The sequence below is a fragment of the Aythya fuligula genome, chromosome 1, assembly GCF_009819795.1.
Source record: "Aythya fuligula isolate bAytFul2 chromosome 1, bAytFul2.pri, whole genome shotgun sequence".
Taxonomy (NCBI): domain Eukaryota; kingdom Metazoa; phylum Chordata; class Aves; order Anseriformes; family Anatidae; genus Aythya; species Aythya fuligula.
The window spans coordinates 61,735,083-61,807,171 of record NC_045559.1 but is presented as its reverse complement, the minus strand read 5'-3'; positions in this window follow the sequence as shown (position 1 = coordinate 61,807,171).

The following is a 72,089-nucleotide window of genomic DNA, read 5'->3' as shown; positions in this document are numbered from 1 at the left end:
CTATGTGCTGCTACATTTGCTCTTCTGTATCTTAAATGAGCCTCTAGCTGTGCAGTACATGTCAGCTGTGCAGTATATGTCAGCAACAAAGCTCATACTATATAATATAGCAGCAAAGGCTTTCTTTTTCTTCACTGGAATAATGAATCTTTGCTTTATATATATATATATATATATAAATTAATATATAACATTAAATATTATATTTATAATATATATTAAATGTTAATATATAGAATTTATATATATATAAAACTCTCTCTATATATATATGTGTATATGTATGGGTATATATATGTGTATATATAGTTTTCTCTAACATATTTATTTTTTTCTAAATGATGGGGATCAATAGAAATGAAAACCCATTCCAGTCACTTATACATTACCCCTCAACAGTCTGAGTTCTGAATATGTAGTGTATATGGAAGATTTTTGATAACCACTTGTCATTACAGCTATCTATAGTTACACAGTGTCCTTGCTGTACCCTACAGAAATATGCTATTGGTCAGTATTGGTCTTAATTTCTGTATCATTCATAGGCTCTCTATCTGCTAGTATTTGCTTCCTTTCTAAATGGCATTGTTTGCCCATTGTATGACTGTTTCACCTGTGTGCTTCAATATTTGATCTCTCTTGAAAATATTAGTTCCTGTACATATGTGTCTACAAGACTTCCTTAGTGAGTGGGATATTTTTCTTCCAAAAGTCTCTCCATATTAGTTTTCTTAGTATGAACTGGCCCCTCCTCTGCAAGAATCATGTGCTATGTTCCTGAAGAGTCTTTCTGATTCTGGAGAGCTGACTTGTTAAATGTGAGTAGGTCACACTCTTCCTTTATGAAGTTCCACCCACTAAGTGAAAACCAGAGACAATCAGAATGAGATGTGCCATCCTTGAAATCAAAGTAATGAACTAATTAACAAGGATTCATAAATTATCTAAGATCATATTAATTTTAGCAGAAAAGTATAAATCCTGTAGGATTTATATAAATAAGGAAGATATCATTTCAGTTTTCAGTTTGAGTCAGAATTTTCTGAGCACTGAGAAGGACTTCTACATTAAGACATAAATACTTGCACTCATAGAAAACAAGATTCACTTTAACCAGTGTTCTCAGAATAAATAGAACAACCTGCATTGTGTATATAAAAATTGTTTCTACACTGTTACCAATGAAGAAAGCGGGAAAGAACTTTGATAAAAAAAATTCAAAATGATTGAAAACTTGTTCTCCACTGGACAAGAAGCACCTAGTCCACTTTTAAAAGAGATATTTCTCAAACTTAAAACACAGGCAGATGTGGCATTAACTTCTATGCAGCTTGCTAGAACATTGTAGGACTTCAAGTCAATTTTGCCAGCAATATACAATCACATAAAAGACAAAGAGGCCAACAAAAACTGGCAGTGTCATAGATAAGAATTCTGCCTGACACACCTGGCAAGTGTTTACAGCAAATAGCAGTGATAAAAGTAATTCAGGATGGAAAAATCTGGGCAGCACATTGACTTGGAAATTTGACCCAAGAATAAGGCAGTATAATCAGAGAACCAATTACACTTGAAAGCACCATTAAAATCTGTCAGCCCTCCTGAATTTAAAAATGGAGAGATTAATAAATCACATAGTCTAGAAAATGACACAATAAAGGGAGTACTGAAACACTACATTAACTGTGGTAAGAGAAAAAAAAAAAAATCTCTCTTTTCTGGTTCATCCATCGTTCCAAGATATTTAACCTAACCTTTCCATGTGGACATCACTCAAACTAATTGATTATTTCTTATAAAGGGTGTTTCTGTTTTTGCATGTGTACTGCTCTGTATGGTCTCCATTCCCCAGAAAACAACTGTAAATGTAGGACATGATGGAAATCATGCTAAACTGTGAAAACTGTTTGTCTCTATGAGTAATGAACTGCGTTGATCACCCTTAAAACAGCTACAAAGAATGTTGAAAACTGCATGACCTTGTTAAATTATTACTATGAAGCAGAAAAAAAAAAAAAAAAAAAAAAAAAAAAAAAAACCATGATGCAAACAAGTGATTTAGAAAAAGAAAGGGGATGAAATCTTCATGTTCCAGTGCTTAATTATCCTCCTGGTATTTCTTTTTCTTTTTCTTTTTCTTTTTCTTTTTCTTTTTTCTTTTTTCTTTTTTTTTTTTTCATTCTATCTAAGTATAATTAACAATCTGTTAATTTATAACCATTATCTCTTAGTCTTCTCTTGTGTACCTCAGTGAAGAGCCTGACTTCCATTTTAGATGATGTCCTACTTGTATGTACTGCTACTAGGCTGCTACTAGGTCTCTCCAAAGCCTTCTCTTCTCATATCTAATAAGCTCTGTTCCCTCAGTCTTCCTGATAGGGCTTGTGCCTCAATGGAACTAGATATTCTTCAAGAACAATATGATAGTAAGTATACATGAGCTGCAGTAGCATCTTCAAAACAGAGACAATGCTGTACTCTGTGGAATGAACATTGTATTTGATGCTACCTCAGCCAAACCAGCAAACATTCCATTTCCACTACTTAAAACCATAATTGTAAGAAAAAAAAATCTCAGAACAATTTATCCTTAAGACTGGAATCACATCTGATACTACTACCAGTAATAAGTAATTCTAAGCAATGTAGAGAGGTGTCCTATGTGTCCTACACCTAAGCAATGTAGGAAGATTGGCAACAAGAACACAAATTACCTTTCTTAAGTCGGTTATTCCATCAATCTAGTGTCTGTTGCAGCTGCTGGTTTCTCAACATGAGGAGCCAGTTCTGTTGCATCCAGAATTGGGCACTGCAGTTCAATGATTGATTTTTCTTTGTTTTGTAGAAGTTTTACAGGTCATAAAATAAATTGGCATCAACATTCTCTGTTGCAGACAAGAGGTGAATGGACTGTTTCCATCTGTTGAAAGCCATTCTCTTTCTTTCAGTCTATGAACGTTGTAGAGTTTTCTTAATGTTAAATGCCTAAACTGTGTCTGGGGACTTTGATTTCAGGCTGGCTGATTCCCCAGGGCAGATACATGAATCCTCTTTTGCTAGCTGCACTGTTCATGCAGTTAGCTTTGGACTCTAGGTTTTCTTTATTTTCTTTTCTCATTTTCTCTCCCTCCCCCCCCCCCTCTATTTTTTATTTTTATTTTTTATTTTTAATGGCAGACTAGGGAGGATAAAGATGCTTTAACAATGATTTACAGCTGTCTTTTGAATCCTTAACAACCAAAGACAGATACCGCTGTTTGTCAATATCCTCAAATGTATTGTTAAAACACTTGTCACTCTTTTTTCTTAAGAGGAATGAATGGGTAAGAAGTTATCTTTTTCTCACAACAGTTGTGCTACCCCATTTGTCATTTTGGTTAAATACAAGGTGTTTATCTCAAATATGTTTACCTTTACTGGTCTGTTCATCTCTGTATGTACTACTAGTCTAGACCAACTCATTCAGATCTGATGATTGTGTCAAATACACTCCCATTTCTTCATCCAGGCCAGTGGTGTTCATGTGAAGTGTTGGGATCTGGGAAATAGGGCCACTCATATCTCCTTGTCCTTATTGTGGAAATGCACTCTAACATTTTATTATTTTATTTTATTACTTTATTTTATTTTATTTTATTTTATTTTATTTTATTTTATTTTATTTTATTTTGGTAGTGGTGTGCTGTGATATAATCTGTTTGTTAGTTTGAATAATGTGAGTAATAACTTGTCAAAATATACCTGTTCTGTCCTGGCATACTGGGGTTACATTTAATCTCAGTATTTTTCATGCTTTTATATGTTCTCTGTCATATCAGAGATGCATCAGAACAGACAATTACTTTTGCTTATATGTCAGTGTGTAGGGAAAATGATCTCCTGAACACACTTCCTCAATGGTGCCAGAGAGACATTACAGACATGACAATACTATAAAATACTATAAAATGCATGATAAACTTACCCTGGGATCCAGTATCTGAGAGATGATGCTTTGAGCAAAAACAGAGTCCAAGTACATGCAAGAAAACACAGCCCAAATATACCACAGAATCACACAGAATCACAGAATTTCTAGGTTGGAAGAGACCTCAAAATCATCGAGATATATATAGATGATCCTGGAGAAGTGGCTGTATTTGAATGGTTTGATGCCACCATCTTCATTCAGAAATAAGCCTGTTACCAGCATTCTCCATCATTAGCCTCTACTTCTCGCAGACCACCTGGCTCAAATAAGATGGAAATTAAAAAGCCTTCATAGCTCTTAAGTGAGCTTTTATTGTATGAATTAGGGATAGAATTTGAATAGCAATGGCAGGGATTGTATGTTTCAGAAGTCTGGTTTGCAATTGCTTTTCCACAGAGAATACATTGAAGAGAAAAACAACCAGTGGATAAGACTGTTTTTTTCTTCATTGTAACAATGTAAGGCACAAATGTATTATTATTATTATTATTATTATTATTATTATTATTATTATTATTATTATTATTATTATTATTATTATTATTATTATTGTTTGTTGTTGTTGTTGTTGTTGTTGTATAGTCTTTATGAAATTCTTCAAATTTTCTCAGATTTTGAATGATGCTTTTATACTACATTCCCATTCTGTCACCTTACTGTTTACATATGAGCAGGGAAATGTAATGGATTAATTTGTACTAGCAACGCCAAGAGACCTGGAAGCATTCCTTCGTCAGAGGGGTGGAAATGAAATTCTGCTTGTATTGATTTTGATCTTATTTTTATCCAGTTCCTAATCCATGACAGACACTTACTTGTTATTTTCTGATGACTCAGTACTGTGAGGAAGAATTCACAAAGCCTTTAGGGTTACGGTAAGGGTAAAGGTAAACAGAGCTGGACTCTACAGTAAATCAGTTGAGTCTAATGAAGCTCAGCCATCATCCTCCTGATATGTGGGATGGGGTTTGCTGGTCTGTGCTGCCCTCTTATCACTTAGAGACAGACTGTCTGATTGGAAGCCATGAGCCCAGTCATGTAACTTCAGTAAATCAAAGCTTCTTCTAACAAATTAAAGCATCACCCTGTTTATTCCCAGGAAATGGTGAGTGATGTTATTTTAAACAGAATAAGCTGGGACTGATGGTCTTAAATGGCTGTGCAACAGAATGAAGTAAGTGTCTTAAGATGTTGCTGTAGCTGTATCACACTACGTTCACAGATTTGAGTAATCACAGGACATCTCGCAAGATGTGAAAACATCTAATATAGCAACAAAAGTTAGGCTGAAAAATGTACTTTTCCTTTCTTATTCTCTCTTTTTTATTATTATCATTTTTAAATACATTTATTTTACCTTCCTTGCTCTCCTGCAACACTTCTGTGTTTTGCATGACCCAGGCTGATCATGGCACATGTCAAAGAACACAAAATGCCATTTGAAAGATTACTTTCTCCTTCTTTGACAGGTTTGCTGAAAATTTATCAGTATATTTATTTGAAGATTTTCTTCTGTCTTTACACACTCACTATAAGCATTTATTTAATGAGCTACCCTTTTTCATTGGACTATAGGATTGTTGAGAGTAATTTATGACAGAAATCAATGTATTAAAACAATCCTTTGATGTTGCTCTCTGCTAATGTAATATGGATGTATTCAAAATGTGTTAAGCATAGTCTGCTGAAGTTAACACTATGATGTCTATTTCTTATTAACCATAAAAACGATTATGCTCTCCATTTTTTCATTCAGGACAGTAGGTCTAGTTCCAATGGTGGGAGGGACAAAAAAACATACCATTTTTATTTTATTTTTATTGTTTTTATTGCAGCAAGTGCAGAACAGTATGGATGTTTTTGTTGTTGTTGTTGTTTGTTTGTTTGTTTTTTGAAATATGTTCTCTGTTTAGCTTCAGCCAAAGAGGACATTATCTTCTGAATTGAGTGCTCATCAGACTGTCCAATTTTGTGCTTGCTACCTCATCATTGATACACTAAAATTAGATGTGAGAAGTGAATGGATATTGTCAAATTAATTTTTGGTTCAGAAAGAAAATAAAAAGGAAAAAAAAAAATAAAGGAAAGGAGAACATTATATCTTTCTACTTAGAGAAAGCAGATTTTCTTAAAGTTTGATCTAAGGTAAATGTGATTTTCTAAACCAGAACCGTTTGCTGGAATGAGGCTTTTGTTTGGTTTGATTGTAAAGCCAGTCACTTGGATTTACTGACAGACTGTTTGACTGTCATAGCTTCAGCCTGAGCTTAGATGGTCTTTCAGAAAATATGCTTCAAATAAACACATTTTGTTGTGTTCAGTCCATCCACAAGCAGCTCTTTGTTAATGATGTGGGACTTGAATCACAGCTGAGCTTGAATTGTGGGGTTTACAAAGCAATGCTAAATCTGACACCAAAACTGAGCTTTTATTTTATTTTTATATATTTTTTTTTTTCAAATGATCTATCTCCCAGAATAGAATTATTTGCACTCACTGAAATTTATAGAAGTATGCTCTTGCAGATGGAGGCATTTTGTTTGTGTTGTATGTTTTAACAATTATGCAATGTATATAAGAAGAAAAGATTAATCACTACATAAAAAGATCCCCAAGCCATATATGTGCTATGAATGTTGAAAATATTAATCCTTATCTGACAGTTTAGAGACCAAGTGTTATGAGATTAAAATAGGAAAAATCTAGTAGGCTTCTGCCATTAGTCCAGAGTAAGAGGGACAATAAAATCAGGATATCTTTTTTTTTTGTAGAAGTGTACACGAAATTTTCAATGTCAGGAATATTTCTCTTAGCAAAGTTTGTGATCTCAGTTTCTACCCTCCTCCAGCTGGTTATAAATGCCTTTTGTTCTTTGTGTTAAGACTGTCACAAATTCCTCTTCAGTATTTTGTTCCTTTAAAATCACATTCCATATCTCTATTGCAGTATCTTATCCAGTTACCTCAAAAATAGATCCATATTTCCTTAACACTGTGTGGTGGTTTTTCTTAGCTGTGGAGCTGAGCTCCACCACAACCACTCTCTCACTCCCACCCCTCAAAGAAAAAGGGGGCAAAAATATGATGTAAAGGGTGCAAGGGTTGAAATGAGGACAGGGATATCACTCAACAGTTATCACAGGCAAAACAGACAGCATAGGGAGATTAATAAAATTTATCACCTATTACTAACAAGGTAAAGCAGTGAGAAACCAAAAAACTCAAAACACAATCATAGAATCATAGAATCATAGAATATCCTGAGTTGGAAGGGACCCTTAAGGATCATCAAGTCCAACTCTCGACACCGCACAGGTCTACCCAAAAGTTCAGACCATGTGCCTAAGTTCACAGTCCAATCTCTTCTTAAATTCAGACAGGCTCGGTGCAGTGACCACTTCCCTGGGGAGCCTGTTCCAGTGTGCAACCACCCTCTCTGTGAAGAACCCCCTCCTGACGTCCAGCCTAAATTTCCCCTGCCTCAGCTTAACCCCGTTCCCGCGGGTCCTGTCACTAGTGTTAATGGAGAAAAGGTCTCCTGCCTCTCAACACCCCCTTACGAGGAAGTTGTAGACTGTGATGAGGTCCCCCCTCAGCCTCCTCTTCTCCAGGCTGAACAGGCCCAGTGACCTCAGCCGTTCCTCGTACGTCTTCCCCTCCAGGCCTTTCACCATCTTCGTAGCCCTCCTCTGGACACTTTCCAACAGTTTCATGTCACAAAACACCCTAAAACACCTTTTCCCCATTCACCCTCTTCTGTGTCCCTGCCCTCCTCCCCTCCCCCCCTTCCTGAGTGGTGTGGGGGAAAAGGGAATGGAGGTTGTGGTCAGTCCCTAATTCTTCATCTCTGCCACTACTTCAAGGTCACTCTGCTCCTTCTCCATGTAGGGTCCCTCCCACGAGAATTCCATCCTTCCTGAACTGAGCCTGTGGGGGCTGCCCACAGGCAGCAGCTCTTCAAGAACTGCTCCCACATGGCTCCGTACCATGGGGTCCATCCGTCAGGAGCAAACTGCTCCAGCATGGGTCCCAGAACAGCAGCAACTTCCCTCCAGAGCCCCTGCTCCAGTGTGGACTCCTCTCCACGGGCTGCAGCTCTGGCCCAGGGCCTGCTCCTGCAGGGGCTCTCCATGGGCCGCAGCCTCCTCCAGGCCACATCCACCTGCTCCACTGGGGGCTCCTCCACGGGCTTCAGCGTGCAGATCTGCTCCATGTGGGATCCATGAGCTGTTCCACAGGCTGCAGGAAACTTCTGTTGTGTGCCTGGAGCACCTCATCAGCCTCCTTCTGCACTGACCTTGGGGTCTGCAAGGCTGTTTCTCACTCTTTACTTTCTCAGCTGCTGTTGCACAGCAGGTTTTTTCGCTTTCTTAAATCTGCTCTCCCAGGGCTGCAAATAGTATTGCTTACTGGCTTGGCTCTGCCCAGCAGCAGGTCCCTTTGGAGCCAGCTGAAACTGGCCCTTATCTAACACAGGGCAGCTTCTTGACTCTTCTCATAGAGTCCCCTGAAAACCCTGCTACGCAAGTCTTGTCACGTAAACCCAATACACACTGCAACATGGAGGGTCAAGAAGACAGGTTGTTGCAGCTCAGCTTATCCAGTAAACTGGTCCTTGGAGTTCACTCCTGACACAAAAGTGGTTTGTTTGTTTCATAACAGAATTATAATGGATGAACCAGGACACCTTTGAGCTTCTTCCCTTCTAGCAGACAAGTAAAAGGGAGAGAAAAAGTAGTGTCTGTGGAATATTGGTGTACCTAATACTGATTTTCAAATCATCTGAAGGTATTGTATCACAGCTTGGAAGGTTACCCACATCAAGGGGAAAAATCTTGAACAGAATCCAACTGAAGTCAATACTTATTTGTTGGAGTATTTATTATTTTTTTAAATATTATTATTTTTTCCAGCAGCTGATGCAGAGCATCAACTTGCTTTAGTATAATTAACATCCTTAAAAAGAACACTTACTACATAAAGATCTAACAAGGGTATCAGAGTATACAAAACAGCAGATGGATTCTAAGACTTGTGAGTCCCTTTGGAAAAACAAGAAAACAAGATAATAAAAATTTTCTAGCCAGATCCACAGCATGATTATATCTTCTGAAGTCACTCTAGGCCAAATTCACAATGTAATTAATTTTAGTGGAGCAACAGTCAGATTGGATTTAGCTTAGTAAAGTATTAATGTCTTCAACAACAAACCAAACCAAACCAAACTGCATTAACGAATAGATGATGAAAAAAAAAACGATGATCAGCTTCCCTGATTGAAAATGTCCATTGGGGTAAAACAAAGTGTAACAGTCTACTGCTCTGTAGACCAGTTTTCTTTCTCCATGTTTTGCGTTCAGAAATTTAAGAAATAAAGACAAAGCTATCATCCTTTTGATTCTGGAAAACTGGACAGAAATCCTTTTGGACTTGACAGATACCATCTGTCAACCACACATACAAGTGGTTGACTGTTACTTAGTGAGTAATACAAGAGTGTTCAAGAATCAGAGCCACAACCAGCCCCAGCTTCTAGCAGGTAACAGACAGTTGCAAAGGGAAATTTTGAAACCAAGAACAACAACTATTGCAAGGACTGGTCTGGTTGTAGGCTGCTGTGGCCCTTGAAGAAACAGCAGATTTTTCGAGGTGCTACAGTACAGTCTAAACCTCTTCCCTAGTCATAAGGTGTGTGGCAGTCCTCATATCACTGCTGATTTGGAGATCTCGTACACTCTCCTATATTCATATCTGTGTCCTGAAACCATTAATTCTATTGAGTTAGCCCAAATATGTTTGTATTTTAAGTCCTGAGATGTTCCAAGGATTGGTACTTTTACTTTGCATGCAGTTACTTCTTTTTCATAAGAATCTTGCGTCAGAGCAGCTGTACCTGGTGAACATGAAAACACCAACTAATGCATTTTCAGCCCATTACTTATCAAAGGGAAGTTCAAACCTTACATCTAATTGTATATGTTCATCTGTGATTCATAGAACATTCCTGGCAGTATTTGACAGAGCATTTCAATGAGGTTTCTGAAAAGCATTTTAGAAAAATTAAAAATATCTGACCCACAAACCTGGCGATTGGGGTGTCTTTACAAAAGGCATGGCATAACAAATGAAAACCAGGAGCTGTGAGTGAATAATGTAGCTAATGTGATCTCCAGTCTGCTAATTAAAACTCCATGGGAGCAAATGTTTCCTACTGTATGCTAGTAGCAGCAGCAAAGTACTAAAATTAAACTATGGTGGGCCTAGCATATCACTCCTGAGAACTAATTGTCTCTATTCAACACTGCATTATATAAATAAATACCTTTCTCCACCCTCTTCACTGATAGTGCCTGATACATAACAAGGCATCTTTTTCTAACACAGAATCCTGACTTATCGTGATAAGTCAGAGAGAGGCAAATTCTCTTTTGAAGGGACATGGTGGGCTGAGCAGCCCAACATTAATTAGCTTAAGCTGTGAGCTGGTATTATAAGTTTAGTTTGTAGGGTAGTGTATATTTTTTTGGCATGTCCTGTGTTTTTTTTTAGGGGGGTGGGGTAGTGGATAAGGTGACACACATCCTCCAAATACAGTTTCCTTCCTTCTGTCCTCCCTTCCCTCCTCTCTGATGGACTATTCTTCAGGCTTTTTTTTTTTTTTTTTTTTTTTAAATCTACCATGAACCACAGAAACATTTCAAAGGGTTTGATTATGCTTTAGTTTTGGAAAACAAATATATATATATATAAGAACTGGAGATTTTTTTCATGTGCTATCACAGTTTTAATTTTACATAAAACTTGACTTTGTCAAGCAAAAAAAAAAAAAACAAAAAAAATTAAATTTTTTGTAAAAAGGAAACTTTGAATGTTCCTTACTAAAACCTCTGAGATGGTCTTCTTGCACCATTAACAGCAATGTACAAGGTACCTCTGCATCTTTCAGGACGCTGTTATTGGGAAGCGAGCAGTGGAATCTTGGGTTTTTGGAGTTTCAGGCAAGCAGTAGTCAGGAGGAGGAGATATTTCAAAAGAAATGTTGCATCCCTTCTGCTCATGTTTTCTCTTCAGCCATATGGTTATTAATTAATGATTTAGGGGGAAACCACAGGGAAGCCAGGAAAAGGGTAACTACATTGTAACAGGGCTACAATGGGTGTCATAAGAGACACCAAGCATTTTGAGATTCCCCAGTTTTGCTGCCTGGTTGTATTTGTGTTGACTTGTGCTTGTCTTTCAAATAAATTTACTTTGCCACATCTTTGAAGTTATTCTTCAGGAAAATGATCCATACTGGGGTTATCAGCATCAACAAGCAATATTAAAGTACATTAAAAAATATAGTACTCCTCAGTTGTTAACATTCATTTGATAAACTTATTGATATACTGTAGGACTAATTCCAAGAGCTTAACAGGACCCCCAGAATATCCAGAATTACCATAATAAATCTCTAAAAGGTCAGTGTTTTTATAACACTGAAAAACATCAAGCTTCTGGGTATAAATCATCTGCTTGGGATTAGAAGTTGAGAAAATACCAAGGGTATATGTTTTATTGTCCCTTTTCCTGTGGCAATTGAAGCTTGGAGGCACTGAAACATGGAGACTCCATGGATTTGTGGAGGCAGCATGGCAGTTTAAACTGATGACTGGCCAGTTTGTAAGTGATATCTGTAAAATGAACTATATTCTGGCCTCTGGGATTTCATCGTTTCCATAATGGCTGCCCAACCTGAAGGAAATCAGAGAAAAACAAATAATAAATGACTTTTAAAAACATTTATTCAATAAGACATTTGATATTACAACACTGTTGTTTTCTTTCTTTCTTTCTTTCTTTCTTTCTTTCTTTCTTTCTTTCTTTCTTTCTTTCTTTCTTTCTTTCTTTCTTTCTTTCTTTCTTTCTTTCTTTCTATTTAGCCATTTTTAAACTGGAATTAGTTCCTTTTCATAGGATTCTAATTTAAATAAAGGATCTGAGACCAAGTAACTGACAAAAATGGCATAGCTGTCATTCATAGCACTATGCCATCACTGTGCTGTTAACTATACAATGGGTTGATGCAGCAACAGATAATTGCAGAAGTGTTTCCTCCCTACATTTTTAACTATAAGAAATTGATAATAGAGCACAAGATAAACTCATATAAAAGTTCAGTATGGTATTGGGATATAAATATCTCCAAATACATATTTAATCAATTCATTAACTAAATGCCCAATATATGTTGTGTCTTTAAATTAATTATTTCTCTTTCCATGCATTTTTTACCTGGTTGTAAATTCAGTGAGTATAAGTTGATAAAGCATGTGTGATAATATCATTGTGCTTTCTGCACTTTTGTTTGTTCTGTGTCTTTTTTTTTTAAAAGAAATATCAAAGAGCATTTAAAGAAAAGGAGCAGTTACAAATGAACAGTTGAATGCTACCTCAAGGATCAAGATTCTGAGAAAAAGCAAATATTAGGGACTTGACATGCATAAAGTCATAGTAGGATTTGTTTCTTGCCCTTCCCTTCCAAGATTACCAGTTTAAAGGCAAGACAGAGCCACCATTTTTAGATGAAGAACAGCAACACAGATTGTAATCCATCTATTTCTTTGCATAATTTATTATATATTCTTCTGGGAAAAAGTAAACAAAGTAAACTCACTTCTGTGGGCATCAAGTATTTTGAAATATAGAGTAACATTTTCTAAATTCCTGTGATTTACATTTTGACCAATATACTGACTCTGAGAAATTACACCATCATCATGCAAATAAACTTGTGCAAGGAATTCATAAACAAGGACAAATAAATAGTAGTTCTACAGCATCTTTGCATTAGAAGTCACAGAGATATTTTTATTGCAGCAGAACTAGCAACAACATAAGTGATAAAAATGTCCACAAGGAGTGACAACTTTTGGAATTGCATAGGAGCCAAAAAGAAAGCAAAAACATCATTCTTATCTAAAAAAAGACCTAGCAGGACTTTTGGTTTGGAGAAGAGGGAGGCAAAAGGGTGTAATAATTAAATATATTTGTCCACGTTTTAAAAGTTTTCATACAAGATTTTGTTTTCAGAGCAAATTCTCATACTAAAGTCCTGCTGACAATTTTTCTCATAATTAGAAATCGTTCTGTCCTCTAGAGATGCAATATGTGTGATGTGTCCCCATAGGGAATACAGAAAAGCTATAGAAGCTCTGTCATCAGAAGGGGCTCCTCAAGCAAAGATTTACCAACTCTGTCTTGAGCCACATAATACAGTGATAAGCCAGTTGTTTGTAAATACTTTTTGTTTATTTGTTTATTTTTTCCTCCTTGTTACCTATTTCTTCACAGAAAACAGTGGCTTGCAATTCTAAGGCCCCTTTTGTGGGAACCAGGTTTGTCATGTCTTTTGGGAACACAGCTCTTCAACCAGGAAAATAAATAAATAAATACATAAATAATTATATATTTATATTGTGATCAAGGACCTTTAATTTCTATTTAGCAAAACACTCTCTCCAGTAATGGAAATGCACACAGTGCAGATCCTACTGCATTTAATACTCTAGTTCAACAAACATTCCCCAGCATACTCTCTAAGAGAGAAAAATAAAGCAAAATCATACCCCTAACTAGATCCCTAATGAGGGATTGGTTCTCTATGAAGACATAATTTTAAAGTGAGTTCCTTTTAGAATTCCTGCTGCTTTTTACTTGCTTCCACTCACTGTCTTAATTTAGCAGTTGAATAGTGGGAATTTCTGTGAAAATAGGGAGCAAATGTTTTGTATTTCTTTGGGGAAATAATGAAATATGACACAAACATTTATTTGTGCCGCACTCCTCAGATTTGTCTCTCTAATAAGGTAGTTCGGAGTGATTTCAGCCACTGATTATTTGTTCAACCAACTGTATCAAAACAAAATCCTGTTCCACAAATACGTAACCTGAATAGAAAGTACTAAATTTATGTACTTTCAAGCCATTTTGCTTTCACTTTAGTCCCAAGATCTTGAGTGTTGTGGGGTGGGCAAGAAAGTGTTTCCAAACATTGGTTTCATAAATACCATAAACATCATTATTATTCCCCTAAAAATACTGCTAAGAGGTGTTTATTTGTTATTTTCTATTTATTATTAATGTTCTGCTTTAAAAAGTATCAGTCATGTCAGGATCACAAATGTCCTGAGGAAAATGAGGAAACACAACTGACAGAATTTTTAACATAGATGCAGAAAAAAATAAAAATAAACTGAACATCTCACAGACCAGTGACTCTGAATGTCTGTTTTTCTGTGCTAAAATAATATGTTAAAAATAAACTGAAAAGGGAAATCAAGATGAAAACGTTGCAAACTAATATTGCGCTAACTCCAGAAAGAATATTATTCATAAAAATTTCTGAATAGGTTTTCTTGATGATCCAGTGTACCCATTAACATGGATAGGGCACTTTTAATTGATTCATGATAATTAATTTTTTCTTAAAGCATGAATAGCACTCTGGGTGCTTAACAAACAATCCAGGTAGCTATAAAGCCAAAGTACCTGCTGTGAGGAGGCTTATGGTCTAATTATTTAACAGTAATCTGTTTTAGGACCATGATGCCAAAAAAATGCAATCTTTATCATGCTTGATTTTCATCTTTCTGTTTAGTGGCTCAGAAACAGTAAAGTATTACTGGCTTTTTGCCAGATAAGTATTGAAGAGATTAGCAAATTCTTTCAGTTTTCTTCATGTCACCAATTTAGGAGTGACTGGGACCCTCACTAGTCATTGTCTATAGTATATTAGAATGGAGAAGGTACAGCAAATTTCACTGCTGTTAGTGCTGTTAGTGGAACATGGCTATCTTGATGTTGTATGCATGAGATATGAGAAACAGATGCATAAATCCAGGCTCTTAGCTGAATATGCTGATGTAAGCGTGCTGAAAATGGTCTCCTGTCATCTTTTCATATGAGGCTGAGGAACTGGAGAATTTTCTGTGAACTAAGCATCTATGAAACCTGGATTTGAAAGGAAATAAATAAATAAATAAATAAGAGGAAAAACAAACCACGTGGTGGTGTGGACCACTGGAGCACTTCTATTTTAAATGTTATCTGAATGTTTTTGCACTGCCACTGATTTCATAGCATATGTCTATCAGTGGCTTAAATGCAAATGCTGTCTTGGTTTTCTAATTTAAACAAAAGTAGCATGTAGGATCATTTAATTTGTCCACTAAGGCCCACGTGTCTAGAGTGTAACTTGGTCTGATCAGCTACCCATACACTTCTGCATCTCCCTCCATGGCATGATGTGCCACTCTAGTCTTTCTCAGGTCATATAGCTGCAGGCCATTACCATGAGCAGAGGCCAGGTTTGGAGCTGTTTAGAGCCTTTTGCTTCTGATCTGTTGAGATAGCAGGTCTTCAACCCATGAATGGCCCCACTGTGGTATCCTGGCTGCCGTGTTCCCCAAGCTAATGGTGACTCAATTTGTACTGTGACTCTTTTCCTTCCATTCTCTACTGAGCTACAGTGGAGAAAAGACAACGCTACTGTGATTGCACTGCCCTCAGAATTTTTAGTGACTGAGAGTAGCTGCAGAGTTTGAAGATGAGACAGGCCACCCTTTACAAGTAAGCTTGTGTTTGCCATGCAACAAGAACACATCTTCTTCAGGATCCCTATCCTTCTATCTGTCACCTTCCAGTAAACACAGATTTACCAACCATGTAACCCATATATGGCCATATGTTAAATATGCTAAGGGACAAATGTGCCCTTTGGGTAAGTTAAGCAAGAACGATACTGCTTATTCATTTGGAAAAAAAAAATAGTGAAGAACAGGGAAAGTTTTATCTCTACCATTCTGAGTTACAACAGGTACATATGTGACATGTATATTTAGACATTCATCACTACGTTTCAGGTGAAGTCAAAAGAACAACCCTTTAGTAACAATATTTATGCCTTGCAGTCCTAGAGGGACATGAACATTTTTTTCCCCAGGTTCTGAACTATAACCTGGTAGAAAAAGCACGTGTGCTTGGCTACCACATTCAAGATGTGAGGGCCACCACCTTCAGAGTGAGACACAACCTTAATGCCTGTATTATAGAACCCTGCTTTGCCACTTTGAGTATCTGTGGAGCAAGACAGGGGCCTAGAGATTATCTTCATGGATCTCAGTGGAACAGTCTAGCTCTCCTAAAGGGAAAATGAGTCTGTGAGACAGCATATTTATGCATCTCCCAGAAGTAAGGTGCTTTTCAACACCTAGATTTATATATATGTATGTTTGTTTTATATAGCCTCCTTTGAATCTGTCACATTCTTCTCTTTATAAATAAAAATTCTCCTCCCTGTCTCCTAGTCTCCTTGGCAAATTTAATCTCTAAACAGATGAAATTCCCCAAATGTCTTACTTTGTATTAAAATCCTAAACTTGAGCATGAAAAATCCAGTTAGTATGAAACCTGAATTCTGTTTCTTGAGTCAACACGGAAAAATTGTTCCATGCTGGCTTTATATGCAGTGTAAATGTACTTCAGTTGGCTGGCCTAAAGATGGCTTGTTTTCAGGTATTCTCATTTTTGGGTCATTAACTCAGCTTCCACTTCAGAAGCTGTCAAACTGCTGAAGCAGAAAAAGATCTACAGTATGTCGCCGGAGTTGGACATTATTTATTGTTAGTGGGAAGCTGCAAATCAATTCACTTCATTCTCAGGGGAAAAAAAAAAAAAAAAAAAAAAAAAAAGGCAGTGTGTATGCTCTCATTTCAAAGTGTTCACAGTTTTGCACAGGGATCTTACTCCTCTTATTGTCCAGACTGCTTATATACTGGTGCATATATAAGAACTTTCTGCTGTTTTTCTGTTGTGCCACTTTGCTGAAGAAGCTCAGCTACATGAGAAAGGCTGGAAAATTCTTGACTCCTGTTTTTACAGACAGCGGGTGCAATCACTGGTTTTGTCACAGCCCTCTGAAGTACCATACTTGGCCTTGCATGGTCATCAATATTTTCCAAAATGACACAGTTCAGAGATATGAAAAACCCAGATACTGGACATCACATTAAAAATTATCCTTTCGTGCTTGTGACCATTCAGACACAAGAAACATTCATCCACTATTCTGACCACTTCTTGATAAGTAGTCACAGCACAGTCTATTTACAAGGCTGACTAAAGAACAGAATTTAGCAGGGTCAGGAAATAGCCATCTGCCTATCAAGAGAGGAGAGTGACTTCACTGTCTTCCAGGAGAGAGCACAAGTTGCAAGACATTTGTTTTCTCCTGTAGGATACACTGGCAAGGCAGAAATTGAACAGTTTCTTATGATTAGGTAGGGATTCCTCTTGCAACAATCTCTCTTATGGTTTGCCAGTGATTTGGTGTCACTCGTCTCTTTACCTTTTTCCGGCTGAGAGGATCTCAGAAGATATTCTGTGATTTTGGATGGAGTGCATGAAATCCATGGTACTTATATCAGAGGACATTGTCCCTCTCCCAACCCTAACAGGGGAGAAGCAGGGTTTAAAGTAGACGTATATCACTTGAGAAATGCAACTGCCAGACTTTTCCACCACCCAGGGATCCATCTGAAGCAGATGGAGATTCTTTATCAGCTTGCTCCTCAGCTTACGCTACTAGCAGGAAATGGTATTAATGGGTTTCCTTTCAGAAACCCAGACTTCTTTCTCTTCCCTTCCCAGTTTTTTATAGTTCTGCACTCCATTTTCATTAACAACAACCTGCAGGTCCCCAAATTTCAGACATCCTCAGACGAGATAGTTTGCAAAGAAGTGAGCCTCATACCCAAATAAAAGCTGCAATATCTGACTGTGAAGTGTAGTAGCCCCAATAAGGCAAGCTATAACCAACAATACATGTATTACCTGTCCCATAATTTAACAAGGGTTGATTTGATACAGTGATATTCCTGGCCTCTTAAGACACTTCTTACTCAGGCTTCAATACTGATGCAATATTTATCTTTAGTAAAAAGGAGATCATGATAGCCCAGGCTTAACTTCAACAAGAAGCTGAAGATTTTGGTCCTGGTCACAATTTATGTCCACATCCAGATAGATTTGAATGACCAGGTGGACATGACGCAATACTCAATCAATTTAGATAACTTGGAAGTTTCTAGAGCATGAGAATCAAGAGAAAACATGTGCAGCTCCCTGGAAATGGGTTTTAACCTTTGTTCAAGTACTTCTGTTTCTCATGGAACTGGTAGCCATGTGACTTCAGACCTTCTTTCCCACCTCTGCCATCAAGATACCTCTCCAATAAGATTTTTATTTATTTATTTTTATTTGCAATCAGGTCACAAGTCTAATGTGCATAACAGATCTACAGAAAGCATGCAGATCAACAGAAAGACACGGAGAAATGGGGAAACAGAAGATGGATCTTCACTTTTGTTGCTTTAAACTAAGAACACATAAAATTACTGCCTCAAGTGCTTAGAGCTGTGGGGGTGAAGATACAAACAGAGTTTACCACTTACCTGTAAATCATGTTTGTAAATACCTGTGATGGGTTTGCTGTGTGCTTCCTCTCTTTTGGCTGAAGATCTCTTAATGATATACTGAACAGAAGAGGCTTGTTGCTACCTAATAGCTGGCCTATACTTCGGGTTTCATAAGTAACTTAAGCTTGTTGTAATTGTAGACAGAGCATGTCACAGAGCTTCAAGGTTTGTAAACGAAATTATTCCATGGTAATTCACAGTAACAATCATTCTGTATAATACCCTCAAAGGAAATTATGAGCACCTCAAAATACACCCTGTTTCCTTAATTATTTGTACTACAGTCGATGAAGCAGAGTGAGAGAGAGAACATGCAAGACTTTTTCTGGATCTTAAGAGAGTCCCGACAGCAAATGGCTTAATAAAATAGCTCTTTTATAAGATTAAACAAAAACAGGAATACAGATAGCGAGTAAATTTAAAGTTCTTAAGAGTTTGGGAACCTCTCATTCATGCAGCATTGGACAAACCTCATAAGGACTTTCGCGTTGCACTTGTCTGTGGAGAGATTCTTCCTCCCTCCCATGCAGTAATGCCTTTTATTTTATGAAACAAACAGAATAATATATTTTCTCCTGCCAAGTTATCTGTCATAACATCCACCAGTGTACAGCACAGGCCAGCATGGAGCACACCAGCAGATTTCCTTACAGCAAACACTCCTGCTAACATTCCTGCTCAGGCCCATTGTACAAGACCCAGTACATAGCTTGCTTGAGATCACTAACCCCTCAAACACAATATCTTCTGCAAGTTCCCAACAGGCTATTGTAATGACATGGAAGTTGTTACACCCGATCAAAGTAGCACTATTTGTTCTGTTCTTTTCTTCAAGAAAGACTAATAGTGTATTATCAGAGAGTGATAGTGATGCAAAAAATATATATATATAAAATAAAATAAATAAAATAAAAAAGTAAAATAAAATAAAATAATAATAAATAATAATAATAAAAAGATACCAAAAAACATTCCCTGTTGTGTTCTGGGAAATTGAAGTACATTGTCCTGAGGCTGTGACCCAGGAGCCTAGAGCACACAGGGAAAAGGAACTGGTTTATTCTTTTTTTTTGCATCGTGGATCCTGTGTTGGTCTGTAGTTGTTTTTCTGTCTGTAATGTCTTGCCTAATTGCTCTTCTTGAGGAAGAATGTGGTAAAACACTCAAGTAATGAAGTGTGTATGACTTTGATTAGATTCATAAGGGATCCACTTGTATTTTCTTTTTATTTTAACTGCAAATGTGGCGGAGAAGATATTTGCATGTTTTCTATTCTCTTCCTTTTTGAAAAAAAAAAAACTTCAAAACCTTTTGACTGCAAAAACTTTTGTCTGTAACATTGCATCTGCTAAATTACCTATACGCACACTTCATAACAAGGTTTGCAAAGTCAACATAGGTCAGATAATTTATGCTGTTACTGCTATTTTTATATAGCATTCAGTCTTAATATCTGCCAGGAAAATGAAGCAGTCTAGCCTTCAATGAGAATAGTGTGCAGTCTCAGAAAGGCTGCAACCATTCACACACAGTTCTTGGACAGAAGATTGCTAGACTTAAGTCAGCCCTCATCAAGCAAGATGTACTATGTTTAAATGTACTTTTTAATTCACATTGTTTTTTTCTCAATATCAGGAAACTTCAACCACCAGAAAAAAAAAAAATAAAATAAAATAAAATAAAATAAAATAAAATAAAATAAAATAAAATAAAATAAAATAAAATAAAATAAAATAAAATAAAATAAGACTTCGATAATTTTCAAATGGGAGAGTATCAGACAATTATTAGATGTTGCCCAGATATAGAAGAAGATAGCCTGTGCGTTGAGTACATTGTAAATTTACAAATGCACTGTTGATTACAATTTTAATAATTCATTACAGTACTTTCCATTCCTTTGGGATGCAGAAATTTTAAAAGACAAAAAAAAAAAAAAAAAAGACAAAAACAAAAAAACAAACACTAAAGCTCCTAGGCACTTCATTTTTACATTCCTACAAAGAGAGCATGGACATGAAATTATTCTTTGTTTGTTTATATATTTGCATAAGTACATCTAAAGAACTTCTACCATCACCTGAACTTTAATGAAATCCCATTTTGATTATGAACATTGCTGGAATTATAGTCAGGTATGACAGACACATTGTTTCTTTAGTTCTCAAACACTTTTACCTTGATAACGATTTTCCAATCAATACCTTCCATTATCTGCCAGCAATGTTAATTGAAGATGTATTCGCATTAAACGCTTCTATCTTATCTTAAGAAGGTGTGTGGAGCAGAGCTCTAGTACAATAGAAATAGCAATATTCTAATATTGTAATTGTATTCATACTTCATGCACAGCTAAAATTACTTGCAAGTTAAAACTATCAAATGCTGCAGTTGTTGTGTCTCTGGATTAATGATGAAGAAGCATTTAATATCAGCTAGTAGATGAGAATTTCCCAAACTCTCTGATATGGTTTTTATATTGCTTAGCTTTCTTTAAGAAATAGCAGTCTGAAGTCTGAAACTTTGTTAGAAAATGAATATTCATCTGATATGGGGAAAAAAAAAAAAAAAAGTTCTTATTAGAGTAAGATTGATTTTCTTAAAGATCAAAACAAAACCACTTTTCAGTCCCTGCGTCTTCTTCAGAAGGAAAAGAAAGGCCATGATGAATTTTTCCTCAAATGTAAACTATTTATTAAAGTAGTTTAGAGAATCTTCTTGTTGATGCTTTAGGGTTCTTGCTTTGATGGCCATGTTTCTCGAGCCTCTGAAGTCTCCTCACAGCCTTGCTCACTATTCCAACCTTCTAGCAGGGCCAAAGGGATATAACACTACCCAGCCATCAGTGGCCCACTGCTGAGAAATCTTCTGAATTCATCAGGGCTGTAAAGCACTTAAGCAACAGCTTGAGTGATACCATCTTCTACAACAGTAAGTGGTGGCATGAGTTTATTTCTTTTTTGTTGGGATCAGACATTTCCTCTACAGTGATTCTTGCTTGCTGTCTTTCTAGGACAATCACAATGACCTGAGTTTTCCTGGTCAGAAAGAGAGGCAGAAGATATATAAAGGAAGCTAACCTCCAATCTGTTGCATTCTTTCTTTTTCAGATATAATCTAGGTCTGGCCATGTCTGGAAGCCAACACTGCAAAATTATTTGGAAACAAGGACTGAAAATGTTGCTGCTACTGCAGCTATGATGAACTTAGAAACTCTCATTCCAGTTTCTCCTCTCCACAACAGTCTGAGATGCTTCCAGGGTTAACTTTAGGGCAGTGGGACAATGGGGGAGGGAATGCAGGAGACTCCATCTGAGATAGAGCATCTACTTTCAAGACAAGAAATGGAGCAAACCTGAAATCTGAAAGATAAACTGTCAGTGGACCTTTTTAAGAGTGTCTGTAAAAAACAACAAACAAACAAACAAACAAACAAACAAAAGTGTGAACAGTACACAGCTGGGAGATGACCAGAACACATGGTGAAACACAACATCATTTCCACATTTCCTTCCCTCAGCAGCCTATGTACTAATGGCTTTATGCCTTTGCAGTCTGTTTGTTACAGATTGGAGTCCTGTACTTCATGCATTTTCCATGAAACCTGAGTTGTAATCCTGCCTGGGAGTGTAGGAATTCCTCTGCAATTTTAACTTTGTGAGTGCGACTGTGAGTTTTTTAATTTTTTTTTTTTAATTTTTTTTAAACCAAATGACTAAATGAGTAGGAGTGGAAAGAAAGTCAGATCTTTCATTGTCAGAGCTCACTTATGGTAATATATTGTTTTGGGTGCCAGGCAGGAAAAGTTAGGTTGACAGAACCTGCTGAAATTAGGCAAATGAGAGAGTTGTAGTTATTAGCACTAATGCTGAGTAGTATTATACTCACAGGCAGTACTGAACTCACTGAGGTCAAAAATAGACCTCAAATTAACCTAAATGGAACAGAATCAAACACATTAAAGATTCCTGCAGTTCTATGCGATATTTCAAGTGGTAGAATCATCTCTTGATTACTAATTACAAATTGTGGTCATACAAAATTGTAATTTAAATTGAAGTTGCTGATAGTGAAGTAGGTCTGGACTGATTAGTTGAGAACAAATGTCCTCTTCCTGCTGGGCAGGTACAATGCAACTAGGAGCAATGAAGACTCCAAAGAAATAAGGCGTAAATTAAGACTTTAAATCTTTACTTGCATTACTGTAAAAAGTCACTTCTGCAACTGAAAGACATTTTTTTTGTAATTTATTTATTTTTTTTAGGGTAATAATCTTGTGGAGAAGGATGTCCTTCTACTGAAGTAGTCAATACTTACCAAAACAACTATGATTTTTCACAGGCTGTACATTTTGTCTAAACAAACAGTACCATAGTAAGGTGAAGGTAACTGCCTCCAGACTATTCAGTTCCCATCCTCTTTCATAAGGATGCCAAAAAGGTGAAAGAGTGTGTGATGTGTCCATATTTTTGTTGAGGATAAAGGTAAACTTGTCCTAACCACCTTGTCCAGCAGCCAAAGGGAACTCAGGCACTTCTTACTTCTGGCAAAAATTTACTTGAATTAGATTTAAATCTATAACTTATATAGTGAAATACCCTAAACACTCCTCTTAGTTTCTTGAACAGTCTCAGATTTATTGCTAATATCTTCAAAACTAATTTTATCAGACAAGAAAATAATAGGCTGAATAACTCTTTAGAAACTCTTTAGCGTTTTGAATTCAAAGAGTCATGGACACAGAATTTTGATGGGTGGACAAATACTTATGGCAGGGAGAACCTTTTTTATTTAGAAATCAGCTCCCCAGTCTGTAACTATAAAGCTGAGAATATATCTGACTTAATTGCTAAGGTTTAAGAACCAAAGTGGGAAATATAATTCTGCTGCTTTGATAACCAGGATTGCTTTCAAATATATACTCCCTGGTACAAGAGTAGCAAGAGTATGTCATAGAGAGCCAAGAGGTTATTCCTTGGAGAACTTGACATAAAGCAGCTGAGTAACAGAGAAGAGGATAAAGGAATAACTGAACAGCTGATCATTTTGACATGGCTTTGCTTTAAGGGTGTTTATGGCAATGTCACACAGTTATCTGAAAAGATATTGAAGAAATTAAACACACATTTAACTTGTTTAACAGAAGTTTCTATTGAACATAGAGTAACTGTAGGGATTTTTTTTTTTTTAATCTTCATTTCCTAAAAATACAATGTGAATTGAAAGAGGGCTCTCCAAGATGATGTCTACGTTCTAAAGAACAATACCTGTATGTTTTATAGTATTTTACATATATAAATAAAATATGCAAGTTAATTTATTTTTTGCAATATTCCTATGAGGAAAATGAGTATCACTGCTATTTTACAAGTTTCATAATTTGTTTCTAACTTATTTATGAACTTCTTTCCATTTTGTTCTGAAGAAGAAACTAGGAACCTGCAGACTGGTCAGTCTTTGATCCCTGGGAAGGTGGTGAAATAATTAAACTTGTAAACCACTTTGAGGAATATGAAGAACAAGTAAATCATAAGGAGTAGTCATTATAGATTCACAGAGGGGAAGACATGTTTGACTAGCATGATAAGCTTCTTATAACGGAAGGCTTGCCTTGGTAGAGATCAGTGTATATTATCTACTTTGACTTCAGTAAGACTTTTGACATTGTTTCCCATCAGATCATCATAGAGAAGCTGGATTAACAGACATTGGGGTCATTTAAAAACTGGCTGAATGGCTGGGCCCGAGCATGGTGACCAACATTATAAAGTCCAGTTGGAGACCAGTAACTAGCAGTGTACTCCAGTGGTCAATACCGAATCTAACACTGTTAAACATCTTTATTAATGATCTGGACAATGGGGCAGAGTGTAACCTCAGAAATTTTGCTGCTGATCCAAAACTAGGAGGAGTGACTGATACACCATGTGGTTGTGTTACCATCTGGAGGGACCATGACAGGCTTGAGAAATGGGCTTACAAGAACTTCATGCAGTTTGACAGAGAGAAATGCAAAGTCCTACACATGGGAAATGCAGGGGGCTGACTGACTGGAAAGCTGCTTGCCGAAAAATGCCCCAGGGGTGTTCATAGACGTTAAGTTGAACATGAACTGACAATGTGACCTTGTCTCAAATGTTAATTGTATTCTGGGTTGAATTAGGAAAAGTATTACAAGCAGGTCAAGAGAGGTGATTCTTCCTCTCAACTCAGCATTTGTGAGGCCACATCTGGAGCACAGTGTCCAGTCTGGGACCTCCCAGTACAAGAGAAACATCTGTATACTGGAAAGAATCCAATGAAGGGCCATGAAGATGATAAAGGGATTAGAGCATCTCTCCCTGTGAGATATAAATATATATAGAGAGAGCTCAACCTAAATAGAGACAGGCCCTTTTCAAATGTTCACAGTGACAGGACAACAGGCAGTGGGCACAAACTGAAACATAGAAACTTCTGTCCAAACATTAAGAAGCACTTCTTTACTGTTCAAGTGATGGAGTGCTGGCACGGATTGCCCAGAGTGTTTGTGGAGTTTCCCTCCTTGGAGATATTCAGAAGCAACCTGTACATGGTCTTGGGTAAGGATTGGACCAGGTGACCTCAGAGTCCCCTTACAACTTCAACAGTCCTACAATTCTGTTAATTCAAACTCAAAAGCAGAAAGATAGAGACATGTCCTAGAGGAAGGTGTGAATTATATTCCAGTAACTAATATTCCTGATATTATATTCCAATAATAAGGGGTCTACAGGAAAGCTGTGGAAGGACTCTTTGTCAGGGAGTGCAATAATGGAACAAGGAGTAATAATTTTAAACTAAAAAAGGGTAGATTTAGATTAGACATCAGAAAGAAGATCTTTACTCAGAGGGTGGCGAGGCACTGGAACAGGTTGCCCAGAGAAATTGTGGATGGATGCCCCATACCTGGAAGTGCCTAAGGCCACAATGGATGGGGCTTTGGGCATCCTGGTCTAGTGGAAGGTCTCCCTGCCCACAGCATGGGAGATGGAATTAGATGAACTTTAAGATCTCTTCCAACCCAAACCATTCTGTGATTCTATGATCCTATGATTTAATGCTGTTACTCTGGTTGTTTATGGATACAAAGTTTATTTTATATATTACAGAGACAGAATTGTGTTCTTATCCAAATAAAAGTTAGAAATAAATTGGCACAAAAACAAAACAAAACAAAACTACAACAACAACAACAATCCTAGATGTGGTAAGCACACTTGTATTGCTTATTACTTGCATGCTTAAAAATGATAATAATAATAATAATAATAATAATAATAATAAATCCTGTTGTACTATAAAAAAGCTGCAAGGGAAGAGACAATTCTGGTGCCCAATGTAAGTAAGTGGATGATGTTCTCTTCCATTGAAATGTTCATGGTACCCCAGTACATTGTCCCCACACTCACACTTACTTCAAAGTTTATAGCAGTCTGAAGCACCAATATTTCAACAACTCACATCAATGAAACGGTTATTCTTGTCTACCAATATCATTCAGAAATCACAGAAATGTGTTCCATTTACATATTCAAGCACAACATTTTTTAGTCTTTTCTACCTGAGAAAGTTCCCAGCAACCATTTGCTCAGCACGTACAATGTAAAATTTTGAAAGCAATATTTCTTCTTCTTATGAAATAGATTTTTTTCTGAAGACTTTTTATTCAAGTGCATAAAGAGAGCAATAAATATTTATTGGCAAAGCAAGTATTGGAACAGAGAATAAAATGCCATTTCCAAGTTGTCTTCCATCACCTTATCTTTTAGAACCTGATATGTTTTTGAAATCAGTTATAATACTAGATAGGTACAAGGTTTCAAACTCTTTCTCTTCAAAGACCAAAGCAAATCTGAGTAGCTGTGGAGTATGACGTGCTAGGAAGGGAGACCAGCATCTGCAAAAAGAGAATACAAAACAATGTTCCCTAGGGACTGAACATGTGACATAGGTCTCTACATGTTTTAACAGATCTCAACTTCTTCCAGGATTGTTTTGTTTTTTGCTCTACTAACAGAAATTGTTTTGTATCATCACTATGTATGCTGCTTCAACAAGGTATATTGAATTACAAGAACAAATTCACAAGAAAATGCTTCATGCATAAAGGGGATGGATAAAGCAGGTTGAAGTATATTGTGAAGCTCTTCCACAGCAGTTTGTCTAATCTAATCATTTGAAGAGACAGCAAAAGTATATTCTACCGTTTTGGCAGTCAGACAGCTTCAATGTTTCTCTACCTTAGCAGTCATAAAGTTCTTCATAATGAACATTCTATTACAATTGGAAATAAATTCTTATACTGAGTTCATGCAGGAGCCATGCTGGCTCCTTTGATCACCATTTATAATAACAACTTATATAGTTAATTATCATATTGATTCCAGCATACCACCTTCTCTTATTTATATAAACTACTTTTTTTTTAACTGAAGTGCAACTTTCACTAAAGTGATATTTTAGACTTTTTATTGCTACAATCCTCCAAAATCTTCTTTTTATTTTTGTTTTCCAAAATACTGATTTTTTTTTTCCTATTAGGTAATATTTTTCATTTTTTCTTTGAAACCACAATACCTAAAATTTAGATTTTCTAAAGAAGAGGAACGGAACGAAAAGAAAGGAAAGGAAAGGAAAGGAAAGGAAAGGAAAGGAAAGGAAAGGAAAGGAAAGGAAAGGAAAGGAAAGGAAAGGAAAGGAAAGGAAAGGAAAGGAAAGGAAAGGAAAGGAAAGGAAAGGAAAGGAAAGGAAAGGAAAAAGAACAAAAGAATGAAAGAACAGAAGAACAGAAAGAAAAGAATGAAAAGAATGAAAAGAATGAAAAGAATGAAAAGGGAGGGAGGGAGGGAGGGAGGGAGGGAGGGAGGGAGGGAGGAAGGAAGGAAGGAAGGAAGGAAGGAAGGAAGGAAGGAAGGAAGGAAGGAAGGAAGGAAGGAAGGAAGGAAGGAAGGAAGGAAGGAAGGAAGGAAGGAAGGAAGGAAGGAAGGAATAAATGAATGAAAGAAAGAAAGAAAGAAAGAAAGAAAGAAAGAAAGAAAGAAAGAAAGAAAGAAAGAAAGAAAGAAAGAAAGAAAGAAGGAAAGAAAGAAAACCAAGACTCTCAGAAAACCAAACAACTTTAAGAGATTTACATCATGTAGCTGGTGATTGTAATTGCAAGAGCTGGCAACTTGACAATTGCAGGTGATGAATATGTATTCCTAGGCTTATCAGACATAATAATTAACAGATTGAGGTGTCTGAATGCTGCATGAAACAAATTTAAAAATTAGGGTAACTCTTCAGCTTTGTGCTTTGTTCTGTACTGAACACCATGCTGTGCCTTAGAAAACACATAGGAGTCCCAGCTGAAAGTCACAGAAGATAAATGATAGAGCAGACTCATATGAGCAGCACACCACTTTCAGCAGATGTGCAGAACACAAACCTGTGTGTAAAAGATGTGATTTTTCTAACCAAAGGGGAAAATAAAAAAAGGTGTGTGGGGGGGCATTGTTCATGGATATGGTTCATCACAGCACTCTCTCTACAACCTCACAGCAAACTCAGAATGCCTCCACGCAGTCGGTGTCGGTCTTTGGGGCTTTACACCTTAAAACATGTCTGTGTCCGTAGTTATAGCAGGTGGTGAATGACAGGTCTACAGTCACTGTTACTCCTCTGAAGGAACAAAAAACTGGCATGCTGGCATAAAATGCATGTTTAGTCTAACAATGAGTCTGGAAACAAAAGAATTAGAAGAAATAGTAGAAGAGAGATTTGGGGAAAATCCTAGAATAATTAGTCTAAAGCAGGCACAGTTTGAGTTCAAGCAGGTGAGGAATCATGAGGGGTGACAGGAAAAACATGAGGAAATACTGAGACTGCATAGGGTAGAGATTGTACTGGTGGCTGGGCAGGGGACAAGTAGACATCAGTCTTCAGCTAGAGACAATTTTCTATGTATATCTAAACATCTGCTTTCCACTGACTGCTTTGAGGATCCTTTATCAATGGGTACATTGGATTATACACCAGAGAGGTTATGCTGTCTCAAAAACATGCTACACACTGCAAAATGTGGCTCTGGAGCACAAAATGAGAAAGTAACAAACAAGTTTATGGTTCTTTCTGTTTGGGTTTGCCTTATAGCATTTTAACTGGACCATGTTGTAGGTAACATTGTGTACCCTCAACCACATAAGGACTTTTTTTTTTTTTTTTTTTTTTTAAGTGTTTTTAAGTTTCAAAATCTTAAAAGTTTAGTGGCCAATTACTTTTGGAAAAAAAATAATAATGGTGGTGAATGGATTGTGTCTGATGAATTAACAGTCTCCCAGATCTTGTTCTTTTGAAGGCAAATTAATAGGAAGACAGAAAAGAAAAAAAAAATCACAGAAAAACAGTCATTTTAGTCAAGCTAAGTCACAGAAAAGACACAAGCAGCTCAGTGTGTTTGATGGAATCAATGAAGTAAGTAGATGAAAGAAGATCCAGAAGCATTTGATGCCTTTCATGTTTTTGCTTGAGGGTGTTGAGAATTGGGACCTAAGATCATTTCAATGTACCTCCGTTTTAAGAGGAATTGAGTTTCTATAGGAAGTACAACCAGAAGAAAATGCCATCTGATGTTTAGTATCAATGAGGAGGCATGGAGGAGAAAAAAATATGGCAGAATAAAAATATGGAATGTCTGCTAGATTTTAACCAGCTCTTCCATTTGAGCACAAGACCTCACCTGCAAGGATAGTTTGTTGTTGTGGAGAAATAAAGAAACACATAATGTTGTCTTGACCCATTATATAGTTAACTGAGATATGAATGGAGGATGGTTCCTGTTTAACTGTTTCTGTTTATTCATCTGAATGAACAAAATTCCTTGTGCCCAGGGTAGAGAGAAAGAGATAGCAAGGTCACTGGAAAAAACAAACAAAACAAAACAAAACAAAACAAAACAAAACAAAACAACAACAAAAAAATATGAAATGTCTGAGGGCCTTATGTTTGTATTCTCTCGCAGATGCGCATTCCTGTATTGGCTAGTAACTTTGTAATATTTCCATAATAAAATATTATGTCACATTGTATTTTTTTCAATTAAAATATATATATATTTCAGCATTATGTTTTTGAAATATTCCTATCTTTAATAAGTAATTATTAATGTTTGGCTAGCATCTTACAGATGTTGTAAAAGGAATGGGGGCTGTATGACAAAAAGATAACTGGGCTTATGAAATATATCAGATGAAGCATTCATGAAATAGGTAATAGTACATTTCCTCTTGCTCAGGTATTTCCATAAGTAAGCATCTCTCCATAGCTCTGAGGGTGGGAAAGATACTCATGAGTGATTTGAGGAAAACTCTTGGGAAATCTGACTTGATCATCTGTGTTTGTTTGTTTGTTTGTTTTTTTATTATTATTATTATTTGTTTTGTTTTGTTTTGGCATTAGAATAATCTGTTTCTATTTAAGAAAGGGTCTATCTCTCCATTTATTATTCACTTTTACAATTGTGTCCACAATCTGTAACATGCAAACTCACCCCTGCCCCCAGGGCTTTTCATTTTCCAAACTGTGTGGCACACTGCAGGGTATTCTATATAAATATTCATTGAATATTGCATTTATTTTTTTTATTTTTTTATTTTTTAGTGAAAAACAACCATCTTGTTTCTTGCTTCATTTCTCTGAAGCAGTGGCATAAATCTGGATATACCTAGAGTTTCAGGTCAACTGACAATGGCCTGGCAAAAAAAAAAAAAAAAAAAAAAAAAAAAAAAAAAAAAAAACACTTGTTAAGACCTTAACTTCCTTTGATATTAGTGTTATTTTTTAGAGTTGTTGCTGTTCTTTTTTTCATCTAAGAAAATAGAAAGCATTATCTTTTAATATGCCCAAAGGAAGTGATCTGCATTACCTTGAAAGTTTTATATATTACTTGCTCTAGGCTGATGCAGTGAAAATTATTTTAAACCACAGCCCTTGAATCTTTTCTTAACAATTGTTTAGCCAGTACATGCTAACAAAACTTCCTCATTTATTTATTTAAAATACCTTACCAAGGGAAAAAAAAAAAGTGGCAGAGACAAAGCATCTTGACTTCAGGCTATCCTTAGAGATTTCAGAAATGCTGCAGCAGCTGTTGGTGTTCTTTGCATTAAATTGCATGCAGTTGATCTAGTAGGAGCATAGTTCTGTATCAATTGAAAATAAATAAATACATACATACATACATACATACATACATACATACACCAGCCTAGGAATCTCACTTCTGAGTTAATAACTCTTTTACAAAAACCTACTCAAATTCCAGTGATTTTTCATTATTTGTATACCTCTTTCAAAAAAGCCACACATTCAAGACAAAGGATTTTCAAATGTTACATCCCTGGTGTTAATGACATCTATCCATCCATCTGAAGTGGTATGTGGGCACCCTCCTCAGCCTTCAGGAGGATCCCTAGACTATCTGCCTGGTCTTTGTACTCCTTTGTTCCACACCTCCTGGCACTACAACTATGTCATGCTACCCCTCACATGGGATATGTGCCTCACCAGCTGCTTCCAGAAAACAGCACTAAACACTGCTGCTGCAGCAAATTTTGCAGTGGCTCCAGCCTCTGTGTTTGCTGCTTCTGTCCAAGTCATGCCAGGTTTCATAACATGCTGGAGGTGGCTTGAATAAAAAATTCAAGGTAATGCCATCACAAGTTTAAGCAACACGGGGTAGGAACAAAGCAAGAACAAAATGTAATAGCATATTAAACAGAAAGAGCAGGGAGGTACATTATTTTGTACCCCCAGCAGAGTCTATCACTTAAGAACTTTGCATTTTGCTGAAATGATCAACAAAATTGTGTTTACCCCCTATCTGTCTGTGTACTGTGGAGTTTTGTTGTTGTTGTTGATCAACTGTTAAAATAAAAAGAAACAACTCAAATCCCATACAAGGGCCTTATGAGAAGTTATAACTTCTGAAATAGGTGTAAATATTCCCACATTGCTGAATGGAAAGTTATACTCGCCTGCTGACATAAACATCAAAACAATAAATAGAAGCAGTCCAGTAAGAATTATAGGTACAATAATATGTTTTTCACAGTGTGTCACTAAAAAAGAGTAGATTGGCTGCTACACGGAACATTAATTCTTTAGCTATAGCCTGAGCAGTGTGCAAAGTTTAAATTGATTTGTCCCAGAAGTATCTGAGAACTATCATTCTACTGGGTACTTTTTTCTTTTTTATGTATTAAGTGATGCACCTCATCGCACTCATTTGTTGATCTACACTTCCTTCCAGTGTGTGTCAATGTAATATCTGGACTTCTGCTCTGATTTCTGTTTTTTCATTCAATGAGGAGATGTTTGCATCACAAGAACTTCAGAAAGTTAGCACCTGTCTGGCCTCCCATGGCTTCTATCAGGTCCTGGTATTAGGACACCATTGGAAATGTTCTGAAACATGATTACAATTTGAGCAGAACCTGGGAAACCTGTTAACCTGTTGAATACTTCACTGTCTTCAGAATGTCTTTGAAGAAACACCCACATGAGTCCAGTCCCTCCAGAGCATTTCTATACCACTGGAAAGGATCAATTTGTAAATAGGAGGATCCTTGCATTTAACTCTTTCTTATTTTTTTTCTTTTTTTTTTTTTTTTTTTTTTTTTCTGCTTCAGCTACCAACTACTGCTTCCCAACAGAGGGTGATATGTAGTCTCATGTATAGTTTTGTCTGCCACACAAATTCCAGATCAACAGGCTTTGTGCTGAGGTCCTTGCATCACACTGGGGACACACTGGGGATTCAGCTGTTGGAGTCTCCTTCCCACTTTTCCTCTGTAGCCTCTGACAGAGCTCTCTACAAACCTCCTCTGTGTGTACTTGAATAACAGATGTGGCACATACTCGCATCCCTACACAGACGTTCTTGAAGCATTTCTGAGCACTGCTTCCACCTTGGGACTTCTTCAGCCATTTTTATTTATGAAATAGAATTGAGACTGTGTCTCTAGCCCACTTTTCTGTAATATGATCAGGAAAAAAAAAAAATATATATATATAATTTTTTCTAATCTCCCTACTATTAGGATACTCTGGTGCTGGCCTGGAAGGAGTTCAGAGCTGGCGTTATAGTTTTCCTTTTGAAGAGCCTTCACAACTGAAACTTAGGACATCTCTGCTTTGTTGTTGTTTATTTGTTTTGTTTTGTTTGGAAACTTTACAGGGAATAGACATTCTGTTCTGTGAGAGCTGCCCCTATATTTTCTGTAGCACACTGTTTTTACGTCATTCTCTCAGATTCAATCAACTTCTAGCTACCTTCAGCCAAGGACACATCAAGTAGTGCAACATCAAGGAAACTCAAGTTACTGCACTGGGAAGAATCGGGATGTTCAAGGAGTGTGTGCTGGCCAGAGAATCATGGAAGAGGATTTTCCCTTCCCTTCCCTTCCCTTCCCTTCCCTTCCCTTCCCTTCCCTTCCCTTCCCTTCCCTTCCCTTCCCTTCCCTTCCCTTCCCTTCCCTTCCCTTCCCTTCCCTTCCCTTCCCTTCCCTTCCCTTCCCTTCCCTTCCCTTCCCTTCCCTTCCCTTCCCTTCCCTTCCCTTCCCTTCCCTTCCCTTCCCTTCCCTTCCCTTCCCTTCCCTTCCCTTCCCTTCTCTCCCCTTCCCTCCCCTTCCCTCCCCTTCCTTTTCTCCACTTTGATTGACAGAAAATAGACAATTTCATCTGCAATTGTTTCCAGCTTCAATGCTCTTCAAAGTTTTCTGCAAGCTATCAGCAAATTATTGTGAAATATTGTCTTATCCTCACAACTTAACCTGCCTAACAGGGAACAAGTCCTTGCCTGAAGGAACAGTTAAGTAGGAAAGAGGATGTTAGGGTAGACTGAAACATTGGCCCACAGCATGGCTGCTTTCCAAATACTCCATAACTGTGGGGAGAAAATGGAATGAATGTCATACATATGATGTCCTCTAAAGTACCTTCAGCAAGGATTTATGTGGATTGCCAGAGGTAGGCTCCTTTGTACACTGAGTGGGGTTAAAAGGGTGCGGAGAGCCTTATGATCATGAATAGTTTATCATAACCATTAGGAAAAAAATTATCCTTTGTCAGTGTAGTGGGAATATCCAGAGAATGATGTCAAAGACAGAGTTTTAACTTGTGTGTTTCTTCTGTCTTGGAAGGAAAACAAAACGAGTTGTATTCAAAAACATTTTGTAGGAACAAAAGAAAAAGCAAGTTTAGAAAAAGATTTAATAACTTATTGAATTTGGAAGGGGGAAAGCAGGCAGAAGCATCAGTAATAAAAATATGTAAGCTTCTTGACTGTGTTTATTTAATGATTTTTAGTATTTAATAACAATGAATATTGATTAAATAATGAACAAAATTTATTAAGCACACAAAGTCAAGTTAATTGCATTTTATTATTTGAATAGGGAATTGAATACTGAAAATTTAAGTCTTCTGCTAATAGTTGGCGTTACAGAGTGCCATCAGGAAACAGTCAGCACCATGATCCAAACAACTCTAATGTTTTCACCACATCTCCAGTCCTAATAGATGGTAGTAAAAATATCCCATATCCCCTGAAGGTCATGTGAGAATTGCAATGGAAGGTGCAGTGTCATCAAATTAGGTGATAAATATGACCATAGAAATGGAATAATAAAATATCCTAATTTTCACTACACACTCAGAAGTGCTGATTACTATCTGGAAAAAGCATGAGGGTAATAAATTGATATTTTCACTAATAATGAAAATTCTTGCTATGGAAGAATATAATGAAACTTAGCAGTGTAAATAAATTATACAATGTAATAAAAATTTAGGGCATTTTCTACCAGTTCTCCAATACAAGTTCCCCAAATAGCCCTTTCTCTCACTACCACCCTCCTGAGCTGAGGTTGGAAGGACTGATAGCTTTCTTGCTCCTTTTCGCTCTGACTCCTCCACTGAATAGTGCTTCAGTGTCTACAGTTCAAGGGAAGATGTGATGTCATAGGGAGCAAAGGACAGAGGATAAAGCTATGCCCTCTTATTTCCCTCTGCAAAGGCAATTAAAATGTATCTCTATACAAACATAAACAGGTAGAAGCATAATAGTCTACATAAAATTAAAGCCCTAAAGCTGAGTGTCTGAGGCATAATGTGCTAAGTACCTTGTTTTAATGAAGGAGACTTGTCTCTCTTTAGAGTCAGTGCATCTTGAACTCTAAGCAACACCTAAGCCAAATAGTTTTACAGTGTTTGAAGAAAATATTTTAATTATTATGTATATGGCTCTGCTGATGTCTGCATATTTGAGCTCCAAATCCACTGCCCACAGCATGGGAAGCAGACGTGGCTCTGTAAAGATTGACAACATAGCGGGGAACCTGCTTTTGAGTACATACAGTTGCCACAGAGTGGGCTGTGGAAGGTGACTAGACCTCCATCAGAGACCCAAACCTTGGGCTGGCTGGGAGCTGGGGTGTGCTGGAGCAAGGTTCCCACTGCAGGGAATAGGACTTGGGCCATGTGCTGTGCCTTGGTACACACTCAGAAATCAGCTTGTGTCATTAGGGGAAGCAAAGTATCTTCTATAGGATCTTGAATCACTTGTATATGTCTTGAATAAATTTGGAGCTAAGTCCCTAAGGAGAACATGCTGCTGCACTGTACCCCTTGTGTTTGAGAAACACCTGAAACCAAAAGAACTCATTGTTTGCTACAGCCACATAGAAAAGGACTCAGAAAACAGGAAAGAAAGGATTAAGTGAGGTATGGTAAGGAAAAAGTAGAACATTCTTCAACCACTAGAAGTTTCCCCCAGAGACCTTTCACTCTAGCTTTATGTACATAGGTAGATAGTTAAATAATTAAATAATATTTCTTTCCTCCTGCAAGTTGTGCTTGACAGCTTTGGGGGCTGAGGATTGGGTTTGAACTGATGCAGATGTGTGCATCTAGCTTATAATTTTTTTTTCTATTTTCTTTGTTTCTAATGTTTCTGACACCTTCAAACACAGACCCTTAAGGAAGATCAAGTTTTTCATTCTCTCTTTTGGCATTTATATGTTGCCTATTATTATTCAGTACTGACACCACGATAGTCTATGAAAGCCTTAAATGGGACCTGGGACCTACTGTACTGATATCTATATAAAGATATACCTGTATCTCCATGACAACAAGGGATATTATTATTATTTCTTATCTAAAATATATTTAAATACACATATACTGGGAACAGATATGTAATGACATATGCAGACTCTGGCAGTCATGTAGATGGTCTAATATAGCTTCAAGAGCCATCTATATGAATGTTTTTAACTTAGATCCATGGCATACAACCCAGAATGTAAACAATTAAATATACACTCATAATTCGTATTTACCAATACTCCAAAAACTTGATATTTCCTTCCCATTCCCAGACAACCTGTAGATATTCACACAGACCAAAGGACAGATAGAGAAATTCTGTTGCTGCAAGCATTCCACAGCATTCATTATTTAGTCCTGTCCAATGCACTGCTTGACTGCCTTGCATAGCTTAGAAGACTGTGATAGTCTCCCTCTGCAGCCATTCTGTCTCCCACACAATGCTGTCTGTTCATATTAAAATTATTATTTGATCCTGTCCAAACTTCTTTCCTCTGTTCCTCATGAAAATCCTGCATCCAAGGATCTGGAAAATTTATTATAACATATGGCCCATGAGGACTATAGCCAAATGACCCACCTTACACTAGTGTCTGCATGGAGCTGGCACTATCCAGCCAGCACCAACATGCTCTCTTTTTGTATCCTGTACTGGCAGAAACAGGTTTGCCATCATCATCATGAGTCTTTGTACTCCGACTTTCCAGTGAGGAACCAGTACAGTTCTATTAAGTTTCCAGTGGGCACGAACATGGCAGAGGTGCACAAAGTCATTGTTGACACCATCCAGAAATAAAGTCATGTTAACAACCCACCAAGGTTGTGCAGCACAGACACCCCAATTCTAAACCAGGACTGTCAGCAGGATCCTTGTCTTCCTATGGTGTTCCTCATGAAATTTCCATCTAACCATTCCCTCCCATGTTTCCTTTTTGTCATATTAACAACCAAGTTTCTTAGGGACAAGTTAATAAGAGGGATGATTTCTAGGCTCCAAGATTTGTTCTTGGTCTTGGTCTTACTCTTAACCTCATTCCTACTGCTGCTCTGCCAGAAGCAGAGGAACTCCGCCGTTGGTTTAAGGTGCCATGTGAGGATTCAAGGCCTTGCTGATATTGTACCAGAGGATCATGCCAAATGAAGAAGGTGAAATCTAGTAAAGCCTTGCTTCTGCTATTCATAGAGACAGACATGCCTAGAGGAGACTGTTCACCAAAGTTCTGTTGTATCGTTTGTTTTTCTGGGAGAATAAGCTAGAGCCAGGGAATGACCGAACAGTTGCTCATTGAAGTTAAACAGTTCACTGGTCAAGCATCTGAACATCATTTTACTTTTCAGAGTAGACATAGCCTGTAAAGATACTTTTGAGAGCTGATGGAGCATAAATATAATTTTCTGATGAATTAATATGTATATACTTTTATTTATATTCCTCCTTATTGGCTTCTTTTCTATTACTTTTCTTTTTGAGGGGTGAAAAATATCTTGTAAAAATGTTGAAATCCTGAGTCTTTCCCAGGAAGTCCAAATTTATGTTTTGGTGTGGTTCACTACCAGAAGTGAGAAGTTTTCTCCACTTAACACCTGCTGAACAGCCATATTTTTGCCAGTCCATTAAGAAGCTGTCCATGTAATTCAAAAATTCTTAGCAGATCTAGCAGTGCTGGGAGTTAACACTAGAGAGACTAAGGGCTTTGGGGCATGAAAACTAAACTATCTTCTTAGCCCTAAGTAAGATGTATAATTAAATAGAGGAAAATTATTTTACTGAAGAAAATTGCTGTCTTGGGTTTTGATTGATTTTCATTATTTCACACATACTAGAGGAAAGCAGACCTTGACTAGTCAGAATAGTTTTGCAAATTTTATTTATCTTAAGCACTCTGCACTGAATTCCTTTAAACAAACCATGCATATTCAGAACGAGTGTTTATTTCTCTGTGTTTTAGACTACTTTTTTAGACTATTTTTAAAAGTGTCGTTTTTTCTCTAGTTACTGAGGATCATCCTGAAACTGAATCTAAAAGAGATGGGATGTAGTTAAATGAAACTGTATAAAAATCTTCAATATTTATGAAAGAGATAGATGTGCCTTGCTATTTATCCATTTCAGCAGATCATAAATCAGCTCCAATATAGTTTATTGGAAATTGTAAGGTTGTCTTAGTCCAGTTTAAATATAAGATTTCCATTAATTTCCACCCTGCCCTTGCCTTGAATACACAGAATCCTTTTGGAATAGAGATTATTCTGCTATGAATCATATTAGCTTCTTTCCTTTAACTGTTTCATCCTCTGATATATATGTAATATATACATATGTATCTGTATGACTGGAGTAACAAATAATTCCACTTTGAATTAATTTCAAAGATTTTCTTACTTTAGTCCTACATATTGCATAAGGTGATGAGAACTCTGATGTCTGTATGTAATCACTTCAGTGGTCAAGATAAACTTTATTAACTCCCTAATAAAAATTTATTCTCTCATCTCATCTCTTCCTTCCTTCCTTCCTTCCTTCCTTCCTTCCTTCCTTCCTTCCTTCCTTCCTTCCTTCCTTCCTTCCTTCCTTCCTTCCTTCCTTCCTTCCTTCCTTCCTTCCTTCCTTCTTTGTCTTTGTCTTTTTTAAATCAATAAGGAGAAGGAATGGAGGAAACTGTTTCTCTAACTTCTGTAAATCTAAAAAATGAAAATCTAGTAGGCTCTTCTGTTCCTTGAGCTTCATGAAAGGTTCACATTTATACATTAATCCTATTTGCAGGATGCTTTTACTGTGCATTTCTTTAACAATAGTGCTAATAATTTAAATTGCATAAATTCGTACCAATGTTGGGTCAGTATGTGGAAATTACTTATTTTCTTCTCTGTGTTGAGGCTCAAATGATTGCAGAAATATTTATTCTTTACCAGCATCTCTTCTGAATAACATTCCAAAATGTCTGCAAATTCTTTAGATCCTTTCTAAGCTACCTTTTGGTTTCTAATTTCAGATAGAATTTAGTAATGAATGAGAGGCATATGTGTCCTTCCACTAACAGATCTCAGTGAAACACATTTCCTTTTATATCATTGGGTTTCTTGTCTCAGGCTTGGTCTATCTCTACTATTTTATTCCCTTTTAAACTGACAGCCTGTGTGGAAAATACAGATTCATTACTACATTTTAAGGAAGAAAGATATATAAAAAAAAGTTTACTAGTTATTTGACAGCTGAGAGCTGAGTACTATCTCAAGTTCCAATACATTCTTGAAATAAAGTTTATTTGGTTGCTTCATTTATTACTGGTTATATCTTTATATTTTCTTTAACTGTGGTAAGTATTTCAGTGGTTTGGGATGACTGAAAATTATATTTGCAAGCAAAAAAAAAACAACCAACCAACCAACCAAAAACAAACAAACAAAAACAAACAAACAAACAAACAAACAAACAAAAAAAAACCACCAACTACTACCATTAAAACATAACAACAACAACAACAAAAAAAAATCAATATTGCCATGTTCCACATTTCCTTCATTTAGTTTAACACATCCAGAGTAGATGATTTATTCTAATACTGTACAATATCTTTATGAGTACTCCCTCTGGTCTCTGTAGAGTTAAGATTCAAATCGAATCATCTTGTTAAACACACCCTATCAATTTAATGTAACTGATTTTGAGGTGAAACATTTCCATGATTATTTTGATGTCAACAAATATTTTTATCCTTCAGAAAGTTTGAATAAAAATAATTTGAAGGTATTAGACGACACTGGGAAAATGAAACCTCCTTTTATAACTTCTGTGTTCCAAAGAAAACTCCATCAATGTCATTATGAAAACTTTCTGAATAAGTACTAAGAAGCCATCATAGAATTATTTCCTCAGCAGAAAAGGTAAAAACTGGTTATTCTGAGACTGAAGGAAAACAACAACGACGACGACAATAAAAAACAGGTCTACATATTCTAACCTTTGTGAAGAACATTTGTTTTTAACTGAAAAAAAATAAATAATAATAATGATTAAAAACAAGCAAACAAACAAAAATAAAACCAAACACTGAAATCCCACTCTTACAGTTCTCTCACAAGACAATTACACACTAAATAACAGAAATCTGAGTGCCAAATTAATCTTGATCTGTAAGATTTCTTTGACATTTTTGGTAGAGATTTAGAGATTTTTAATATTTTATTCCACATTTCCTCTCCTCTCTTCTCCCTGTCCTACAAAAAAACAGGGGTATAGAGTAAAATTTCAGAGCTGGGATATGTACAATGCTGAAAGTTTTGAAAGTTTATACTCTTACCAGCTGCTGATAAGCCTCAGATCACACCTGAGCACACATACAGTACCCATACCGTACACATACAATTTAATATTTTTAACATGGCTATCAGGCAGAAGAAGCTGTTGATATCCATTTACCTTTCCTTCTCATTTAGAAATTGTTATGTATTAAAGGTGTATGAAAATGGTAAAACTTATAGAGCGATAATCTTCCTTTCTCTCTAAAACAGTCGTGTAGATCAAATACTTGTGTCTTGTTGTATGAATGGGCAAAGAGATAATAATAGTTCCCATGGTCAGAAGATTCCTTCTTCACTCAGTACCTTTGTTTGGAAAATCAGGTGGCCACTCATCATAGTTCTACAAGGAATCTGTGATAAAGCACTTGCATATTCTTATTTTATGGATATATATTTATATATATATATAATTATATATATATATATATAAACAACAAGCTGAAGACAGCAATAAAGTCCTTTTCTGATTCTATTGGCTTTATTTTTTTCTCTGAAAAGATTAACTGAAGTAATTTTCTTTCTTTTTTTTTTTCCATCTTTCAATATATGACATAGATAACATAAATTAGCAGCATTATTATTTTTCATAATGTCCATGTTAGAACAGATTAAAAGGAGCAACAGAGAAGGGAAAACTTCTGGGCTGGCTTTATCCTAAGCCATACCTAAGTGAGCAATGCAGAGCTGAGTGAATCTGAGTACTACCCTCTATTATCCTAAACTTTCCATGACCTGACATTTTTTAACTCACTTACTGTTCCTGCAAAACAAAGAATGGGCAATCTTCCTGTGAGTTTAATATTTTTGAGAACTGTTCACAGCACTGTTAGGATTTGTAAAATTCATTCATTTTTGTGAAACATTCATTTACTGGGAATGTCCACTTCACACAGTTGGTGTAACAAGACCAATGAGGAAAAACATCCATTAGCAGTATTTAATTTTATAGTAAAAATAGGTTTTCAGTATGAATAGAAAGGGCAATAATACTAACCAATAAACAAGTACAGGGGGCTTCCAGTCCTTCTCATAACAAGCATAAACTGATCAGAAGCTGTATCAGCTGTGTTCTAATTGTCCAGTATGGAGTAATTAGCAGCTTCCTGAAAATTTGAGCTTCCTCTGAAATATTGCTCATTAATTGTCACTGGAGACAGTAAACTAGCTTAGGTGGCCACTGCTTTTCTCCACTAGGGAAATTCACAGGTTTCCTGTGTTTTGGTCAGTTCACATTATTCAAGGTTAATTGTCTATTCTGCTACCTGAAGCTATTTTTAAACTTGCTGTTTCTCTAAATACTAGACAGATTTCAGATTTTCTCATTAAAATGTCAATGACAAAGAAAAAATGCATTTTTAAAAGATGTATATTAATGTCAGACTTTGCTTTAACTACTGAGTGCGGCACTGCCCCCTCCCCCCCACCCCCCCCACCCCCCCCCCCCCGAGAGATGCTCCCTTTCTCATGATTTATTAACTCTTCAGTTGGTTCATTTGTGCAGTCCTCCAGTCAGACAAATATATTTGATACTGACAAAGCTGTCCATACAGGTTAGTTTGAAGTATCTAGGTGAAAGCAGAGGAGTGAATTGTGACTATATGACATTTTTGCCCAGCTGGACCTCTTAGCGACCCCTACCTATGTAAGCCTGTAAAGCCCTCAAAGCCGGGCACAATAATTCTTGAAACAAAATCCTTAATGAGCCTTTTCATTTGACAAGCTTCTCTCTTGGAGACTGCTTTCCCCAGGAACTTTCTGTTACACCAAAGGCTGTTCAGTCTCATTGTTTCTCCTACTTCTGCTGTTATGATAGGAGAAACAGCAAATACACTCTTTTCCTTACTAGAATTGTTCTGCTTAACTGAAAGAAATGTTCATTTGTGCTAAGAGAATGGGATTTTCTGCTTCAAAGTGAGATAGAGTTCTCATTTTGATGGAGCTTTTATCTCATGTAGAAAGATGTATTGAATGACCTCCTAGCTATGAGAAGGTCTATTCTCACTTTTGCACAGCGTTAGTAGTTAGTACTTCCTGTTCTTATTACATTTGTGTACATTCAAAGTGGTAGTTCTCTAGATAATCAGGATGTGTTCCAGAGAACAGAAGTTAAATCAGCAATAACTTAGCCTTGTGTCATTTATCCAGTGTTCAGAAAACCTGATTCCCAAACTCTTAGTTTATGAATGACTGAATAAGAAGACATCTCTATTCTCAGAAACAAATGTAATCCTTACTAGATAATCTGACTAAGAAAGAAATCATGTCCAGAGACGGGAGCAGTCTCAGCTGCAGAAGTTAATTCAAGGAAGACTCTGTCCCTTGGCAGTGAGTTTACTAGAAGCAACACACACTGTTAATCTTGAACACCCTAAGAGACCTACACAGCTGTCCTTCCTCTTTGAAACAGAATGCCATTTAGGAGTAGAAACACTAAAGAAAATACAGATTTGCCATTTGGTACCATTCTTTAACATATAAAGATGCAAAAAAAATATGTTTCTCTGTCAATTCTTATCAATACAATCCAGACTGCTGGTGGATTGTAAGGTTTGCCCCAGCTTAGTGGACCAAGAATACATAATTTAGAGATATTTATTTCTTGATCTACCATTACTGGGATATGAAAACACACACATAATCAACTCTGCACACTCTATTAAGCTCTTTTTTTTTTCAAAGTATATCTCCTCTATCCAATAGATGGTTTGGGAAGATAGACTGTAATCAATGTTCTGGAGATGGCACCTGCAGATGACTGAGTAGGTCTGAAGAGCTCATCAGTGTGCAATACTGTTGTACATTGAAGTCTCTTTCTGACAAAGTGTGCCCAGATGGAAAAGTGACAATCAGAAGTAAAATCTAGATGCTCAGAACTGGAAATACAGATCAATAAGCTTGAGGAGATGCTGAGATTTGAGTATTGTTTCCTAAAAAGGAAAATAATAATCATTTAAGAGAACTCAGCAAGGAATGTCACTAACCAATCTCAAAATCAGATTAAGCCATAGAATGAGAACATTCAAAGATGGGCAATGAAGAAGACTTTATTGATTTATTTATTTATTCATTCATTTATGCCATAATAAGTTTACAAGAGGATGCTCTGAAAAGAACCTCTTTGAACCTCAGTGGTGACATTGACCTGAGGAGACTTGCAGAGACTGACTCAGAGAAGAAATATTTCCCATCTGTATGGGAAATACATCTGACTCAGTTATAAGGAATTAAATCAGCAGAAATGAAGATTAGGTTAAAGCTTTTTAACATAAAAGCAGAGTATGAGGAGAGAAAGATCATATTTTTAATTTTACTGGAAGAATATCTCTCTGTATTAAAATGTCCAGTATTTTTGCTTTCCAGGGGGAAAAACCTGTATGAATAATAGTCTTTTAGAGAAGACTAGGGATACATTATGCTTCCGTTTGTATCAGGACAGAACAAAAGGCAAAGAGTTGTTTACTCTTTTCAGTATTATGAACTATGGCAGCAAAGGTTACATTATTAATACAAGTTTTCTCAGTTCAATACCAGATCTGAGACTGATACTAATTTATGTGATATAGTAACTCCTGTAGATCAATGTCTGATCTTCAACTTAGAGTTTATGAAAAATCCTCCAGCAAAGCTCTTTTTTCACACCTACAGGTTAGGAAAGAATAAAATTAAGACTCCAATTAAAATTATGTAAATGTTGTACAATGTTCTGTTAACAAGATCGTTTGTTGAGTATTTTCCCCCATCTAATAAAGCATTCTTCAAAATTTTTTCTCTGTTTTTCCTCAGGGAAAATATGGCAATCTCTCAGGAACAAACAGCTTGTTTTTAAAGAATACTGAAATGCTTATGGGTCATTTTACAAAGTGCATAATTAATATTTATTCCAGTCATGATTAATATTCTGCAAACAAAGGGCACATCATGTCCTTCTGAACCCAAGTAGATTTTCTCTGTACCAATGCAATTTTTTAAAATGTTAGTTTTGCTGGCTAATTATAAAACAAATAAATCAGCTTATGCATATGAACTATTTTTTACTGGTAAAAAAAACCTAGACCTTAGGTAAAAAAGACAGCAAAACCAGGGAATATTTTCCGCAATAATAATGAAATAAATAATAATGAGTTTCTAGAATCAAAAAGAACCAACCGTCTCCCCCCAAAACAAACAAACAAACAAATAAAAACAAATAACATCTAAAACCAACCACCACCATCAAAAAAAAAACAAAAAAAAAAAAAAAAAAAAAAAACAAGGAAACAAACAAACAAACAAAACCAAATCAAATCAAAGCCAACATCTCCAGTGAAAACACCCTGAAACTCAATATCTGAGTGTCAGCAAGAACAGAAAGTTTATATAAATATAAATCACAAGAATCTGTGGCACCTTTGATAGTAGACTGTTTTTCATTTGCATTTCATTGATCAGGGAGTATGAAATCCTATTCATAAAGTTTACAGAACACATTTGGGCTCCATCACTAATATTAAATTAATCACAAAATGAAATTATTTAGCCACAAAACAGTTTTGTCTTGGGTGAGGTAGATTCTGATTCTGATCTCATTTACAATGGTTTTACATCAGTGTAATTTGATTTCACTGAAGCTTATGCTGTATAAAAGAGAAAAGAACCTTGCTCATATTTTCTGCATAGTCATAAATTGCACACAATTGAAAAAATAGGAATTTCTACTCTGGGAAGAAATCCATGCAAATGTATTTTGCTAAAATCAGGCAGCCTGTTTAGAGTGTGCTATTTATATATATTTTTTTTTGATACATTCTGTTCCATCTAGAGAAGATGTTAGATTTCCAGTACAAATGATTTAGTCAAGTGATTCAGTTTTGTTAAGGATTTTTAAGGAAAAAAAAAAAAAAAAAAGTCTAGAGAACTTCTGGAAGAGAAACATCTCAACTAGATAAAGTTACTTTGGGGTGTTTGCATTTATTCTGTCTAAAATTACTCATTTATTTATCAACAAGATAAAGCAAATTAGAAGAGGATTTCCAGCTCTTTGGGTATCCATAGTTATTCTGAATATACCCTATCACAGAGTAGTTTATAGGTAGAATCACTGTCAGGATACACGTGGTACCAGTTAGCACTCACCCTTTATTTGAGGATAAATAGTTTGAATTATTGTACTTTTTTTTTTTTTTTTTTTTAGTTAATATTTTTGAGACTTTTCAGATCCTTGAGGAGGGACTGTAGGCACAGCTACAGGGGTAGGAACCACTGACAGTAGGTACAACTATGTTACAACTGAGAGCTGACAGACTATTTGCACGTAACAGCTGGCCCCAAAAGTGAGGTCTGAAGGATCTGCCAACAAGTCAGTCACTGCATCATTTCTCCAACTATCTGCTTCCATTTTTCATCACCTGAACATATAATCTTTTATCACTTGAACCTCTCCTATGAAGACGAACAACAACAACAGAAACCTTTTTGGCCAGAAGAAAAGAAATTCAATATTTCCTGTGAGGTTTTTTTCCTGTGTTAGTGAACACGAACTGTTAAATGTTGTAGCCTGGCTGTTACTACACAGGTTCATCCAGATGTTGTAGGTGGCTTAGAACAGAAAGGACTTTCAGATTACCACAGAGCTGCAAGTGCCTGATTTTAATCACCTCTTTTCAATGTTTCCTCTTGAATGCGTTAGGAGATTTTGTTCTTCACTCACTTCCTTGCCAATATACACAAGCACCCATACATCTAGAGTACTGGCTGTTGTGGTACATGTGTTTAGGCGCATGGCTCTACCTTTTTCATGTCAGCACCTTATTCGTCACGATTAGTTTATTCCCAGGAGGCAGCCTCAAATAATCTTCTGGGTCTGGCCCACAATATCTTGTGATCAGCCTTTACTCCTTAAAAGTGACCAGGAGTATAAATTCACCAGCATCTCCAAGGTGCTCAGACTGCACTGGTATGAGTTATACAGCACCTTGGGTTGGTTCTTTGAGTTGCACTTTTGATGAACTGTGAAAAAGGGTAGCTCCTGTTGTTATAACTTACATGCAAGTTCTTCTGTGGTCTTGCCCCTGTCTAAATGGCAAATATTTCCTGAATTGTAAATCGCATAACGAATTTAACATTTGATGACACTAGAAAGTGTGGAATATGATGTAAGACTTTCTGTTTAAATTAGAATTGATCTAGACTTGGAAACAATGCTTGTTCAATGAAAATATCTTTATGTGACTCAGATCAACAATGTGCAGAGCAGAAGAGAGTTTCCCTTTCTGCTAAGGAAGCAGAAATCAAAAAAGTACAGAAATGAGTTCTGATGAAAATCAAAAGGAAATCTTCAGGTTATAATTTGTTACCTGTTGTGATACTCTAGAACAGCACTTTCAGACTCTGCTAACAGACTCAAAACATATTAAGGTCTTAATTAATGCAACAAAAGTATTAAAACATAGTTGTTGGGGTTTTATGTACATTCTAAGAATATTAGGGAAGAACCAACAGAATATTAGTTTAAAATATAGGTAAAATTTTTATAAAGTATTCTTAAAAAGCCAGAACAACTTATACAGTAAAATACTATTCTAGAGAAGTAGTGTAACAAAATGAGAGTTTTCAAAAAAAAAAAAAAAAAGAAAAAGAAAATATGAAGAGAAAAATAACTTCCAAGATCTGTTCTGTTGTAAGAAAAACATACAGATTCGTAGTGCAGAAAGAGACAAAGAGACATATCAGTCAGCAAATTGTACCTGATGCTGTAGTGTGCTGTGCCTACAAAGTAGCATTGGCTTGTGTGTTTGTGCTTTGCAAATGCAGAGATAAGTAGCCAAAGAACAGGAAGTCAAGTTGTCAGCCTGCCACATGCTCATGGAAACTTGTCCTTGTTTCTTGGTGCTGTGTTCCCAGAAATGTGGTGACAAATGGGATAGAGAAAAATCAGGAAAAGGAGGAAAAAATATTTACTCAAACAGCATATGATAAAAGATTAAAAGAAACAGAGAGAAAATAATTTGGCAACAAGATGCCTTGAGAGCAGGTGGTGGGCATAAAAAATGGCCTACAAATATTTGCTGGTTAAATTGAAGGGTAAATAGCCTCCTTGTACTGTAGAAATATTTCTGGGAAAGGTAAACAACTCCATGGAGTGACAACTATTTCAATTTATAAAGCAACATTAACCAGATATCATAGCATAAATATTTTTAGAGTGTAAATATTCCATGGAAAAAATATTCTGTTTTCTGCATTTTACAGTAGCTAGGAGCAAATGAATGAAGTTGAAAATAATTATTAGTCAGATATATCAGCAGTATGATATTGCAGAGATCTCAGTAGAAACCCCAACATATTATAGGGAATTTCCTACACAGCCTATTCAAGATTATGTGGGCTGACCCGAAATCTGTTTTGATAGAAAACATAAGCAAAAAGCCCCAGAAACACATAAAGAAATAAAATTTCACTGATAATTGAACACAAAAAAAACCTCACTTTTCTATAACAAACTTGAGGGTTCACAAAACCTGGACAGAAACCTCATTTATGATATCCTGAGTTTTTTCCAAGACATTATCCCCACCCCATAAACAAAATAGCTCTATTATTGCCTCATTCCAGTGCATCCTTATTCCATCACTCTTACCCACTAACATTGTAAATCCCCATCATTAATGTGTCAAAACATGACTCAAAAACATAAAATCAAGTGAAAGGAAATATTCTTCTTCAGTTAATCACTGAGGTGGATCATTCTGGACGTTTGTAGCCCAAGACCCCTACCCAAAGCACAGTCAACCACAGTAGTTGTTAATGGCTGCATCCAGCTGGGTTTTGAATATTTCCAAGGATGTAGACAACTTTATACACTTTCTTTAAGTGAAATAAAGCACCACTAAAATCAACATCACATGTCAATCATGGAAATGGATCACTGCTCCCAAACCAGTATTTCTCTGCTCATAATTCCATAATTGTGCCTCAAGTGGGCATCAAGAGCAGGTAAGTATCCATCTAATCTCAAGCAATCAACTTTCAGAATAAATCCACAAGGTGGAAACTGACACGTACAATTTAGTAGTATTATAATTTGAAAACCAATTTTCTGGAACACTTAGATCAGACAGTGCAGCAGTCCTTCAGTTGTTATTAAGAAAAGCAAAAGTAAAGAATTTTATTGTCAATATCTGTTTATTTCACACACTACATTTTTTTTTTCCATGCTGAAGATCCACTTGAATACAAAACATTCACTGAAATAAAAGTGACTGAAGAAAGCATTTAGTGAAAAACGTGACACTTTATGAGATAATTTTTCTACTAGCTTCTCCCACTATTCATCCTTCTCCCTTCTATTCTCCTTCTTTTTAAGATTAGTCCAGCACACATTCTTCTGTTTTTTAAAAAAGTATGTGACATTTTTCCGTATAAGAAAAGCCTTGCTGGACCTTTTAAAAAGAAAAATATTGTGTAACTTATCATAGTAATCAGATGCTATCATTTTATTATTATTATTATTTATTTTATTTTTTTTTTCACTTGATCTCAAGGTGGAGAAGTTTTAACATATTTAACATACATGTGTGTCTGTTCTAAGTTTTCTGTTCAAGCTGTATTGCAGGCAAAGATTTACATGCTGTGTTACCCATGCTCCTTATTTTGCTTTCTAGATTTTCTCCCCATTTTCAGATAATTCTTCCAGTTTACCCGGAGGCAAAACTTTCAGATTCTTTTCTGAATTTCTACTATTTCAACATCTCTCAAATTCTTGAAAGCACTCCTACCTTATTAAGTATGCTTAATGCTAATTTGGATCCCAAGAAATGCAGCTACATTTGCTTCCATTGGTGTGTCACTATTAATGATTGCAGTATCTTGTTCATGACCTCCAGCAACTCTTACAGATAATTCTGCTGACTCCACAATCTGCTATTTAAAGGCTGTAAATGAGAGGTTTGATAATTCATCTCCAATGTCTTTACCAGGGGAATTAAATCAATGATATCACAGTCTACTTACCTGTTTTCCTCTCATACTTACTGTTTCATCTTTCAGTATTCCCACTCCAGGAGCTCATAATTTTGACAGTGGGATGCAATGGCAGTTTTCTGTTCAAGAAGCAGCAGCTGTTTGACCCCACATTTTGTTCACCAAAGGCAACAGGAAGAAGTTTCCTTAGCAGTGTAGAATGTTCACTGAAAATTAGGAGGTGAGTATTTAACAGGACCTTTAAATTGAGACTGAACAAAATATTTGAAACTGTATTTTAGTAGGAAACAATCTGGTCTTGACAAGGTAGAGGGGCTTGAGGAACTGTGTAGGTGTTTTCTATCTCTAACATCTGTGACTGTTATATTGTGACTAATCTTCCCTTGCTTTAATATTCCCTCTTGTAACCTATTCCATGTACTTCTTGCCCTTTCTGTAACACAATTATCTAAGAATCAATGGTCATCTCCTCCACCCTAAACACTGCAGTAGGATAAACTACATTATTTCTGAACCATCTGCAATAATAGATTGTGAAGTCTAGCACTGAATATCTCCAGTCTGCGTGAGTTCTGCCTCCTATTTCCATTTGTTGCATTTTCAATTAAATCACCAGTGTGTGAACAGAGGTGCCAGAGGATAGAAAAGGGAGAAAAAGGGATTAAAGAGAGAGATTAAAGGAGTATGAGTGTTTTATAAACTAAGTGAGCATGGAATTAGAATTGAAACAGGTAAGGGAGGGAAAATAAAATGGAAAACATCAACAACAACAACAAACATTTTAAACACCTTCAGCACTGAAGGAAGGTATACTCTCTGAACAATTAATGTCAGGGTACAGACCTTTCATTCTGATATCTTTAAATCAAATCCATGATATGGAATTGCTGACTAAAACCTATTTAGAATTTGATTGCTACAGACTGCAAGAAATTTGCTGGTGTTTTTCCATTTTATTCTGGACAGATGTTATATATACATCACAAATCCCACCATCGTGATACCTGGTGGCCTTGCTGACAAGCTTCAAAAAGATGCCAAATCTTGGATAGTAGTGAAGACTCAGCTGCCCAAAATGAAAATCCTTAATGCATTTTGTCATGTATAATTTTGCTAGAGAGGTGCCAGGGAAGTGCTATCAAGTTAAATGCCAGCATAATCCAAAGGCCTGGAAAAAAGGGACAGATCAGATAACCCTATAAATGCTGCACAGGAGTTGGGAAGGAGCCAAAAAATATAGGGGGGTGGTGCAAGAGAAAGAGTACTTTGAAGGAAAAATCTTTACCAGGAATATATCTCTTCTTTATTTTAGCTTTCTCTGCTGATAAAAGGCCCTATTGTATTCTCTTGATGTTTCACAGGATGAAAAACCTACCCATGGAGTGCAAATCAGACAAATTTGAGTAAAACAGAGAGAAAAAAAAATATATAGGATTACAGACCCAGAAAGGAAAAGAACAAATTCTCTAAACATGAATGATGGCAGAGGACTGTACTATAGACATGAACAAGGTCAAAAAATGCTGATTTCTATTAAACAGCGCTAAGATTAAGAGAAGACTGAGTTAATGATAAAAGAAATGAATGCAGAAATTTAGTATAAAGCAAGAGAGATGGAAGAATATAGATCAGTATCATGGAAAGTCAAAGTGTCAAAGAAAGAAAAATTAACCAAAAGAAACAACAACAACAAAAAAATCCTTTAGGTTTAGTGGTTCATTTTTTCAGACCTTTCCTGTGCACTTTTCCTGGCCATGCTCTGCAAAGTTACTGCTTGCCACTGCACCTGTTGCTCTGCTGTTTCTTCTTCAATGTGAACATGTTATTGAAATCCTGCTCTTGCTGCTTAACAGGAATTGCACATGCTCTCACCCATGTTGCCTAATTGCTAAATGCTCTCAGAACATTAATGGACAAGTAATGTGTGTAGGAGAGCCCATTTTGTAGATTACATTTCTTAATGTACTCTTTGGAAGCAAGAGAAGTAATTAATCTCCACAGTAACATACTCTCACCTGCTGCTGTGGTTTTGAAAATTTCTTTTACCAACACAGCACATTTCTTTTACCAACACATTTTGTTTGTAATGTCCATTTGCTTCTGAACAATGTGGTGCTTTTGCTATTGTTGTTTGTTTGTTTGCTTGCTCTTTTTTTTTTTTTTTTTTTTTTTTTTTTTTTTTTTTCCCCCTTTGGTAGCTTTTTCTTGTTATTTTTGCAGCTTTTCTTCTTCCACAGGATGAGGGATCCACAATTCTGTACAAAATATATGTATTTTAAGTTCTTGTATTGATAAGTTCTATCAAATTTTCAATACTTTTTAATCTGTTCTTTGTAGCTTTTCTGGTGACCAAATGAAATAAAATTCTTTCTTGACCAGCATGTGACAATTCACTCTCTACAATTATTTCAAGTCTGAAGTTTTCACCAAAGAGAATACAGAAGTCTTTCATTTTGACCCAAAGATAAGCCCAAACCATCTGTTTTATGATAAACTTCTAAATTTGCTGAAAATTTCCAGTTAGTTCAGAAAATGACCCAGTACTTTAGGCTCAGTACAAGAGATATGCTGCAAAACTTCCCATGTGTTTTAGAAATTCTTAAAAAAATGCTTCAGTAAGTTCAAACATCCTTCCATGTTTCTTTCTGATCCTGTTCCAATCCCTAGTTTATGAAACAGTGGAATTCCCACAATGCTAGTCTTGGTGTAGCACTGCTGGAGTTGAAGGTAGTTAACAAGATTTGGAATTGAACGCCTGACACGTTAGTGCATTACAGAAGTTCTGTTTCTTTTAAACAGGGATATTCTGTGGGATTTCTGCATTTTTAGATGTGAAATTAGGATAAGAGGAGCCAGACAGAGCTCTGAATACTGATCCAATGTAGGTCTGGAAAAAAAAAAAAAAAAAAAAAGGTATTTTAAATAACATTTCTACTTTAGTATACAATGGAATAACTTGAAGAATATATAGAAATATTATAAATATTCAAATTGTTTATTTATTTTTTTTAATGAAGCAATTTTGGAAAATAGAGAACTGAGGTTTCAAAATAGAATAAAATATTTAGTGTTTTACCTCTTTTAGTGTGAGCTGACGTGACAATTAATGCTAAGAAAAATGAGTATCAATCTGAGGAGAGAGTCATGTGAATGCTTTGTTTTAAGATGCCAGATACAGAGAAAAAAGTTATGTGGGTATTCATCCCATTTTCCTATGGAAACAAGGCTCGTGTAATGATAGTGTCTATGTCTATGTACATCTGCCAGCACATACTTCTGCATGCTACCTCAAGTAGCTTTTGGACCGCTAGCCAACTGTGACATTTGTTGTTAAAGTATAGGGGCCTCAGGGATGATTAAGTACTTAAGCATATCATGGTACTTATGAGATTGAGCAGAAGAGAGAGACCTACACATCCCACATACAGAAACAGTGGCAGCAGAAGCTTATGTCTTGCTAGAAGCAAATCAACATATGAACAAGATCCTGTGTCCCCCATGGGGAATCCTTCATTAGGAGACATTTCCCCGGGAGACATCAAAGTCAGAGAAATGTGAGGCCTGGCTCTGCATGAAATAAGAGCTCCTTTAACACACGGAAATGTTTGCTATACTTAGCTTGTTAAGCTAGCTTCAGACTGGAACATAGGGAAAAAGATTTTTCACCTCTGCTTTTGCTTAGATTTCAGTAGCAAGTTTTGACAGTTATCATGTCAATGTTGTTTGATACATAGTGGGTTAATTTATAAATGTTATATATATTTATATATATAAAACAACACTGCAGAGGTAAAGTATTTTAAAATGGACTTATTTTTTGTTTTCAGTTAATATTACCTATTTGGAAAAATCACGTGCTTACGGGTAATTACAAGAGTAGAACTGCTGGCTTGTTAACTTTTATTGACATGAAACCATTTAATGACATTGGTTTTCTTAGTTGAGGGCAGAGCTGAGCAGTACAAAGACTAGGATTTTTTACTGCCCTGAGATTAAAACAAAAACAAAAAACAAAACAAACAAACAAACAAACAAACAAAAAAAGCTTAAACATCTTGTGATAACTACCTCTGGGAAGAAAGCAATTTCTCCCATCTTCTGTCAGCTCATATAATACTTCAGTGTGAATTTGGACAGGGCATTTCTCAACCCTGTGCTTTTATTTACCTGCCTGCCTAGTGTGTATATTGATAATATATACACTAGAGATATCACTTCTAGAGATAGTCTTAAGCTACTTTTTATGAAGACAAAAGGCATTGTATAATTGCTAAGTATGTTTTCCCTGAGATTCTGAAATAATCATTAAGACATACAGCAAAATATCATCCTTTCCTCTGTGTGGAGAATTACACTGACCAGAGGAGCTGACATGGGCTTTTTTAAACTAGCTGGTTTATAAAGTTACTTGGTGTCATGGTGCACAGTGCTGCGTAGCTAGCTATTGGTCTGTAAATGTCTTGGCTGTGATGTGGAACAAGACATTGAAAGAAACTGTCAAAACTCCCACCAGAGCTGAAACTCTTTCATAATGTAGATGAGACATGGTAAGAGTTAGAACAGTACTTGTGTCTGAGACTGTAAGCTGAAAGCAGCAATATGTACACCTAAAATTTTGCATATTTGACAGTTTTAACTAAGGTTTTATTCAGATACAGTATTTTGTGAGAGGAGTAAATATCTTGTAAATTTCTGGACTTTTAACAGTTAATCCTTCATAAGAAAACAAAATTTGCTTAACCAGAAGACAGCTTTGCGGCTTCTCTGTATGCTTCACTGTGTATCAGTGCAGATACAGACACCAAATTTAGGACTATGATGCATAGTTAATCAGTATGGAAGAAAGCATGAAGAATTTGAATACGGATGAATAAAAACCATGAAAATGTCAAAATAATTTGGATTAGAACAGTAAGTACTTATGTGGGCATTGAAAAAAAAAAAAAAAAAAAAAACTTTTTAGGGGGGCTAAAAGAATAGTTTCATCAAAAAAAAAAAAAAAGAAAAAAATATTTTCTTAGAATTAAAACAATTGAACTGTTCAAAGAAAGAAATCTCAGAAAGTCATTAAGATATCCCAACTTGTCCACAACTCATGATTTCTGACTTCATAAATCTAAGACAAAAGAAAATATATACAAAATAATTATTCTGGGCATGCAAAAGAATATTGAGCTCTGTGTTCACTGGAGGGAAAAAGCATTGCATTATTTTGCCTTAGTAAGGGTAAAAACAAATGAAATACATATATAAAAATGAATCAGTTTTAATTTCCTGTAAGGCAGAGTTGTTCTCAGAAAGGTAGCTGACTTATTGAAAGTAGAAAAACAGGTTGTATCAGCAAAGGTCCCTCAAGGCCACTCACTAAAACCACAGAAGTATAGGCCATGTTCAGTGTTTGTCACATACTTTGCTTGATTCTTCCTTGTTCTACCATAGGAATGATTAGTATTTCAAATACACTATGGGAAAATAGCTGACTTTTTTGATGGTATACAAGGATGTTAAAATCTTTTCATACAGCACTTAATCTATGGGAAAATACACTGGAGAGAATGGACACACAGAAATACCCAGGCATTTGATTTTTAAAAACTATCCAGATCCCTTTAAATGTGGGCTAAGATCACCAAAATATAAAAATTAAATTCCATAAAAAAAAAAATAATAATAATAATTCAGACATACTACATGGTGGTTGGCTGTAGACGGCTTCACCACTATAACTAAAGTACTGTTAGGATGTTATTTAAAGTCCACAAAATGGTGATTACTAAGCAGAAAGCTTTATTTAAAGGGTAACTGAAGGTCAGGGAAATACAGAAAGATCTTAGAACAGCCAATGATATTTGATATTGCTGCCTTATGAAGCACCATTAGGAAAACTGCTCAAGGTCTATTTCATATGCTAGAAGTCAAATAAAAGAATCAAATGAAAGAATAGATGTTAGTGGTTATAGGCATGAGAAAGATCACTGAAATAGAATATGCCTGGAGTTGTGGATTTTGGAAAGGAATAACAATTCCATATGGTTTACTGTTCTTACAAATCCATAATTAAGAATAAATTTATGTGATTCTATAAATGTTATATACTGTTACAGTTAAATAAATCTGAGTTCCCATTTTAAACTCCAAAAGGTAAACTTGAAGGTCTCTCAAAAAATAGTTACTTTTTTTCTCTTCTCTGAGATGATAATTAGAAACAACCTTTTGGGAATGTATTGTCAGATGCCAGGTAATCAAACCTCAGTTGTGCATAGAGACATTTTTCTTTTTCTTTCTTTCTTTCTTTCTTTCTTTCTTTCTTTCTTTCTTTCTTTCTTTCTTTCTTTCTTTCTTTCTTTCTTTCTTTCTTTCTTTCTTTCTTTCTTTCTTTCTTTCTTTCTTTCTTTCTTTCTCTTTCTTTCTTTCTTTCTTTCTTTCTTTCTTTCTTTCTTTCTTTCTTTCTTTCTTTCTTTCTTTCTTTCTTTCTTTCTTTCCTTCTTCCTTCCTTCCTTCCTTCCTTCCTTCCTTCCTTCCTTCCTTCCTTCCTTCCTTCCTTCCTTCCTTTCTTTCTTTCTTTCTTTCTTTCTTTCTTTCTTTCTTTCTTTCTTTCTTTCTTTCTTTCTTTCTTTCTTTCTTTCTTTCTTTCTTTCTTTCTTTCTCTTTCTTTCTTTCTTTCTTTCTTTCTTTCTTTCTTTCTTTCTTTCTTTCTTTCTTTCTTTCTTTCTTTCTTTCTTTCTTTCTTTTTCCCCAAGAATGAATGAAAATAATTGCTTTAAAGTATCCACTCATGAACATAACTGCTCATCAGTCTAATTGCAAGCAGACACTGTCTTTCCATCACGATAAATTTGCAATAGTCCTTTAGCTTTTCTAAGGAGATGAAATGGACCATCTTGTTAACACAGACTTTGCTTTAAATGGTTGATTTTTCTGTGTATGTGTTGGAATTTGCAGTATACCTATACAACAAAGATAAATAATTAAGGAACTATGTGGATGTCCACCGTATAGAGGAAAAACTAATATTTCCTGCAGCTCTCAGATCCACAGTTTAATTGAAAACTGGGAGATGGTTTATATAAATGGGACTTCGAGTATGAAAATAAGAATTATTAGCATTCATATGAAGGGTGATAACACACTAAGTTGCAGTAAATCATCATTTTTTTCAGTCACAGGAAAACATGATTTGATTTTTTTTTTTTTTCCCTCTACATAAAGAAAACATATATGTGAGAACAAAAATAGAGGAACTGTGTTTTTAGAATTTTCATTATGATCACAAAAACATCCTTGAAGATATAGTACTCTCCTGGAACTTATATTCTAGATAGAAGTGTTCCAGCCCTAAGGTAGCTATTGTTAACTAACGGGAAGGATATGGTCATTATTTGACATAAGATGAGCCAGCAGGAAAGAAGACCAACTTATCCTTGGGGTACTCAGCCTCCCGACATGAAAGTCTGGGACAGGGAGCAGAAGAAACTCCCCAAAGTTCAAGTGGAAACAGTTAGAGACCTGCTGCTCCACCTGGACTGTCACAAGTCTATGGGGCCAGATGGGATCAGCCCAAAGCAGCTGAAGGAGTTGGCAGATGTGATCACTGAGCTGTTTTCCATCATCTATCGGTGGTCTTGGTCATCTGGAGAGGTTCTGGATGACTGGAGACTTGTTAATGTGACACCTATCTATAAGAAGGGTCATAAGGAGGACCCAGGGAATGACAGGCCTGTGTCGTGGTTCCGCTCGAGTGGGCAGCCGAGCTCCACCACAGCCGCTCTCTCACTCCCCTTCCTCAAAGAGGAATGGGGAGAAAATATGTGAAAAGGGCTCAAGGATTGAGATAAGGACGAGAAAATCATGCAATAATTATTGTAACGGGCAAAACAGACTCGGCGTAAGGAGATAGTAAGATTTATTGCCTACAACTAACAAGCGAGAGAAGTGAGAAAACAAAGGAAAAAAAAAACAAAAGCACCTTCCCGCCATCCACCCTCTTCCACCTCCTCCCCCCGAGCGGCACAGGGGAACGGGGGAATGGGGGTTATGGTCAGTCTACAGCACTTCTTCTCTGCCGCTCCTTCTCGGTCACTCTTGTCCCCTGTGCTGTGGGGTCCCACCCACGGGATGCAGTCCCTGATGAACTGATCTGGCGTGGGCTTCCCACAGGCAGCAGCTCTTCCAGAACTGCTCCAGATATGGGTCCATACCACGGGGTCCATCCCTCAGGAGAAAACTGCTCCAACCTGGCTCCCCTACGGGCAGCAGCTCCTGCCAGGTCACCTGCTCCTGCGTGGGCTCCTCTCCACGGGCTACAGGTCTGGCCCGGAATCTGCTCCGGCAGGGGTCTTCCACAGGCGGAAGCCTCCGTCGGTGCAGGGCCACCTGCTCCACCGTGGTCTCCTCCACGGGCTGCAGCGTGGAACCCTGCTCCACCGTGGTACTCCATGGGCTGCAGGGGGACATCCTGCTTCACCATGGTCCTCACCACAGGCCGCAGGGGACTTCTGCTCCGGTGCCTGGAGCACCTCTCCCCCTCCCTCTACACTGACCTTGGCACGTGCAAGGCTGTTCTCTCACTCCTGGCTGCTGTGTGGCGCAGCGTTTTTTCCCTGTCTTAAATATGCTCTCACAGAGGCGCAAACAACATCGCTTATTGGCTCAGATCTGGAAAACAATGGGGCCCTTCCCAAACATGGGGCAGCTTCTAGATCTTTCTCACAGAAACCACCCCTATAGCCCCCTGCTACCAAAACCTTGCCACGTAAACCCACTACAGCCTGTCAGCCTGACCTTGGTACCAGGAAAGTTGATGGAAAAGGTCATCTGGAATGCAATCATAAACCAGGGGTTCAGGCCCGATCAGCATAGGTTCATGAATGGTGAGTCCTGCCTGACCAGTCTCATCTCGTTCTATGACCAGGAAGCCTGACTGGTGGATGAGAGAAAAACTGTTGACATAGTCTAGACTTCAGCAAGGCCTTTGACATGGTCTCCCACAGAGACCATGTTTCCTGGAGAAGCTGGCAGCACATGACTTGGACAGGTACACTCTTTGCTGGGTTAAAAACTGGCTGGACAGCTGGGCCCAGAGAGTGGTGATGAATGAAGTGAAATCCAGATAGTGACTAGTCACAAGTGGTGTTACCCAGGTGTTCGTGTTGGGGCCCACCCTCTTTAATATCTTTATTGATGACTTGGACGAGGGAACTGAACGCACCCTCAGTAATTTTGCAGATGACATCGAGCTGGGGGGAATTGTTGATCTGCCAGAGGGTAGGAAGGCCCTGCAGAGGGACCTGGACAGGATGGGTCAATGGGCAGAGGCCAATAGGATGAGTTTCAACACAGTTAAGTGCCAGGTCCTGCACAACCCCATGCAGCACTACAGGTTTGGGGCAGAGTGGCTTGAAAGCTGTGCAGAGGAAAAAGACCTGGGGGTTCTGATTGATGCTCACCTGAACGTGAGCCGGCAGTGTGCCCAGGTGGCCAAGAAGGCCAAGAGCATCCTGGCTTGTATTAGGAATAGTGTAGCCAGCAGGACCAGGGAGGTGATTGTCTCCGTGTACTCTGCTCTGGTGAGGCCACACCTAGAGTACTGTGATCACTTTTGGTACCTTCAGTACAAGAAGGACTTTGAGGCTCTGAAGTGTGTCCAGAGAAGGGCTACGAAGCTGGTGAAGGGCCTGGAACAGAAATCCTATGAGGAATGGCTGGGGGAACTGGGGTTGTTTAGTCTGGAGAAGAGGAGGCTCAGGGGAGACCTTATTGCTCTCTACAACTACCTGAAAGTAAGTTGTGGGGAGCTGGGGGTTGGCTTCTTCTCACAGATAACTAGCAATAGAACTAGAGGAATGGCCTCAAGTTATGCCATGGGAGGTTCAGGTTGGAAATGAGGAGATATTTCTTCTCAGAAAGAGTAGTCAGGCATTGGAACAGGTTGCCTAGGGTCACCTAGGTAGGTTCAAGGAAAGGTTGGGAGTGGTGCTTAGGGACACGGTCTAGTGGGAGATAGAGGTGGTAGGGGTAATGTTGGACCAGATGATCTTGAAGGTCTTTTCCAACCTTAATGATTCTATGATTTATTTTGTGTCCTGGTTTCAGTTAGAACAGAATTAATTTTCTTCCTAGTAGCTGGTGGAATGCGGTGTTTTGGCTTAGGATGAGAAGAGTGCTGATAACACCCCGATGGTTTAATTGTTGCAGAGCAGTGCTTATACCAAGCCAAGGATGTCTCAGCCTTTTGCTCTGTCCTGCCAACAGGCAGGCTGGGGGTGCAGCAAGAGCTGGGAGGGGACAGACCCAGGACAGCTGACCCAAACTAGCCAAAGGGGTATTCCATAGCATCTGACGTCATGCTAAACAATATATAGGGGTGGCTAGCCGGGGGGAGGGGGCCGGACTGCTCGGGGTTAGGCTGGGCATCGGTCAGCGGGTGGTGAGCAATTGCATTGTGCATCACTTGTTTGTACATATTATTTTCCTATTATCACCATTGTATTATTATTATTATTATTGTTATTATTACTTTTGTTATTATTATTTTCCTGCCTTATTAAACTGTCTTTATCTCAACTCACGGGCTTCACTTTCCATTTCTCTCCCCCGTCCCAGAGAGGGAGGGGAAGGGTGAGCGAACGGCTGCGTGGTGTTTAGCTGCCAGCCGGGTTAAACCACAACATTTTGTCTTATTGTTTGTTGTTGTTTTGTTTTGATTCATTTTTTTTCTCTCTCCCTTTTGCAGGCAATTAAATATACTATGGTCTTGATGAATCTTTCCATCCATTTTCTTGGCTGAAGCTAGCAATATACTCTGTGTGTCAGAGGAAGGGATTTTATCAAGGAGATGACTTAACATGAAAATTAAGGATACTAACTAGGGAAACACAAGGAGAATAGGCTAGTGTAACTGAGAAAGAAATAGGAAGCACATCAGCTCTGATTCTCTTCTTTCTCACTTGGCTGTTCCTAAAAGTAACTTTATTGACTTCACCTTTTTTTTGAATCAAGGTCGCTGTTTCCAATTTATACCTTAAAAAATCAAAGTTGTTTTTTCCAATGTATACCTTATACCAATTTATACCTTTATACCTAAAAATATATCTTATACCCATAGATATGGGATGCTATTTCATTATTTATTTTGGAGGATAATCCATGATCATTGTAAACTCAAAATGCACTATAACTGATTTATGACAAAGTAAGGTTAGTTTGGGGATTAAATTTTCCCTATAACTATCCTAAAGCTCACATATTTGATTCAGGTCTGTTCCTTAGCTCTATCACCTAGATCGATTGATATTTTCACATAAAGTAGGCAAAACTGCCACTCAGGTTTAAAATAAAGAAATAAAGATATTTCTCTTTCTGGTCTTATCACTCTGCAGCTTCCTTTTGGCTTCTAGCCAGTTTTGATCCTATCTATTACAAGGTAGCTAAACCAAAATTCCCTTAGAAAACTTAGTTTTAGAATGCAATCACAATCCTTACGGAAAGACTGGGTGTTTTACCATTGAAACCAATGTCACTTCAATGGCAAGGATTGTGTCCATACCCTGGGCCACTACTGCCCATGTGGAGACCAGCAAAGCCTCCTGGACTCTCTTGTGAGACTCCTTCAGTCATTCCCTCCTTTTACTTTCTGTTGGGACATCCACAACTCACTTGGTTGAGCAGTGATACGACAACATGATCCCATGCTGCAATGTCGAATCCACGGCAAGTGGCTACATGAAGTCACTGAGATCTTTATCTCACCCACCCCAGCACTGAATGTTCTGTCATGTAGTAAGTACATTTCTTTGCCCCACGCTACACAACCCAACCTACAGATGTTCTCACCCCAACCCAAATAAAGATGGAAAAGATCTTTTGGAGCCAAGCGCTGCCACCTTTGTGCAGCATCTCTTTGCTAAGATGGTGAAATGAATAACCTTCTTTGTGGGACTGTGTGACAAAATTGAAGACATGAGACCAGCTCTGTGTGGACAACTCTTTGTAATCTACAGCAGAAAGAAATAATGATTTTAGAGCTCTCACGATCTGCAATGGAGAGGAGAGAGGAGAGGAGAGGAGAGGAGAGGAGAGGAGAGGAGAGGAGAGGAGAGGAGAGGAGAGGAGAGGAGAGGAGAGGAGAGGAGAGGAGAGGAGAGGAGAGGAGAGGAGAGGAGAGGAGAGGAGAGGAGAGGAGAGGAGAGGAGAGGAGAGGAGAGGAGAGGAGAGGAGAGGAGAGGAGAGGAGAGGAGAGGAGATATGCTTTGCTTGCAGTTTAGAGCCCAGCCTTGCACTCAAGTCCAAGCTCTTCAAGTAAAATGGAAAAAAAAAAAAAAAAAAAAAAGATAAAAAAAAATTTTAAAAAGTACAAAAATGGAGGAAAAGCTTTTGAGGCCCCTTAAGATTTTGTCCATTGTATTTCAAATGACAGTTCTATAATAACACCACCATTTAATTATCTGGAATTAATCAGCACTGGTGCTAGCAACTTCTGTTAACCTCAATCTTTTTCTCCCTTCCATAAAACCAATTTAAAACCAATTCAGTTCCTATCCCTTCCACCAATATAATATCATGACCTATTAATTGTAGCCATTAACCGCAGTTAAAGAAACAATAGTGTTTTGTTCACTTCACCTTTAATCCATGAATTATGGACCTGGGTGAATTATAACAGTCTGAAGAGATTTATAAAAGTGCTGTAAGTTAATTCTCAAAATATCTCTTGATTTCAATGCAAGGGTTTCCCATGCTTTACTGCAGCTGTATAGCTACTCTGCAGACACTCACTCCCATGCACCTTTGTATATGCTTGCAAATTTTACAACCTACAAAACAGGACAAGTCTCAGTTTTTGTTGTTGTTGCTGATACACACCTGAGTTTTGGTCAAGGGAAGAGAATGATTGGATTTCTTATTACTAAGTGAACTCAGTGCCAAATTATATGTACTATAGGATTTTTTCATGAAAAAGTTCATGCCCAGAACAGTTCCTGGAGTATTATGAATGTTAGCAGGGGCTTGGAGTAGGGGAGAGGCCACAGGGTGGTTCTGGTATGTTGCTCATGTCAAGGTCACTCCAAAGACACTGTTTATGACCTCAGCTAACTTCAGAGAGGGAAGTAAAATTGAAGGTCAAGACATTGGCAGCAACTGTCACTGCAGAAAGAGGGCATTGACAGATTAATTATTTTTCCTAGACCTGCAGCAGGAATGAATACCCAGGGGTATTCACCACTGGGGTTATTTCAATAAGGACAGAACAGAATAAAAACAAAATATATTGTGTATCTCAGAGCTCCGCATGGGTCTAAAGACAGGCTCTGGGAATAAATAAATAAATAAATAAATAAACATGTATATATAGATAGATATTTTTATATTATATTTATAAGATATATTAATGATGAATGATACTGGGAAAAAAAAAAAAAAAAAAAAAGTATTAGTTTGACCCAAGGCACCCAGTTCTTAATCTCTACCTCAGCTGTTGCAACATATTTTGGAAGACCTAATATAGAATCTAACTCTAATAATCTAACAAACTGTCATTGAACCAAATACAAAAATAAATAAATAAATAAATAAATAAAAATACCGTTTTTCTTGTGTCTTCTGGGGTGCAGAACAGCAACTTACCTTCTGCTCTGATTAAAGGGTGACAACTTCTCAGTATTGTAGCATTTATCAAAAATAGTAATGATAAAAAATTTAGAAGCTAGAAGTGTAAAATTAAATAAGTTTTGATGAATAAACTTATTACCTATTAACTTAAGATGTGGAAATCCTTTAGATAAGAGATTGAAATGTATTTGAGACACTAAACTAACTTGGTGAAATCTAGTAGCAGCATCAAATTTTTCTGAACAACCCAATTTTCGTGTTACAGATGTGTCAGCATAATTATGGAAGCACTAATCATTCTAGTATAATTAACTACCTGGTGAAATGTCTCATTAGTGTAGGGAGTTACTGATGAATAATTTGCCATATTCTAATTATTCCTTTATTTCTCTCCCTCCTTTTAAAAATACATAATTATAAGCATTTATGAAATAAGTAACATGGTGTTGAAAATCTACTACATCGTTTTGATCCTTCCAACTTTTCTGAAGAGCAGTTTATGTTGAGAGCTGAGAATTAAGGTAGCTGAGTAAATAGCTCTTATATAATATTTCAGCACTGCCACAAGGGCCTGCAAATGACCTGGGAAGTTTCCACTTCAGAAAGGTTCCCATTGCATTTTACTGCCCCAAGGATAAAAGTACAGGATTCACTGAATCTGAAGCATCAAGGATGGGTTAAACTCCTTGTTGACCATCTTAAAGACTGTATTGGGTATCAGCTCACAACTCCTGACAAAGCTCTTCTAATGTAACAAAAATTTTAAAATGCTTTGAGCAAGTTTCTTTTAACTAGAGGAAGAAAAGGTTGACCTGTCTCTGCAATGTGGAAAAAGTTGAGGGTATGGTAATTTAAGGATCCATATGTCCATTAAACATTTGAGGTCACAAGAAAACCTTGAGACATCCATCAGAGTTGAAGCTAAATGTTAAATGTAGGCTACTGATAACCTATGCTGTTTGGGAGCACCAGAAAGAGCTCTAGTTTCAATTAGTATGTGTACCTTGATAGCACACAGCTCAAGAGCCAAAATGTAAAGACTTCACCACTTTGTATTGCATTTTCTCTGCATGGACAGGGCATCATGTACAGTACAGTTCTGCTCCAGAAAAGTAGCTTTAAGTTGCCCCAGGAAGTTGTTTCATTTTCTGTGCTTTCCTTTCCTCTTCAATTTTGCTGTTATTTAACCTGTGAAATTTGCTGACATAGAGGCAGAGAGCAAAGGAAGTTGTCTTTGTGGTCTCATATATGACGTGAAGTGGATAAAAGGAATTTACAACAGCATCTTGGTAAAATTTGAGTCAGAAGAAGAGAGAATATTCAGGTCAACTAACAGCTTGGACAGGGCAGGGAGGTGAATAAGGTTAGCTGATTGCATGAGAAGCCAACTGATTGCAGTCATTTGACTAAAAAGAAAACAGGCATTGGTTATCTCTGCTGGTGAAATTGTGAATCTCAGCATCTTGTGGCAGGATTCCGTAAAGGTAAATTTTCATCTGCCATACAAATGAGCTGACAATTTGTTCGTTGGAGTCACATGACAAATCTAATTCATATTATTTTATTTATTTTATTTTTTTGAAACAGGAGAGAAATATATAGATTTTATATTTCAAAGGAAAGCTACTGATCCTTAAATTTATTGTCCAAGAGATAAGTAAACCTTCTTTTACATTAAAAAAAAAAAAAAAAGGAAAAAAATAAAAGTGGTGTGGCATGTTTTATAAGTCTCTTGCCTTAGGAATGGCAGAAGTAACCTAGTAGCTTCAGAGCATCCATCAGCTCCTTTTTTTTTTTTTTTTTTTTCAAATGTGTCATTCATTTCTGTTACAATTTTCAGTCTTAAAGCTGTTCAGACTGATTTTATAGTGTAAAATATTTCTCCTATAGTCTCACAAGTTCAGTTCTCATTATTATAACAGTGATAAACAGAAAAGTAAGTGGTGAAGATCAGAAAAATTAAAGCCTCACTCAGCTGTTCTTCTGCACATATTTAATTTTGCCTGATCTTTAGTACATTCAGGGCTCTTTAGAAAGCAAGCATAATCATACTGTTACAGGAAAGGAGCAGGACCTGGATGGTCTTCGTTCTGAAGCTGGGCCACAGTGTTCACAGTGTTTTAGTGTGAATTCAGACTCTTTCCTGTTGACTTGTTGTTGACAGACTGATTGTATCTCATTTTCCCTTCATCAAATTAGAAGAGCAGTGCTACCATACTTCATAGTGAGCTTTTGAGATTTATCTTGTTTGTGAAGTTTATTGACCTGTGAAATGTACAGAAAAATAAAGTGTCATGATGGTAAACCTTTATGATCTCTGTTTGCTGATTCCTCATCAGAACTTGATATTTTCAGAAATAAACAGTTCTAATGTCTAGGATGACAAAGGGTGTTCCATTTTTTGTTGTTGTTGTATTTTTATTTTATTTTATTTTATTTTTTAATTTCTCATCATTTTAATAAAGTCCTATGGAACTACATAACTGAAATAGCCAAAATAATTAAACAAGTGTTATTGCAATTACTTTTATCCACCTTTCTCTCCTTTACTATTGTTTATTTTATATCAGAGCACTCTTTCTTCCTGTCAGGAACTATGCTTTTTTGCACAGCATCTAATGATGCATTAAGTCTATAATGTGAACAAAAAACTTCTGGAAAAGTTTACACTAAGAGATTCTTAATCATTTGAAATACATAATATTACCAGTCAAGAAAGTATCCCCTCTAAGACAGAACTCAAATTAATGTATTTTCCAGAAAATGGAAATTTAAATGTAGACTTAAGAATTTTATCAAAGGGAATCTTACATGCAGTTTGGACTTTTAATTTTTCTTTCTCCAGGAAGGAACTGGTTATCCTAATCTATGGAAATTCTTAAGATGTTACTACGATAAATAAGCAGACAATATTTTTTTCCTGAAATATCTTCATGACTGAAATATCAGGTCTTACCAATATACTTGAGAATAAATGTCATTCTGGTTATTGTTACTGCTAGCCTGTTTGCTCTAGATATTCCATATCCTACAGTGAACGATGATGGCTTCATTTATAGTTTGAACATGAAAGTAATTCCTCAGGTGATATGATAACTTTTTATAATATAATAGCTAGGAATTAAGCAATTGAAACTTATTGGAGACTTTGAATTTTGTCCTGTAACAGACAATTTGGTGGATTGATGGTATTCAATCTATTTTTCATTCTCTTTTATATTTTGATCTACTGGCTGGAATTGTATGTCACTCCTCCATTTAGGAAATCAAAACCATTAAAATGATTAGAGCTTACTGACAGCCTTAAGGAAACTTTAAAACAAACAAGCAAACAAACAACAACAAAACCACATACATTTTATTTAGAAGCAATCCTGCTTCTATAAACAATCAAACAACAACAACAACAAAAAAACATACATTTCATTTAGAAGCAATCCTGCTTCTGTAAGTTTGTATTACCTGTAGTTCTCTCCCAGTTGGTTGCTGTGGAAACAAATGTCATATCAAAACCACAGGACTGCGCTCCAGGTACAACAGATGCAGCACATGGGATCCCTTGAGAAAGGAAGCACACTAGGAGAGAGATTTGTCTGGCAGACAACTGAAGTCTGGGCTGTGTAGTTTGGCCTATTTGTGCTCAACTTAGCACTAAAGACTGAGAACAAAGACGAATTTCAACCTCTTTTATGCTTTAGTTTTCTTTTTATTTTTCCTGTTGATAAATATTGTTTAGGACAGTTTAAAGCATTCTTCAACTCATTCTTGTCAACTCATGACCCTTGAGGGCTGATCTGACAAAAACAGACTTGTCTCTGGCATTACCTCCACCCTGGTCCTCAGAGAGTGTAGAAAGGATTCTCAGGGAGTCCATTTGATTGCTTTCATCCTGCTTCTGGAATGGTTCAAAATAAACACAGGAAGATCTAGCTTTTGCCTTTCTGGGCTGAAAACCTCTTCTTTGGTTCTGCTGGGTATGGTTCATCTGGTGATACTGTGATATAACAATTGCTTACTCCATGGAAGTGGATTTTGTTATTAATTCCTGAGAAATTTATCAAATAGATTTAGATAGAAAGAATGAAATATTTAAAGAAAGACACTATTTTTTCTTTTCTGTTGAAAACTGAAAATGAAGTATGCTGAATCTTCATTTCAAAATAGTGGTTCTTTCAAAGGTAAAGTTGATAAAAAAACATTAAACCAGGAAAAAAAAAAATACATTGCTTGGAGTTGATAGATATATTAGAGCTTGACTTGAAGTATTGTGATCTGATAAGTTTGTTTCTGCCAATAAACTGAAAAAAAAAAAAATAATAATATTAATGTCCAGAGCTTTAGTTCTTCTCCTTTCTCGTCCTTACAAGGTCCTATTGGCAGGGTGTTGATTTTTAAACAACTTTGACTATACCAGATCATTAAATTCTCAAAGCTGACAAGATTTTTTTTTTTTTATTTTCTTCATATATTGCACTGAAACCTCTTCCCTACCTTTTCAGTCCTTTGCACCATAACAAACAAATCTCATACTTCTAGGTAACATAACCTATTTCTTTCTGCCTTCATATCTTTTTTGTTTGTTTAGATGATTTCTTTGGCTTGTTCTCTCTTTTTTTTTTTTTTTTTGGGGGGGGGTGGGGGGTGGGGGTGGGGAGAGGTTGGAGGGGTTGGAAATAGACAGGGGCAGGGACTTTCTAGGTCATAAAATGTGTCCTACCAGCTTCCATCCAATCCAGATTTCACCTAAACTATGTGCAACATGTTGACATTCTCCTTTCTTTCACAGCATTAACTATAAGGCTTGATTATTTTTCACAAGCACACTTGAAACTATATTGCTCTAATTTTATAAATTTTATAAATAGTATTTTACTTAGGGTATATATTCATTGAAAATAAGTCATGCTTGTTTTACAATGAGGTCTAATACTATGAGGTGTTAGTTACTTAGTATTTACATTAAATCCAACAGTTGATGGCATAGAAGACATACCCAGGGTGCCCTGAGCTGGAGGACCGGGACGGTGGGGATGACAAACTCCCAACCGACCCTGAATGTGTGTGGGATTTGCTACTCCACCTGGATCCCTACAAGTCCATGGGTCCGGATGGGATTCATCCCCGGGTGCTGAAAGAGCTGGCGGACGTCATCGTGGAACCTTTCTCAATTATTTTTCAATGATCCTGGGAATTTGGAGAGGTCCCGGTAGACTGGAAGTTGGCAAATGTTGTGCCAATTTTCAAGAAGGGTCAGAAAGAAGACCCTAGCAATTACAGGCCTGTCAGTCTCACGTCAGTGCCTGGTAAAATCATGGAGAAGATGGTTCTCGAACTTATTGAGGCGCACCTGGGGGACAAAGCAGTCATTGGTCCCAGCCAGCATGGGTTTGTGAAGGGTAGGTCCTGCCTAACTAACCTGATTTCCTTTTATGATAAGATCACCCGTATGGTGGACCAAGGGAAACCAGCTGATGTGATTTTTTTGGACTTCAGCAAGGCTTTTGACACGGTTTCCCATAGGATCCTACTGGACAAAATGTCCCCCATACAGCTAAATAAAAACATCATACGATGGGTGAGCAATTGGCTAACGGGCAGGGCCCAAAGGGTTATGGTAAATGGGGCTGCGTCAGGCTGGTGGGCGGTCACCAGTGGGGTCCCTCAAGGCTCCATTTTAGGGCCGGTACTTTTCAATATTTTTATAAACGATCTGGATGTAGGAATAGAAGGTATTTTGAGCAAGTTTGCTGATGACACCAAACTTGGAGGAGTTGTGGACTCGAATGAGGGTGGAAAGGCCTTGCAGAGGGATCTGGATAGGTTGGAGAGCTGGGCAATCACCAACCGCATGAAGTTCAATAAGAGCAAGTGCCGGGTCCTGCACCTGGGACAGGGAAACCCTGGCTGCACGTACAGACTGGGCGATGAGATGCTGGAGAGCAGCCTAGAAGAGAGGGATCTGGGGGTCATGGTAGACAGCAAGTTGAATATGAGTCAGCAGTGTGCCCTGGCAGCCAGGAGGGCCAACCGTGTCCTGGGGTGCATCAAGCACAGCATCGCTAGTAGGTCAAGGGAGGTGATTGTCCAGCTCTACTCTGCGCTGGTGCGGCCTCACCTCGAGTACTGTGTGCAGTTCTGGGCACCACAGTATAAAAAGGACATGAAACTGTTGGAAAGTGTCCAGAGGAGGGCTACGAAGATGGTGAAAGGCCTGGAGGGGAAGACGTACGAGGAACAGCTGAGGTCACTGGGCCTGTTCAGCCTGGAGAAGAGGAGGCTGAGGGGAGACCTCATCACAGTCTACAACTTCCTCGTAAGGGGGTGTCGAGAGGCAGGAGACCTTTTCTCCATTAACACCAGTGACAGGACCCGCGGGAACGGGGTTAAGCTGAGGCAGGGGAAATTTAGGCTGGACGTCAGGAGGGGGTTCTTCACAGAGAGGGTGGTTGCACACTGGAACAGGCTCCCCAGGGAAGTGGTCACTGCACTGAGCCTGTCTGAATTTAAGAAGAGATTGGACTGTGCACTTAGTCACATGGTCTGAACTTTTGGGTAGACCTGTGCGGTGTCAAGAGTTGGACTTGATGATCCTTAAGGGTCCCTTCCAAATCAGGATATTCTATGATTCTATGATTCTATGATTTTTATTTTAAACAGAGTACATGAGCATTAATTAAGTGTGCACATAGAGCTATACCTAAAAATGGACTTTAGAAATAATAATAAATGAATGAATGAATAAACAAATACATAAATTAATAAGTAAAACAGGAGGGAAAAGAAGACTTCATGACTAGTGCAGGAGATTTGTATTACCATTTCTGGCCACAAAGAAAAGACATTTGGAGCTGGATCTCAGAAGTCAAAACAGACCTGATACAAACCTGTTATTCACCAGCTTTCGTAGACTGAAGCAGGAGAATTTACAGCAGGAAGATTTGACATGTAGTACAGGATGGTAAGTATGGAAAAGGGCACTTGTAGGATTTTGACTAGCTTTGCAATGTGTAATTCCTTTACATTAAAGACATTAAGCTCTCAAGAGTTGTCTCTATAGGTGAGCTGAGAAAAAGTATGAACTGTGTCTGCTTATTGACTACACATTAAAATTCCTAAGTTTGTACACTTTGGCTTTAAGTTTGTCCTTGTGCATTTTTATTTTTTTTTTTTACAATACTTTTCTGAACCTTGCAGGAAGATTTATTAATGGAGGAAATGTTAACTCTCTCAGATTGACAGAGATTGACAATCTGTCTTTTGCTTTATTGTCCCTTCTCCCAAATCACCTGTGTTGTTATTCTGAATAGTTGTGCTGTTCCTAATGGCTTTGTTTGGTATTCCAAGTTGATGTTGCATCAAATTATGTGCTTGTTTGTTTTCCACAGGAATTCTCTTGTAAATTAGCAACAGTTAATGGGGAGTTAAACCATTCTCAAAATTGACTATCAAATTCACTCAACAGAAAAAATAAGTAAATAAATAAATAAATGACCTTTAGAGAGAATTGACTGTTACAGAAATGTACCCCCAGGGATCACTGAGAATGACATATCAGGAGTAATGGCCATCGGGGAAAGAACTTATTAAAAGTATTTCATAAATAACAAAACACAAATCAGAGTCTTTTCTTATCTTTTCAAAAATAATTACCACCCTTCATTGCACTGGCTCATACTATTTAATTTGTTATTGGCATTTAGAACATCTCCTTCTCAGTGCAAAATTTATTTTGGTGCTTCTGGTGAAATCACTGAAGTTATACACAACTGTCTGGCGACTGATGCCTTAAAATCTGCTCACTTTAGTTGCTGTAAACTGGACCATGTGAAGAATTGACTGGAAAAGAATGAGCAACAAACCTGTCTGAACCATTGTTCAAAGCTAAAACTGAACTCTGGTTCTGATATCCACAAAAGTTTATCTGTCTTCTAATAGCTCATTTTCTTTTGCATTATTCGTCAGAGAGGCCAAAACATGACAAAATGCTATCAGTGCTGCTAGGCCTACCTGGAACAGAACAGAACTGGAAACATCTCAAATGGTCACTAATCAAGAAATCCATATACACCTCCAGTTGAACATATAAAATGTGTATTGTCTGTCATGGAAAATAAGTGCTGACTGTACTGTGTAACTGTTAATTTAACTGTTAATATTTACTGTGTAAATGTTAATTTAAGCCTCATTTTTCAAATGGTAGAGATCTAAAGGGAGTATACATAATCATGTAAACTCCTCAAGCTTGAAGCAAATTGAAAAAGTAGCTCCATGTGACAATTCTTCTATTGCTGAATTAAAATCCTACGTAAGATTCAGTAACAATTGTGATTTTTATTGTGTACTATTTTTTAGCACATCAGCTTAATTGTGAAAGATCATGAAAACCAAATTGTAAAGAGAAAACCGTCCTTTTATTTTCAAATTATGAACAAACTGTGACTTTTCGTGACAAGCTGTCATATAAGTTTTCTGCAACATTGCTTCTGTTTTCTCATACATTTAGTCTATAATAATTTGATTAGAATATAAAGTAAACATCTATCTCATCTGTGAGCTTAGTGTTTGGAAATATATTTTGACTAGTGGACTTAAATTTCCTGAGGACAATTTGTAGGAAATCTCTTCCCTAACTTGAATTACGAAAAAGTGATAATAACAGAAAATATCAGCTAGGTTAATATGCCCAAATTTGGCAGATTTCACATTACTGAGGAACTTATTTTAAACCAATGAATCACAGACATCACAAACTTCATCTCTTCCTCTCTAGACTCTTTTATTCTTCACTTGAAACAGGTTAAGACATATGTCAGATGATGCAAGATAATGTAAGATGATTGACAAAATATTACAAAAAAAATACATTCTGAGCTAGATAAAAACAAACAAACAAACAAACATAAATAAATAAATAAATTGCATAGTCCAACTTAATATTTTAGGCTTTAGAAATCAGAAATATTTATGTTGCAGACAACATAATCAAGTAACAGACAACAGGAATCAAGTAACTTGTCTTTGTCCTTGTTCTTATCGCAATCTTTTCCATTTTCCCTTTCTTTTTTATCTTTCCTTTTTTTTTTTTTTCCTCTATCCAGACAGTGAACCAAAACAACAATAACAAAAAAAAAATCCAGAACTTTCAATTTCTTGTCTAAAAATACATTAACCTGATACTTCTCTAAAAATGCATTGACCTAATACTTATTATCTGAATAGATTGTTTTAACTTTGAATATACTCATAAAATTCAGGTTTATTATCGTTCTTTTAACAGACAAGTTTTTCAGCTGTGTCTTACTATCTCATAATACCCTTTGAATAAAATGTGTCCTTTAGACTGTGACTTGTTACTAGATAAATCAAGCGGACTTAACTCAGATACTTGATGGATCTAATAAATCTTTCTCTTATAGGTCACCTGTTTCAATCTGAGACAGCGTAGTTAACTTCACGAATGAAAGCTGCAAGTATCAGTTGGCTATCTAATGGTTTATGTAAAATAATTGAGCTCATTTTAATTTAGTTCTGAGTTCCTACATCTCAGAAATGTGAGCACTGAGAAAG